A 66,431-nucleotide genomic window follows, 5' to 3' on the forward strand; every position below is an offset into this window, starting at 1 on the left:
TTGACACAGGTGTAGTTTTATTCTTCTGTGTGTGGACATCCAGTTTTTCAAGAACCGTTTGTTGTAGCTGCTGTCTTTTCTTCAGCATGCTTTTGCTTCTTTGCCAACTATCAGGTGGCTGTTGTTATGTGTGCCCACGTTGGGTCTGTTGTTTCGTCTCATTGTTACATATATCTTTTCTTGTGCCAGTGTTATGGTTCTATTTCTCAAGCTCTATAATATATTTTGAAATATGGAATGGTAATCCATCCATTGTTCCTTTTGCTCAGGGTTACTTTGACTATCTGGGATTTTTTTTTTTTATAGTTCCATCTGAACTTTGGGTTTTTAAAAAATTATTTCAGTAGGGAGTATTATGGGTATTTTAATTAGGGTTGTATTGAATCTCTGAAAATTGCTCCTTTTTTGATGATGGGGAAGCTCAACAACCAATTACATCTGGTTAGGCTGTGGCCGCCTGGAGCCCAGGTAGGAAAAGCTGGGGTAAGTAGGTGTGTGCTCTCTCTACATGGTACCCCCCCCCCCCGGACCATTTTGGATTTCAGACCTCCCACTCTTGTAGCGTGAGTTCCCTCCCTTTTCAATTATTAAATTATATCTGTTGTTCTTGAGCTGGTCTGGTTATTTATCATACCGACTGAATACGCCAACACTTGGCACCCACAGAAAGCTTGAGAAAGCTTGGGAAAGAATAGAGTAAAGCATGTTTTTTTTGGTAGCAACAATTACTTGGGCCTGCTCTGCTTGCTAGAGGCAAGCAAGTGCTCTTATCTAAGAGAGGCTTCCTGACTCAGCTTTAGCTGCAAAACCTTGCAGCTCTTTTAAGAGGTCCTGCCAACAAACACTTAAATAGTGTTGATAAAAAGCTGACCGCATGCTTTTCAGTTTTCAGCCATAGCAGGAAAAAAGCTGCGCCATTTTAAAATGCTGGCTTTCTGGGCTGTCCTGCCAGGGCAAACTCTGACTCTTTCAGGCAGGCAATCTAATTATGGAGCATTTGAATGTGGTCTGTGAGCAGAATGCGGCAGCTTGCCTTCTGGCAGGGACCTTGGAATGCCATTGAGTTGTGGCTACAGCCGGTACCTCCACAGTGAGGCTAGAATCACAGAAAGCTAAGGAATGGGCTGGATCTATCTGTCAAAGCCACGGCTCTAATCCTACCTATATTGCTTGGTAAATTAAAGACTCACGTGGTCACAAAAAGAGAGATACACAGTAAAAGAAAGATTCAAAGTCAAAGAAAACCTCTAAATGGTTTACAGTGTGTTAACAATATATACAGACTAAAGGTTAAAGATCTTAAAGTAAAAAGGAGAGAGTAGTTGAGCGTGGTGGCACACACCTTTAATCCCAACACTTGGGAGGCAGAGGTAGATTGACCTATGTAACTTCAAGGGCCAGAAGTAGATTGACCTCTGTGACTTCCAGTTGTGGTAACACACACCTTTAATCCCAGCACTGGGGAGGCAGAGACAGAAAGATCTCTGTGAGTTCAAGGGCAGCCTTGTCTACAGAGTTATTCCAGGACAAAGATATACAGAGAACTTGTCTCAAAAAGTAAAAGTAAAAATAAAAGAAATAGAGGATAAACGAAAGCCACATAAAGATGGAAAATATACAGAGAATCTTGATACTGTATGTTATTATGCTCTCTTTGAATTGTTTTAATGCTGAGGAAGGAGCAACAACTGCTAAAAGATACTTGCTTATAAATGTTGCTGAATTAATCCAAGATAGATATTTTGAAAATATCTTGATTTCAAAATTGAAGTCAAAATGTATATTACTTTGGAGAAGAGATTTTGCTTTTGTTTCCACAGGAAACGAGAGGCTGTGGATTGATTCTGGGTTAAGAAAAATCAGGTTTGGTCAAGGAAGACCACCTGAGAAATCTCTGGTAGGACCAGATGGACCAGATGTCTGAGTTCTATATCCAGAACAGACTCAAGACTGCTGCATAAGATGATCAAGACTCACAGAATACTCCAGTCAGGACTTGATCATAATTCTAAATTTTCTTTAGGTCCTCTTAAGATTATTAGTGCCCCCAACCAGCCAGAAGTAGCCTGGAATACTACACCCACATTCCCAAAATATGGACTATGGGTATTTTCCTTTGTTTAAAAAAAAAGAGGGGGAAGTGGTGTAGGAGAATTGTCTGTATTCTGTCAATCATGTTTTGAATAAACGTTGATTGGTCAGACAGGAAGTATAGGCTGGTCAACCAGACAGGAAGTAGAGGTGGGGCGATGAGAACAGAATTCTGGGAAGGAGGAAGCCAATTTCCCCCATTCCTGCCCAGACCACTGAAGAAGCAGGATGTGAGCTTTCCACTGAGAAAGGTACCCAAGCCATGTGGCTAACATAGACTAGAATAATGGGCTATATAGGTTATAAGAGCTAATAAGAAGCCTGAGCTAAGGGCCAATCAGTTTATAACCTATGTAGACCTGAGTGTGATTTTCTTTGGGACTTGCCAGCTGTGGGGTACTGGGTGGGACAGAAACCCCAACAAGCAGGCCCCTCATGTTACATTTTGAGACAAGTTCTCACCATGTAACTATAGTTGGTTTTGAACTCACAGATATCCACCTGCCTCTGCCTCTGCTTGAGTCCTGGGATCCCAAGTATGCACCACTGTGCCTGACTGAGTTCTGTATTTTTAACTGGAAATATGTTTTAGCTTTAGGTTAATTTTTAGCTGAAAGCAATTTGATGTTGTCCAAGGTACTAAATAGTATTCTAGCTATTTGAATGAGAACGGCCCCCACAGGCTCATATTTTTGAGTAGTTAGTCCCAAGTTGGTGGAGATGTGGCCTTGTTGAAAGAAGTGTGTCACAGGGGGTGGTTATGAGGTTTCAAAAGACTTATGTACCATCCATACTACTATGTGTAGTACGGTACTACGCCTGTAGTGTGGAGCCTGCACTACAGGGCCATTCTCAAGCTGGGCAAGGGCCTGGAGATTTAAACACACCAAGGCACACAAACAGAGACATTGGCCATTCTTGAAACAAGAATGCCCACTTTATTGTGTACCAGAGCTGCTTATATATGGTTCCTTAACTGATAGCCACTCCCCAGCCAAACCCACCAGAAACCACTCCCCTGCCATCAGGAACTCCTGAGGGTCTCATGCTCAGAGTAGCTGCAAACACAGGAAAACAAGTTGTTTTTCTCAGAGCAGCTGCAAGCATGACAAATTATTTACAGGAAATTCAGGGTCTGAGTCCACAGCCCTCAACAGACTGACACCATTCCCAGTGTGCGTACCTCCTGCTTATGGGTCAGGATGTGAGCTCTCAGCTGTTGCTGCTGCCATCATGGACCCTAACCCTCTGCAACTGGAAGCCAAACTGTAACTTTCCTTGACTATGTTTTGTTACAGCAAATAGAAAAGTAACAAAGACTATGACATTTAATAAAATAAAAAACCTTTAAACATTTTCTACATTTTTTCTATTTATTTTGTGTGCATGCACACATGTGTGCGTGTGTGTGTGTGTGTGTGTGTGTGTACATGCACGACAACTGATGTGTGAGTAGCGGCCAGTGGACAGTTTACAGGACTTGATTCTTTCTGTCCAACTTGTGGGTCCTGTGGCTGAACTCAGGTTGTCAGCTGTGGCAGCAAGCATCACACTCGTGAATATGGTCTGAAGCAGTTATGGAAGTTTTGCCCAGCTTGTAAGTGGGAATGCTATGATTTACACATGAACTCTCACCAGCTGATGGTGATGTGTGGGACCTTTAAGGGTGGAGTTGAGGATTATAGGCTGTCTCTGCTCAGGTCTGGGCTCTGCTCCCCAACATGCTTGGATGTGATAAACTGCACTGCAAACTCCGGCCACCAAAGATGAAGTCCCGGCAGCATCTCCTGCCCGCATGAACTCTGTCATGTTCTCTCCACCATGACAGCTGTCCCCTTCAAAACCATGAGCCCAAATAAATCCTTTTCCCTTAGTGCCCCTGTCAGTGTTGTCATGGCAATGAGAGAGGTAATAAACACGAGGTTGGTGGGTAAAGGGATCACAGCTGTTCAAAGTGAACTAAACTGCAACCAAAGAATGTAGCATCCGTGCTACTGCATGTACTATGGTACTACGCCTGTAGCATACTGCCTGCACTACTGGATGGTTCACGAGCTGGGCAAGGGGCTGGAGATTGAAGTGTGCAAGCACACACACACACACACACACACACACATAGGGACACGGGTCATTCTTGAAACAAGACCTCCAAGAATGCCCCCTTGAGTCAAGAATGTCAACTTTATTTGTGTTCCAGGGCAGCTTACATAGGGTCTCCTTGACCAAGGGCCACGCCCCAACTCTCAGCTGCAAGCCCACCAGAAACCACTCCCCTGTCTCACGCTCAGAGGAGCTGTAAGCATAGGAAAACAAGTTGTTTTGCTCGGAGCAGCTGCAAGCATAGAAAAACAAGCTGTTTACAGGAAATTCAGGGTCTGGGGGTCCACAGTCCCCAACAAAAGAAGAAGCAGAAGGGATTTGAAAACATGATATTTAGTACAATTATACAGCAAATAGCAAGGTTGAATTTAGAGGCTTAAGTGAAATCAGATTATCTACTTACAATTTCAGTAAGTTAATTATTCATTTAAAATCTAGTTAACCAGAAATAAGTCTTTTCCACACAAAATACACATTAACATATTCATAATTATGTGTGTGTGCATGTGTGTGTGTGTGTGTGTAAGCATGTGTCAGCTCTTGCATGAGAAAATGTAAGGGATCCAAGGAAATCTCAGAGTTGGATTCAGAGATACATCTGAAGTCCAGCACATCATTTTGAGACGGTCCCTCAGAGCTGCTGTAGAGTCCATGACAGAGCAAGTGTCTGTGTCCTCTGACCAGGACGTGACCATTGCCATTATGAAGCCAACGGCTGTGGTGACCAACAGGTGACCTTGTCAATGACATAAAGTTAAACACGAATAGCCAGGTCTACGATAATGTATTTTTTTCTTGAGAGTTTCTCATGTAGTATGGGCTTTAATTCACTGTGTACAGGGAATGACCTTGAACCCTTGGTCCTCTTGAACTCTGGGACTGCAGGCACACATCTTGTTTCTAACTGATGGAGGTGTTAAGGTTCTGAATTGGAAAGGAGAGAGAGTCACCAGATTCTCCCATAAGAGTCCTGTCATCACTACCAGCCAGAATAATCTAAATTATGTAAAAGATTCAAGACTGACTTGAGGGGTCTCCTCCCAGGGCAGCTGCCATGTTCCTCATGCTCCTGTGGCCTCTTCACACTCATTATTCACCAAGCAGGGCTGGGTGGAATCTTCCTTTGATCCGTTTGCTTTCTCCCTCTTGGGAGTGAATAGGCAATTCTTTTACATCTCCCCAGACACAGCGACTGGAAAGTGGAAGACTAAAAGCCACACCGAGATCTTGGCGGGATAATCCTTTCTTTGGAGTTCAGGTCTATAGCCACTGTCTATTGGGTGTTTTTTTTTTTTTTTTTTTTTTTTTCTGGGAAGACGTAAGCAAATGTCCAGTCACCCCAATAGAACACCGGCCACAGACGGAAGAAACAACTTTGCCGGCGTCTCCAGCGGTGGGTGATCCAGCGAGTCTGCTGGGCTTTCTTCCAGGAGTGAGTTTGTTAGAAGTTCCTTTAGAGTGACTCAAGGCAGCTGCAGCCCCAAAAAGCCCACACCAGCAGGGTGAGGACTCATAAAGGCTGTGTCCCTGGAGCTCCCCGCACAACCTGTCAGCCTTTCAACCAGCAAGGGTCTGTCTCCAGCGTTGTCCTGCTCACCTAACGTGGGGCCCGGACTGTGAGTTAATGTCCGAGCTTCCAGATCCTGGTGATATGTGTGGGCTCCTCTTCTCTCCTCCTGTCAGAAGGGAATGTTTCACTCAGAGGAAATGGCTACAGCACTGGGGGGGCCTGATCCTAGGAACCAGAAGGGCAGACTGTTGGAGAGATTGCCAGTGATGTTAGCACAGAACTGAGTTACATCTCCTCACCCCCATTGCCATTCATATACTGGTGGGCTTGTGAATATCCAGCCACACCAACCTCTGAGAATGCTCCTGGTAGAGTTTAGTTTCATAGTCACCAGCATGTCACCAGCAAGTCCCCACACCCAGTCAAGATTTTCTTCCGCTCTCCCAGGTTGGTTGTGGGCTTTGACTCTATATACTGCACGAGGCCTTTTACTTGCAACTTGGAAGTCCACAGAGCTCTGGAAACCAAAGCCAGATATGTTTCAAGCAAACACTTATTAAACATGTTGTCGATTTTGATGCCAAAATTCATGTGTGTTAATGCCTTCCCTGAACCGCTCTTGAGGCCGTTTGTCATGGTGAGACTAGCCTCAGAGTAATTATCAGAGGAATGTTGCTGAAGAAACATTAGGATGTTTGGTTTTAGGACGCTGCTCCAAACCTCCCTGGGGATGATGCATAACTAATATGCACTCAGATAATACATTGCCTTATTGAAGTTCCCCAATTCCTGAATACTAAATTAAACTTGGTCCAAGAGTTTCAGATAAGGGACTTTAGACATGAGAAAATGGGGTTTAGGTTGTGGCAAGCCTCTGGGGACACCATTGTGTTTGGGGTGATCGGTTTTGAATTAAAGAGCCCATTGTTGCTCTTAATCCGAGGCTTCCAAAGGTTGCTGTACAAGAACGGTTGCGTCAAATTGGGAAGGATTAGAGTTGGAGGATGGCACTTGGGAGGATTACAAAAGGAAGGCCTGGGACAGCATTTACCATTCTTCTTATGGCTCACTAGCTAATACTAATACTATGGGCATTTTAACAGTAGAGGAGGCTGGGAAATGTAGTTTGGTCTCTTGACCATAGTGAGGAAGGGTGGGTGTTGAGCAATCAGCCGGCTGTTTTGCTAACAGTAGATCCCTTTAGTCAGCAAATACCGCTTCTGGTCTGCTTACTGTAGAGACAGACATTACCTGTTCAAGACTGACACCCAGCTCAACCTTCCTAGTTTCTGCTTGCAGTGTTCTACATGTGATCCCTATGGTGACCTATGGCCTGGAGACAGGTGATCTGAATGCTGTCTGTCCCCACAGCCTTTGCAGCTATTTCCGTGCAGTGGAGCTTCTCTTGTCTGCCTGGGAGATGTTTGTCCTGAAGCATTTGCTGATGACATCAGAGTGCTTTTCCCAGGCTCCTCGACCCTGGGCTACAGAGTTGAGCTAAGTATGACATCTCATATGTAAAAACAGAGGCTTTTTAAAAATTTTTCTGTGATAATTTTCTCTTTTTCATGCTATAACCCTTTTCTCTTGCCAGGTCTTTGTTGTTTGTTTGCTTTGTTTGTTTTTGAGACAGTCCTAACTATCACGGAACTCACTTTGTAGGTCAGACTGGCCTCGAACTCAAGAGATCTTCCTGCCTCCGCCTCTTTAGTTAGTGCTGGGATTAGTATGCTATCACTACCCTGCATGACTAAGTTTTTTCTTAATGGTTTATTATTTTCTTCAATGATCATACTTTTGATATGTCTATTTATTTTCACTGTACACCAATTTCAAAGCCAAGTATACTTAATGTTGTTGGTTTGGTCTTTTTGTGTGTGTGTGTGGCAAGGTCTTACTTTGTAGTCCAATCTGGTTTGAAATTTAAAATCCTATCTCAGCCTTCTGAGTTCTAGGGTTACAGACACACACCGTGAACCTTCTTTATTATTTTTTCCTCTGTAAATGAGGTTCTATTTTATCTAACTATCATCTATCTATCTATCTATCTATCTATCTTCTATTATTTATAGTATGTGTTGTATGCCTAGATGTTCATGTTTATGTGTACGTTTGTATTTGGGTGCATACATATGTGTATGCACATGTGTGTATATGTGTGTGCATATGAGTGTAGAGGCAAGCTCATCAGTTTGGCTCCTGGCTGACCAGCAAGCACCAGGGTCTTCCTGTCTCTGCCTCCCCGGTTCTGGGTCTGCAGGTGGACAGTGGCATGCCCAGCTTTCTGCATGTTGCTGGTGATCTAAAGTCAAGTACTCATACTTGTGTGGCAAACACGTTACACACTGATTACACATGAGTATTTATTTATTTAAAAAAATCTGGGCTGGGGAGACAGCTCAGGACTTAAGAGCACTTCTAGAAGACCCAGGTTTGATTCCTAATACTCACACGGTGCCTCGCAACCACCTGTAACTGCAGTTACAGGGGGACCTCATGCTCTCCTCTAGTGTCTGTGGGCACAAGGCATGCACAGATATACATGTAGATGAATCACCTACACTCATAAACCCAAATAAATAAACTATAAAAATTCACCTATACTGAACAAATTCTGCCATAGTGCCTTCATCTCCATTGTCTGCTCCTCTCCTGTTTGTCTCTAGACATTTTCAATTCTAATTTCTTTTTAGATAAACACACAAACACACACATGGTTTTATTTGACTATATAAAATATAGGGGGCTGGAGAGATGGCTCAGCGGTTAAGAGCATTGCCTGCTCTTCCAAAGGTCCTGAGTTCAATTCCCAGCAACCACATGGTGGCTCACAAGCATCTGTAATGAGGTCTGGTGCCCTCTTCTGGCCTGCAGGCATGCACACAGACAGAATATTATATACATAATAAATAAATAAATATTTTTAAAATATAGGGCCACTGATGAGAGAAGACATCCATGTCTTTGTTGTGAGACTGGCTTCATTTGCTTTAACGTGACTGCCTTGGTCACATCCATTTTCCTGCAAACAGCCTAGCTTCGTTCTAGTTCATGGCTGAGACAGTTCGATGGTGTCCTTGGCCACATTCTATCTATTCCTCTGCTGTTGGACACCTAGGCTGTTCCACAGCTTAGCCATTGTGAGTAGTCCTAGCCCCACGCTACCTGCCCATCTCAGACTGTGACGGAAGCTGATCTCTAGAACTGCGCATGAGTTACATACAGCCCCTCCTTTGCTGTCTGGATGTTTATAAAGAGTACTGTCTTCACTGGGAGCTGTACATGTTAGAATTATGAGGTGTTTTCCCTCATGTAGTGCTTTTAGACCTGAATTTATTTTGATGTTTATCTTGTAATTCTTTCTTTTTGTTTAGTTGTGCTTTCTTTTATCTACTCTTATTATCTTAACCATCTCCGAATGAGTTTATTTTAAATGTGTATTTTGTACACAGCATGAAGAATCATTTTGCTTTCTGACCTAAGTTGCCCCTTTTAATTCGTGAGTGAAAAAATAAAAGATGTGAGAGAAGGGGGACTATTGGAGGAGAGGAAGGGGACCAGAGGGAGGAGAAGGGTGGACAGGAGAGTCAAGTGGAATGATGCTGGAGGAGGCCGCTTGTTTGTCCCGGCCACCCAGAACCTAAATAATCACACAGAAACCATATTAATTAAATCACTGCTTGGCCCATTAGCTCTAACTTCTTATTGGCTGACTCTTACATATTAATTTAACCCATTTCTATTCGTCTGTGTATGGCCACATGATTGTGGTTTACTGGCTAAAGTTCTGTCTGGCTCCGGCGGGGCTACATGGCTTCTCCGTGACTCTGCCTCCTTTCTCCCAGCATTCTGTTTAGTTTTCCCCACCTAGCTCTGTTCCCGTATAGCTCTGCTATAGGCCCAAAGCAGTTCCTTTATTTATTAATGGTAATCACAGCATACAGAGGGAAATCCTACATCAGAATGAATGATCAAAATATATTATATACATGTATGGGGATGTAAGGTACATTACATTTGTCCACATGGAAAACAATGCAACTGTACATTGCTTTGTACAATTAATACACTAAACTAAAACACAGACAAGTGGCCCATATGACAGCTATAAAGCTGGGTATCACCCGTGACATATTCTTATAAAGCTGGGTATCACCTGTGACATATTATTATACTTTTTAGCATTGTTGATTTTGTATGTGTACATGTGTATGTGCACTACACAGAACTTGCGTGGAGGTCAGAGGTCAGCTTCCAGGAGTTGGTTTTCTTCTTTTGTATGTGGGTTCCAGGGACTGAGCTGAGGTCATGAGGCTTGGTAGAAAGCGTTTTTAACTGCTGAGGCATCTCAATGGCTCTACATACTGTTTTAATACAAACATGAAAAAATATGTTAAAAGCTATGTATATTAAAAATTTGTGTATTTTATTCTCTCCATTTGAAGCACAACTAATAAAAACTCGGAGAGAGAAACTGGGGTTCAACCTGGAGATCCACAAGCAAAGCAGTCAGCCACTGGCTCTTACCTCGACCTCAGTCCGAAAATGGCGATCTTGCCTCCGGGAATCTCAGAATGAGACTATGACTGAGAGCTGTCTTCTGTTTTATAATCCTCTCTGGTTCTGGGATTAAAGGTATGCAGCACTGGAATCAAAGGCATGCACCACCTGGTTTCTATGGCAACTAGTGTGGCTACTGGGATTAAAGGTGTGTGTTACTATTGCCTAGTCTGTAAACCTGGCCAGTGGGGCTGTTTTACTCTCTGATCTTCAAGGCAAACTTTATTTGTTAAAATACAAATGAAATGCTACTACATCCCACTCCTCCTCCATCCCCCTCTTTCTCTCCAGGGTTTCATTCTGTAGGTTTGGCTGGCCTATTAGTCATTTTGTAGTTTGGGCTGGCCTAGAACTTGTGGCAATCCTCCTGCTTCAGTTTCCTGAGTGCTGAGGTTACCATGTGAGCCACCATGCCCAGACACACTTTAAATAAATGACACCAAGATATTACTGAGGTGTTTCTATCACTTTATTCAGTCTTTCTGTATGACTTCCTGTGAATTACAGTGGGTAACAAGGCTGACCATCCGCGAGGACGAGAAGGAATCAACTATGAACCAGAAGGTCACCTTAGGCACAGAGTAACCTTGAAGTAATTGAACAAATCTGAAGTTTCCACCCAGTCTTGGACCTTCTGGGAGGAAAAGCTAAGTCGTCCATCTTGCTCTAGGCCGATTCCTAGAGGAGTGGTGGCGATCACTGGGAAGTAGTGTCAGGGGAACAGCTCTGTTTTTAGAGAAGTCGCCACACCTTTGGTTGACAACAGGCTTAACAGATGCCCAAGATCAGCAGATAAAGGGAAACAGATAAGGAGTGGTTGTTCTCCTTCCCTCAGGAGGCTTGGTGCTACTGGCCCCCCTCTCCCACAGGAGGGCGAGCCATCTGACATCTGGTGAGCTGACATTCAGCAAGCCATGGTTTTCAAAGTGGGGAAACTAATCTAGGAGAAGTGTGAGAACTTCCTTTCCTTCCAACAGGTCCGATGTTCTGGAAAACTGTGTCGGCTCCAGAGACCTCAGGGTTCCCTGGGAAGCTGTGCCAAGCCCCGGACTTCCAACTGGGATTGTATCAGCAAGCTTGTCCCACAAAATAAAACTACGTCCTCTGACTTTGGTTTAACAACAATAAACTGAAATTTGAACTTGACCTCATATCTTTTATGCTTTCTTTCTCTGCACTCAGAACATGATTATCACTGCTCAAAACCCAACAGAAATAAGGTCATTCTTGTATTACTGTGTGTGTGTGTGAGAGAGAGAGAGAGAGAGAGAGAGTCTTCCCACAGCTCTGACTTTTTTTTTTTTTTTGAGACAGTTTCTCTGTAGCTTTGGAACCTGTCCTAGAACTAGGTCTTGTAGACCAGGCTGGCCTTGAACTCACAGAGATCCACCTGCCTCTGCCTCCCAAGTGCTGGATTAATGGCGTGCGCCACCACCGCCTGGCTAGCTCTGATTTTTATAGTTAGGCATGGTGACCCCGTGGTTTGGATCCTTGACAGGCTATTTAGGTGTTGAGAGTTATAGCAATATTTAGGGGAAAAAAGAAGCACCTCGCCGGGCAGTGGTGGTGCACGCCTTTAATCCCAGCACTCGAGAGGCAGAGTCTGGTGGATCTCTGAGAGTTCAAAGCCAGCCTGGTCTACAAGAGCTAGTTCCAGGACAGGAACCAAAAGCTACGGAGAAACCCTGTCTTGAAAATCAAAAAANAAAAAAAAAAAAAAAAAAAAAAAAAAAAAAAAAAAAAAAAAGAAGCACCTCGAGAATCTGGGGGCATTTCGAGATCAGGCATAACTTTCTTCACTTAAGGAAAAGGTGAAAACTAATTTGTTGCTTTGGAATGCTGGAGTGTCCTGTCCCACTGGGAGAAGGTGTGTTTGGGGTCTTTGTCCTGCCCTTCAAGATAGCTTGTTGTCCGCCAGAGTCCCATGCCACTCCCCAGAAATCCTCCTTGTTTGCACACTACTGAAGCCTATTAAGATTAGTTGAAGGCGGGCGGTGCTGGCACAGCCTTTAATCCCAGCTCTTGGGAGGCAGAGGCTCCACTCCTGTGCTGTTGATGAGAAAACAGGACAAAAGCCAGAGCAGTTACTGCAGCTAATGCGACTGTAACTGGAGGGCTGTGAATCAGATTCTCCCCTAGAGCTCAGACCCAGGACAACAGTGCTGTGGTGTGCGGTACTGGATATGGATATGCCCTGCACTTTCTTCTTACTGACCCAGGACAACAATGCTGTGGTGTGCGGTACTGGATGGATATGCCCTGCACTTTCTTCTTGCTGCCACTCCGAACAACTAAAGCAGACTGCGGTTCCCAGAGTGTGTTCAGGGGCCCTGGCTTTGGGAACGGCTGCATCTTACCACACACACAGCTCTCTTCTGTTGCCTCATTGCCTCTGTCAGGGATGACTACTAAGGCTGAAAAGAGTGATCGGCAGTTGTAACCCACAGATCCTTCCAAACGTGCTTGTATGAAGACCAGACCTTGGTTTTTCTATTTCTAGAGTGTGGAGACTGCTCGTATTTCTGCATCTGTTTAAATAAAATACTGAAGAAACGTAGCTGGGGGTGGCCCATGCTAGGGACGTATAGCATGGCAAGGCCCTGAGTTAGAGCCTCAATTTTTTTATTTTTTGAGACAGGATATCTCTACAAAGCCCTAGTTGTCCTGGAACTCATTATGTAGTTCAGGCTAGCCTCAAACTCACAGAGAGCTGCCTGCCTCTGCCTCCTGAGTGCTGAGGTCAAAGGTGTGCAGGGCCACCACGCTTGGCTGGATCCTCATCTTGACAACAGCAACAGCAGCAGCAGCAGCAACAACAACAAAAACATGCTAGGCTGGCCTCGAACTCGTGATCCTCCTGCTTCTGCCTCCTTCAGCAAAGCCTACCGGCGTGGGCCACCACAACGGGCTCAAAAACATGCTAAAGCATAGCCCTTCAATAGAAAAGAATGTGGGCTTGAAAACACACAAAGACATTTGTTTACGCAAGTGAAATTGTGTACATTATTGGCACTTAAAGGACACAAACTACAGAAAGTTATATCTTGAGCTAGACTTTGTTATTGATTAGGGAATTGGCCTAGGGATCCACGGCAGGGACAGAGCTCATCTCTGAAAAAGAGGGTAACGGGTTAGATGTGGCATCACATGTGTGCAATCCCAGCTCTCAGAAGGTAGAAACGGGACCAGGAATTCAAGGCTAGCCTGAGCTACATGAGAATGATCATAATGCCCCTCCCCACCCGAACTAGACAAACAGCTCATGCCCTATGATCCTAGCACACAGGGTACTGAGGCAGGAGGACTGCAGTAAGTGTGAGGCTGGCCTGGGCTACACAGTGTGACCCCGCCACAAAAATGAAAACAAGCCAAACACAAAGGCAAGTGTATAGCCTAGTCTATAAGAATATGGATGCGGGTTGTGGTGGCTCATGCCAGCAGGATTTAATAAAGGAGGCAGAGGCAGGAGGATCACGAGTTTGAGGCCAGCCTGGGCTCACATTTAAAAGGGGCTGGAGAAATGGCTTGGTAGTTAAGATTGCTGATTGCTCTTCCAGAGGATCCGGGTTCTATTCCCAGTACCCTTATGGCAGCTCACAACTGTCTGTAACTCTAGGATTGAACACCCTCACACAGACGTACAAACAGGCAAAACACTAATTTAAAAAAAAGAAAAAGAAAAAAAAAGAATATGAACTCTGGAACTGAAATTTCTAGGTCAGAGGTCAGCAAAGCAGGGCCTGGCCTGTTCCTTGTTTTTGCAGAGTCTAAAAGCTAAGGTTTTTTTTTTTTTTTTGGCATTTTAAAACACTTTTACTTCAAGGTCAAAAGAATGTATGCCACGAGAATGATGCCAAACTGGCTTCAGAGCTCGTAAGAACTTGGACTAGAACTCGGCCATGCTGGTCCCCTGGCTCTATTGTGAAATAGCAGCACAGAGGAGGAGCTGGGACAGCCGACATGGATCCAGATGTGCTCATTGTTTGGCTCTTTATAAACTTTGATAGCACTGGCTTAGGTTCAAATCCCAGCTCTTAAAACTCGTATCACAATCCTGGGCAAGTCTCAAGGTTTCTGAGTCTCAGTTTCCTCACCTGTTAAATGGGGACCGCTTAATATTAATGGTTATTAAGTGGATTACATAAGTCAATACTTGAAAACTGTTAAAAGCACAGCTGGCATGTGGCCAACGTGTCTGAAAATTAGAGGACTTCAGCCTGTTCAATTTGCTAAATATTAAGGAATGTTTACCTTTATTTAAATTATTTCTTTTATGGATACAAGTATGATTTTAAGGTTGAACTTAGAGAAGATTTGATTTAGAACCTCGATAAGCTAAATGTCAAAAGATTAGCACCCACATAACTTAATCTCGTCTTCTCCCAGCACCTCTGGGGTTGTGGGCCAGGCTCTGTGAGAAGTCTTTGGCTTATATCAATGCTTTAGGGTCTACAAGAAAGATCTCTCTCCAAGTCTGGGAGGCAGAATTGTATATGGGTCAGTGTCTAAAGTTATGCTCACACTGATCAAAATGTGGTGTGTGTATGTGTGTATTTGTGTGTGTGTAGAGGTCAGAGGACAACTCTCAGAGATAGTAAGTTCTCTCTGCCACTTTGTGGGATCAGGGGATTAAATTTAGGTCATCGGGCCTGTGTGCAAATGCCTCTACCTGCTGAGCCATCCTGCCAGCTCTGCTTGAGTGAATTCTGACTTCCTAGATGCTTTATTTCGGGCGAGTCTTATTTGTAAAACACGGTTAGTGATATCTTTTTCATTGGGGTATTATGAAGATTATGATGATTAAAAGTGCTAATGTTCACCAAGTGTTTAGTGTAACACTTGGGGTTTAACAGGCATTTCATAAAGCTTCAGTTATTACAACCATTCTCCCAGAGGCTTGGCATAGTGAATTACTGCTAATCAGTTACTAAACGTCCTAGCAGAGCAGAAGGTTATATGTGTTGTGTGCTTTGAGTGCTATTGGGAGATGCTTTCTTGTTTCCCTGATGTTCTGAAATTCAAACATCACATACTTTCCTTAAACACTGCTTTCTCCAGAAAGCCTCCTGTTTAAAGTGTTCATCTTCCAAGAGGGTGTCCTTTTCTTGTTGGTGTGGTCAGTTTATTAGATGCTAGGTTTATTTATTTATTTTTCTCGTTACAATGGTAGCTTGGGAACAGTGGGGACAGCCAAGGGCTGGGATTTGTCGTCAATAGGAGAATGGAGTTAGGGCCTCTGAAAGATACTGACAATGTCCTAAAGACAGAAACACTGCCTTGTTCAACACTTTATAAGGGCAATTTTTAGCTTCCTAGGGATGAATTTATACAGCCGTTTTCCCCAAAGAAGGCTACCTTTGCCGCAAAGATCAAGCCGGTCCCAGGGCGCCACCTGCTGACTATCTCGGCTCCCGCAGTTCGGACTGGGACAGGCTGGCCTTTGCCCACCTAAAGGCACTCTGAATCCCTCCCCTTCCCTAAAACGTCAGGGAGTCCCTTGGTCTGGGGCCTAGGTGAGGTCGCAAGGTTTGTTTCCCAGTGACCCTGAGGTTTGGCACCCAAGCCAGGTTTTCTGGCAGATGGTGGAGCCTGAGGCTTAGGTTCATATTCCCTCCTCAAAGGTATGTTCTCCCTGCTTGGAGGAATCAGGCCATCATGACCTTGACCAGTGAGACGCTGGAAGGAGAGGAGTGACTCACTGCACCTTCCCCGTCCATTGCCGGTTTGAGGTCTTAGAATGCGTAGGACCCTATTTTAGTCACCAGAATTTGTCATCATCCGGCGCTATTTTCCTCATTACACAGGCATGGGAGAGAAACTGGGGGCAAGTCTCTGTCTCCTTGGAGGTTGTGACGCTGTCCAGGAGCACAGCGGTAGGGGGTCAGATCTACAAGGCCGATGCAGGTCACAGGTTCTGTTTGGGCGATTTAGAGAAAGAGAAGACCCAGGAAAGAGAGCTGAGCCTTGGACTCTGCAACCTTGGTTTTCCGCTAAAGCCCTAGAAGCCTCTCCTAGCTCCATTCCTCCGCATTTTCCACAAAATAAATCCTGGCGTTCTAGGGACTGCTCGAGCCCTACCCGTGCCAACTGCCCAGGACTTCCCCTTTAAGGCTCTTGGCTCCGCCTCTCACGCCGCGCCGCTGAAGGCCCCGCCCCCTCACCCGCTTCCGTTGAGCAGGGCCGCAGCGCGCCGGTCCGGGTCCCTTTAAGGCCGAGCCCCGCCCCCTGGCTCCCGCCCACTCCCCTCCCCCAGCCCACCCCGGGTGGCCCGGTGGGTCCTACGGTGCGGCCCGCGGCGGTGAGCGTCGGAGCCTAGGGGGCGCGGGGTCGGGGCCCGCGAGTCTCGGCTGCTGCGGTGGCCTTGCGGGGCGGGGGCGGGGCCAGCGGGCCAGGGGGGCGCGGGGCGCTGGGCCCGGACGGGCACGGCGGAGGAGGGGCTCAGGTGACGCGGACCGGGATCGGGTCCCGCCGCGCACCCCAGACTTGGTCCAGGTGTCCGGTCGGCGGCGTTCCCGCTCTCTCTTGTCCGGTCAGAGTCCCCGTCTAGCCGGGTTGGTGACGCCTTTACCCGTGCTCCCCAGGGGTCCGGGCCCATTTGTCAGGCTGCAGTGGGCGGGTGGTGTCTGAGATGCAGTCGTGACAGCTGCGGGAGGACCCCAAGCCGAAAGCCGTGGCTTGAAGTGGGGAGGCGGGAGGAATCAGACTCCCCATGGGCTCCGGACACAGCTAGGGGGTGGCCAGCCGCAGGTCGCCTGGCCCCGGAGGCCTGGCCCCTCGTGGGACCGTCGTGGGCCCCCTTGCTTTAGATAGGTGCTGGGGCGTGCGTTGGTAAAGTCTGGCCTTGGGACCACAGTTCTAATCTTCTGTCCATCAGGGAGCTGGTGGTCACCATGGCAATGCGAGAGCTGGTGGAGGGCGAATGTGGGGGTGCCAACCCGCTCATGAAGCTGGCCACCCACTTCACCCAGGACAAGGCCCTTCGGCAGGAGGGACTGAGGCCTGGCCCCTGGCCCCCGGGAGCCTCTGCAGCGGAGACGGTGAGTGTTCTAGAGCAGGGGAGCCCATTTGTGGGCCCAATAGCTGCTTTCTCTGTTGTCACAGACACCGGAGTGAGCAGATGAGGACACACAGATGAGGATAACTATTTGTGTGTGTGTGTGTGTGTGTGTGTGTTTTGTTTTTTTGAGACAAGGTTTCTCTGTGTTGCTTTGGAACCTGTCCTGGAACTAGCTTTTTTATTCTTTTTTTGTTTTGTTTTGTTTGTTTGTTTTGAGAAGTAGCTTTGTAGCTTTGAAGCCTATCCTGGAACTCACTGTAGACCAGGCTAGCCTGCCTCCCGAGTGCTGGGATTAAAGGCGTTCACCACCACCACCCGTCTTGGAACTAGCTCTTGTAGGTGGCCTCGAACTCACAGAGATCTGCCTGCCTCTGCCTCCCAAGTGCTGGGATTAAAGGTGTGCTCCTCGGCCGAGGACAAGTATTTTCTAGAAAGAGAAGCCGAGGCTCTGTGAAGGCTCTTGGCTTGCTTCAGGTCACCTAAGCAGTAGACTTAGAGTTGGGCTGTACAGCGTAAGTCTGTGGCCTTCATCAGTGTGTATATTGCCTCTTTTCTTCTTCCTTTCTTAGGTTTCCAAGCCTCTGGGAGTAGGTTCTGAAGATGAGGTAAATAAAACAAGTTTCTTTTCTGCCTCTCTCCATTTTTTCTTGTTGGTCCATAGTTATTTTTTTTTAAACCTTTAAACAGTCTACTCGTACGTCACTTTGAACTCTCTTCACCAAATGAGATCTGTGTGCCAATGTTTTCTTCTACTGGTTTTGGTTTCCAAATTTACATATAGATTTTTTTCTTTATTGTCTCCAGTTTCTGTTTTTCTTTCTATCTGACATCAGTAGCCCCATCCAGTTGGCCCTATCCCTTTGCTGAGGTGTCCTGATCCTAATGGCTCATCTCACCATCTCTTTACAATAGTTGGTGGCAGAATTCCTGCAGGACCAGAATGCACCCCTTGTATCCCGTGCCCCTCAGACCTTCAAGATGGATGATCTCCTGGCAGAGATGCAGGAGATTGAACAGTCAAGCTTTCGCCAGGCTCCTCAGAGAGGTGGGGTGAGGGCTTGTTGCGAAGGCCAGTGTTTTCTGTGCATGGAGGCCAGAATGCTCCATCCTTTGATTTTGCTGGTATCAGCAGACTAAGGAGACAAAGGAGGTGGCATCCAGCAGTGACGGGTACTTGTTTCCGTTTTTCTTAGTCGTCTCTTGTCTCTTGTCTCTCTTCAGCCCCCGGTGTAGCAGACTTGGCCTTGTCTGAGAACTGGGCCCAGGAGTTTCTTGCCGCTGGAGATGCTGTGGATGTAGCTCAGGACTATAATGAGACTGACTGGTCTCAAGAGTTCATTGCCGAAGTTACAGGTGAGGCTTGAGGGGAATCGGTACTAGTGATGGAGCATTGGAAGGTTCTGATCTGAAGTCCTGACTCCTCTTAGGGTCTGAGGTGATTTGGGCTGTAATGACTTTTCTAACTTGATTTGTTTCTATGGGGTACTAGATGTGACTTCTTGTAGTGGTTGTAGGGAATGAAAACATTAAAGAGAAAACCGGGTTTGAATGAAGAAAAAAGGAGGGGGAGGGAGGAGGGAGAGCGTGAGAGAGAGGAGAATGAGAATGTGAATGAGCGCTTAGGTCTGCCTCTTCCTCAGACACTTGTCGGCTTTAGTCTAGTGGAGAGGAGCTGGAGATCGGATGAATGGTCCTGGAAGAGAGAAATCGTCACCGTAGCATCTGCGAGTCTGGCATCCAGGCATCTTGAGTAGAATTGGGGTCTGGGAAAGTAGGATTGTGGGGTTCAGAAACTTAAAGTATAGCTAGGCCATCTGTGTAGCTGTAGGTTTCTCATCTGTAGATTGAACAAATTGTGGATGGAAAATGTTTGGAAGAGTATACATACCTTTTGAGTCTTTAGACTGGGCTGTTGTAGACCAGGCTGTCCTCCAAATCCCTACATAACTGAGATCTTCCTAGGATAGCCTCTTAGCACAGGTATGAACCACTGTGCCTGGCCATTAGTGTGTATGCGTGTGTGTGTGTGTTTATTATTTCCTAATCCACGTAATTACTATATACATAGCATTTCTATTACATTGGGTATTATAAGTCATCTAGAGATGTTAAAGTAATGGAAGGTTGTGAGTGGGTTCTCTGCGAATAGATCATTTCCTAAGAGGCCTGAATCTTCAGCATTTTGTGTCTGTGTGAGTTCCAGGAATCATTCTTTCGTGGATATTGAAGAATGACTAGGCTTTGAGGGAAAGACCATCTCTAATGATAAGGACAGTATTAGCTTCTGTGTACTTACTGTGTTCTGCGCTCTGTGTTAAGTGCACCGAATATGTTGCTTATTTAAGCTCCATGAGAACCTAAGTTCTAACTATTGTTTTTAGAACCACTTTACAGATAAGAATATTGAGTTTTTGAGGTAAAGTAACTTGCTTACGATAGCACTGTATTGTAATAGTTTTTTGTTTTTAATAGAATAGCTTTTATTTATTCTTAGGCATTTTCATACATGTAAACAGTTTATCTTGGTTGTATGTAACCTCAACTCTCTGGAAGAACTCCTGACTCCTCCCTCTCCTCCGTCTAGATACCTCAACATGCCCTGCTTCCCTTTCGTGTCCTTTCCTCTCTTTTCCTTTCTTTCTCTCTTTCTTTGTTTCTCCTTTTTTGTTGATAACCCACTGAGTCGGTTAATGCTGCCTGTCAGGGGTCACCTGATCTCCTTGACTTGCTCTCGCCCAGGTGAGTACAGCTGAAATGAGTCTGTGGGTGCAGTGGACACATTATGTCCTGAAGACAGTATGTCACAGCACCCCAATCCATCCTCTGGTTTCTACATTCTCTCCACCCCCTCTTCTGAGATTTCCCGTGGGCAGGGGGATTAGGATAGATGTCCCATATAGGGCTGAGTGATTGATAATTTTTCTCAGCACTTTGACCAGTTCCAAGTCTCAGTCTTCCCTGCTGACCACTGCAGAGATTCACTTCCCTGGCCAAGGTTGAGGGCAGCACTGACCATGGCCTGAGCATAGGTATTCAGGAGGTGTCTGACAGCACATTGTTTAGCTTTCTCCCTGGGGTGTAGTGGGGGTTTGACTGTGACCCAAGCTGTCAGTGTGTCTTGCCTGTACTTTATGTTCTTTCTCTCTTGGCTACACACTTAGTCTTAGCCCTGTATGGTCTTTGGGGCATCTTCCACTCAGTGCCTCCCAGCGGATTGACTTTTCTCCCCCATACCTATCAGATTAGGGCAGAGGGGAAGGGCAGGCTTCAGCCTTCCTCCTCCTGACTGCTCACTGAGAGAAGCACTGTTTGTTTCTTTTGCTTTGAGAAATCCAAGGATGAGAAGAGATACCAATGGAGAAAGTTACAAAGATTCTAGCCTTTCAGGCAGTCATGGGGTCCTGAATAGTTGAAGCTAATGGGACTTGGTTGGCTTCTCCTCTGACCATTTCTTGTCTCCTGAAGGCAGGACTTCTCTGCGCTCAGGAGAAATGCTCAACCACTAGTGTAAGCCGCTCCAGACACCCTTTCCTCAAGTAAGGTGCAGACAGTGCTCTAGGGAGCGCTTTAGTTTTAAGCACTCTCTGCTAGACGGAGATTTGGAACCCTCTTACAAAGTGTCAGTAGGAGATGTGATACCCAGGTGCCATACTTTTTGAACTATTATTTCAAAATCTCAATTTTAGATTACTCTCAAGTCTTCCGTGTGGAATTGCCTCAAGTCAAGATTTGAGCTATACAAAGACCCTCTGCTAGACAGGGCCTTTCAGGTGTCCACACAAACCTTAACCTTAAGTGATACATCTTAGTACAGACTTCTGTTGGAATGGGTGGGCATCAGTCATTTCCATAATTTAAAGCTAGCAGACAAAAATACAAAACAAAAATCAAACCGTTCGTGCAGCTAAGCACAATATGAGCCTGAGTTTATTGTAAGTAATTGCTTCCTGCCTGTGGAATCCTCCCTAACTCACAGCTGAGAGCAGCCTTAGGAAAACATGTCGGACCTGCCTCACCTGTTTGTTGTCTTTGGAGAGCCCGTCTGTTTTGCACATTCGTTGGCAACTGTGCCCACTTCCCAGAGGCCCGGATGTGGGCACCTGAGATTGCTGTGTGAAATTGGGCTCTATAAAATTGTCCTATTGTAGTAGGCCTCAGATAGTGAATGTATGGATGGATGGAGATTTAGGAACAAAAGCTAAAAGAAACTGATTTTCTAGGAACTTATATTTTATTTATTTAAAAGATTTATTATTTTATGTGTATGGGTCTTCTGCCTGCATGGTTGTCTGTGTGCCACATATATGCATTACCTGCAGAAGTCAGAAAAGGGTGTCAAATCCCCTAGCATTGGAGTTGGAGACTGTTGTTAGCTGCCAAATGGGGCCTGGAAATTGAACCCAGGTCACCTGGAAGAACCCTTTAATAAGCCAGTGCTCTAACCACAGAGCCATCTCTGCAGCCCCAGGATTCCTGCTTTAAAATGGCTTTCCCGTGTTTGTAGCTGATAGGTCAGTGATATAAGTTAACTATTGTTTTATGGATAAATAGATTTGAGACAAATTATTTTATACTTTTTAAGGTCTTACTAATTAGTTACTTTTTTGGTATTTGTGAGACAGTAATCTCACTTTTGGATGCCAGACTGGCTCGAATTTGCGGCTGTCTCTGCTCACGATTAGGATTGCTGGCACATGTCCTTATACCTGGCTTATTTTGTTTTGTTTTGTTTTTGTTTTTGAGAAAAGGTATTACTGTGTGGTTTGAGCTGGCTTTGAATTCACATCTGCCTCTGTGTCCCAAGTGCTGGGATTATAGGCACGTTTTGTAGGTTCTTATCTTTTAAATTCCCATGTTTAATATCTAGAATTATTCAAAAAGGAACATTGAAGTTCATCTTTTTATTTTAGTTGTTTTTATATGGAAAATTTTATAGTCTTGCTGGTAATGGTGAAAAATAAGTAAAAAGAAAGCATAGAGGAAAGTTTTGTGTTTCTACCTCAGAGTCTCCCAGTGGTGATCAGGAGATCCGCTTTGGTACAGTCCCTAGAGCTCATTGGTTTTCTTCAGTTTTACGTGCCATTATCTGTGTGTGAACAGTATTATGCAACTTCATCAGATGTGTAGATTTGCATAAGTCCCATCCTAGTCAAGAGGTAGACCGTCACCACACAAGACTCCCCCTCCCCCCTCCACTTTCGGTCCATCACACAGATGGAAGCATCTGTCGTGTTTTCTGGCCAGTCTGCATCTTGTGCTGACTCAGATCTGGAGATGAATACAGCCCATAGGTATTCTGAATTTAGACAGACTCACTTTTCATACTGTGTGTATTAATCAGGGTTCTCTAGAGGAACAGAAACTTATAGAGTATGCTTGCGCGCGCACACACAGAGACACACAGACACACTCATAGCTGGGCGGCCGACGAACAAGCGGGCCTCTCCCTCTACAATAGGGGTTTATTAGAGTGGCTTACAGCTGCGGCCCATCTAGTCCAACAATATCTACCAGGAGGCCTAAGAATCCAGTAGTCGTTTAGTTCATGAAGCTAGATGTCACATCTGGTCTTCAGTGTATGCCACGGTCCCAATGACTAGGTTTTAATGCCAGGAAAGGAATTGGCTTGCCAGTGATGAGGAGAGCAGACAGAGAGCTAGCTTCCTTCCTGTCCTTTATATAGGCTGCCAGAGGAAGGTGTGGCCCAGATTAAAGGTGGATTGTCTCATCTCGAAAGATTGAGATTAAAAGTAGGTCTTCCCACTTCAAATGATTTAATTAAGAAAAACTCCCTCACAGGTGTACCCAGCTTCTTGGGTTTTTGTTAATTCCAGATGTAGTCAAGTGGACAACCAAGAGTGTAGCGCGCCGAGATGTAGCGCGCGCCATGGCGCTGTCATGACGTGGGCACGGAGCCTGGGCGCCGTTTGCTGTTCCACATCAAACTTGACAGATAACTTGTGCGCATGCGCGCGAGCTCCCCCCCAGCGCGGGGAGTCTTTCGATCTGGCCATCTGATCTGGCCAATCATAATTTAAAACGATCACTCCTTTCTGGCCTGAGCCATTGGGTTGATGACATGTCAGGGCTTTGTCTGGCACCGTATATATTCTTCTGCTTCACGGGGACGGGGTCTTTTGCCTCTCTACCACCTCAAGTGTAAGTACTCCAATAAAGTGTGTTCTGAGAAGAATCCTGTTGCGGTCGTCTCTTCTGCTGGCGGGAGCGGCGTGCCGCACAAGAGCAGCTATTACAGTGTGTGAGGTTCATAGGGCAGCTATGAAATACCATCTTGTACTGTGTAGTCCAGGCACTTTAGATTTTTCTTTGTGTCAGGTTGTTGTTGTTGTTACTATTACGTGTGGTCCTGAGACAAGCTGTGTCAGGTTGTTGTCGCTATTACTATTACGTATGCCTCAGGCAAACTGTTAGGTGGTTGTTACTACTGTTTTGAGCTGTTGGGGATTGAACTCACCCCCTTTCAAATGCTAGGCAGGAATTTAACACTGATGTGCACGCCTAGCCCTGAATTATCGCAGTTTAAGGTGAGGCTTCTCACCTGTGTTTCTTGCCCCCTGAAGTGTGGTGTGCATGTGATAAGTCCAGGCACTTTAGGTTTTTCTTTGTTTTGTTGTTGGCAAGAACATTCTACAGAAGTGGCTTGTGACTCTGTGGTCCTGACCACTCACAGCCCGAGTGAGAGCAGGGAGGGAATGGAGAGTGGGCAGTAGAGAGGTCAAGAGCCGGGAGGTGTTACTGAAATTCGTCTCGATATTAAACATTTGATTTTCAGTCTTCACACGTGAGCCACAGTCTATTACAGTAAGGGGAGAAGAAAAATGTTACCTGCAGGATCCGAGGACAGAACCTGCAGTTGTTGAGGGTTCTTGAAATAAAACACAGGATCTGTAAACCTAAACAGTTGCCAACCATACAGTTTTTGTTTCTTGAGACAGGGTTTCTCTATGTAGCCCTGGCTGTCCTGTAACCAGCTCTTGTAGACCAGGCTGGCCTCGAACTCACAGAGATCTGCCTGTCTCTGCCTCCTGAGTGCTGGGATTGAAGGTGTGCGCCACCACCGCCCGGCTCAACCATGCTTTTTTATTACATCAATTATGCATGGCTTCCTCCCATTAGGTGTGTGATCTGAGAGCCTTAAGATTTTGACATTATTTTCTCAGATTTTGAGATTGCTTTGTTGAAATTATTCAGACTGAGTCTTAGGTAAAGTGGGATGTAGTCAATACTAAGGGCATAAGGCGCCTTCTCAGTGTTAAAGCCGACAGTCAGATCTTCTGGGATGGAAAGATGGGAACACAGTAGGAAGCCCAACCTGGGCTTGTGCCTTCTCTGCTACCTCGGCAACACAGTGACCAATCTGTTCCCTGCTTTGTAGGACAAAGTTCAAGGAGTTGAGAAACAGTTCAGTGTTTGTTCCCATGCTCACAGTGCCCTTTGTCACTAGAGTTTCTAAGATAACTTTAGAATTTGACTGAAAATCATGGCCTCTTGAAATGAATCAAATGGCTCCTGCCTGTAAACCCCAGCTGTGACAGAAGATCTTGAGTTCAAGGCCATCTTGGGTTACACAGTGAGTCCCTATCTTAAAAAACACCAAGCAAAGTTGGGTGGTGGTGGCGCACGCCTTTAATTCCATTACTCGGGAGGCTGAGGTAGGTGGATCTCTGTGAGTTTGAGACCAGTCTGGTCTATAAGAGCTAGTTCCTGGACAGACTCCAAAGAGAAACCTTGTCTCAAACAAACAAACAAACAATCAAAAAACAAAAACAGCGACGTCACAGTGACAGAGCCAGAACAGTGTTAATCTGTGGGTGTAGGGCCTGCGGCCGATGAGGATTCGCACCCCTGACGTTTCCCGGGTGGGGTTGTGAGTGCTGCGGTGTGTCCAGCTTTGGCACATACTTCGTGTATAGTTCCTGTAAGGAAGTCCTGATGCTCCCTGCTTCTTACTGAGGACTGTAGACTTCAAAGAAAAGGATTTGGAAGGATGGGGAAGGGAAAGAAAGGAAAAAGAGGGAAGTTTGGTAGTAAAGGGTGTGTGTGTGTCTGTATGGCTGGGCATGGTGGCTCCTGTCTTTTACCCCAGCCATAGGCAGATAGGTCTCTGAATTTGAGGCCAGCTTGGTCTATGTAGTGAGCTCCAGGGCAACCAGGACTTCATAGAGAGGAATCCCAACACCTTCATCCCCCAAAAGGGAGTAAATGTGATCAAAACTCTTTGTTTGGATGTGTGGGAATGGTATGTGGAGGCCCTAACTTTGTGTAGCTGATGTATACACTAATAAAGGCTTTAAAAGTTTTATTTTATGTGTCTGTGCCCTACTTGTGTGCTTGTTTTCCTTAAGGGCAGCAGAGGACATTGGGGCTCCTGGAACTAAAGTTACTGTCTGTAAACTACCATATGGGTTCTGGGAATTGAACCCAGGTCCTCTGGAAGAGCAGCCAGTGCTCTTACCGACTCTAAGCCCTCTCCACCTACCCTCCTTTACAGATAGGCTCGTTCTATAGCCTGCAGCTTTTGAGCCTCTGGTTTAGCCTTGGGATTGCTTCGTTCTTTCTTGATCGCCCTTAGTAGGTCTCTTGTTCCCAACTCTCCGTAAACTTCCATTCAGCCCCCTTGGGAATGGCTCAGCCAAGAGGCTGTTGGGGTTTATTAGACTTCTCGTTCTCAGGAACTCTACGGGGTTCTGTTTGCGTTGGTTTGGTTAAGAGGGTCAGTGAGTCTATATTACTTCCTCTTTCTCTGTCGTTACCCTGGAGCCTTGATGGGTCCCACAACTGCTCTTGCAGATCCCTTGTCTGTGTCCCCTGCTCGATGGGCTGAGGAGTATCTGGAGCAGTCTGAGGAGAAGCTGTGGTTAGGAGAGCCAGAAGGAACATCCACCACTGATCGATGGTGAGTCCAGTGTCTTCCTGGATGCTGTGAGAAGAGAATAGTTTGGGGCAGTTTTCCCAGCCTCGTCCCTCCACATTCTCCACCCACATCCAGCTTGCAGTTTTTTCTTTTCTACTTCATTTATTAACATCGCCGCTAGCGTTCTTGGTATTTCACCTATTGGTAGTGATCCTAACTGTTCCATAGGGATTTGTCAGTGGCTCTATGCACCATGTTGCCCTGAGCGTCTGCTCTCTTCTCCCTCCCTGCAGAGCTGTGTTCGGCAAAGGAGAGGGTAAAAAGACTTCTCAGCTTCCACTGAGATATCTCTTTATAAGGAGCTTGTAGCTCCTTATGGTGGTAGTATAGGATTATTGTTCTCCCCACAAGAGTTCTGTTTGCCGTGATCTGGGATTGGGAAAGAGCATGGGCAGTGGGGTGGGTGACTTGGCCTTTCTTCCTCACCCAGGTATGATGAATACCGTCCCGAGGAGGATCTGCAGCACACAGCCAGTGACTTTGTGTCCAAGGTGGATGACCCCAAATTGGCTAACTCTGAGGTGAGTCGTCTCCCGCTCTGCTCAGTGGAGCTGGGACTGAAGGCAGAAGCCTTCTTCCCCCACCGTACTGTGCTGTGACGGGGATGAGATTCCAGAACTGTCCCCCTCTGGAGAATGGAGACTTGGGATCTGGCTGCATCGCCCACTTCTCCCTCATGCCTTTATCTCTAACCTTTGTCTTTTCTGTGCCTTCTCAACTCTAGAGGCAGAAATCCCATCTTTGATCTCTGCTTCCCCCCCACCCGGGGCATTTAGCATTATCTTGATGCAGCTAGAGATGGTCATAGGGAGGGTCAAGTGCAGGGTCTCCTTGGGCATAGTTGAGAGTGTGCACCCAGAAGTCCTGTCCCAAGGTGCCTATGTGTGTCTCTGTGCCCCAGTTCCTGAAATTCGTGCGGCAGATTGGCGAGGGGCAGGTGTCCCTGGAGTCCGCTGCAGGGTCGGGCCGAGCTCAGGCAGAGCAGTGGGCAGCAGAGTTTATGCAGCAGCAGGTAGGACACTGTCACTCCCTAGCCCGCCTCAGGCTGCTGCCCAGGGCAGGGTTAGTGCTCAGTGGGAAGGGATCTAGAGTGTGAGCGGGTGGGGAAGAGTCTGAGAGCATCCAGGCTGGTGGTGTTCAGTGGTTTTCAGCCACTCTGTGTTACTGGGAAGCTGGTGGAGGTGGTACTGATCAGCCTTTGTCACAGGGCACCTCAGAGGCCTGGGTTGATCAGTTCACAAGATCAGGAAACAACACGTCTGCCCTTGATGTGGAATTTGAACGAGCCAAGTCAGCTATAGAGGTGAGAACAGCTAGTGTGGATACAAGTGCCCCAGGGCCGTGCCTTCCCATGAAGAGTATGGCTTTGTTAGTGTCAGAGGCCATAGACATTGGTTTATAGTGTGCTGGATCATTGGGGAGAATCGCGTAGGTGTGGGCCGAGTGCTTTTTACAAATGCAAATTCTTGGGCATCATTCCAGATTCCTGCATCAGAATCTGGGGGTAGGATTGGAGAATTTGCATTTTACAAAAGTTTGCTGATGATTGCTGAATACATTGAAGTTTAAGACCTGTTGTCCTAGGGACACATCCCAGTAGAGTAGAGGAGGGAGGGTGAGGTGGTCATGAAGCCTCTCCTTTCTCTACCTGCCTTCCCTTCCTTACAGTCTGATGTCGATTTCTGGGACAAGTTGCAGGCAGAATTGGAGGAAATGGCAAAACGGGATGCTGAGGCGCACCCCTGGCTTTCTGACTATGATGACCTCACGTCCACTTCCTATGACAAGGTAGGAGCCCCTGGCTTTCTGGGTTCTAGAATTTGAAGCCTTTCCACGCTGTTACTGTTTTTGAGCCTACATCTATGAAAAGAAGTTTGGCCCCTGCTGTCCTGTGACTGAATGTACTATGTTCTCTAGAGTAAAGGTTCGCAAGAACACCTTTGCAAATCCTACAGTGACGTAATGCCCGTGAGGGAGGCGCACACAGCATGCGCTAAGAACAGATGAGTGGGCCTCTTGGAGAGCTGCACTGGGACAATTTATCTGTTGCTGACCCCTCTGCTGGACAGTGGTAGTTGATGGATCATTCCTGTCTGTCCACGCTGTGATACATACTTTTTTAAGCTCATAAGTTCAAGACACCTGGGGATCAACCCAGGGGTGGTGTGTGCTAGGAAGGACTAAGTATCTTACTGAGCTATGTCCTCAGGTCTCATTTAAATTCTGATCTCTTCTTGTAGGAACCAGGCTCTTGTCCCAGTTCAGGGGTTCAAAGAATCACATTAAATAATTTAAGCAATAGGAAGATCTCTCAGAAGTCTGTGGTGAAGATGTCTGGATCCTGTATGTAATGTGTGCTTTTAGCATAGATGTCTGTGACTCTTCACTTGTCTCTCTGTGAATCCATCTGCTTGTGAGTTGCAGGACCACTGGGGATATAGCTGATAATTGAGCCTCTGAGTTGAAGCATGAGAGGGAAGGAAAAGAATTGCTTGGTTTTCAGGAAGACAGAATAGGAACAGAACAACACATCTTTCTCAGCTCAGCTGTGGAGGAGAAAGAACCTGATCTTGAGATGTGATGCGGGGCCGTGGCGGTGGATGTTGACACAGGGAGCCGTGCAAAGACAGGAGAAGCCCAGGGACTGTCAGAAGGCCAGAGCCTGAGAGCCCCAGAGGAACAAAGACAGGAGAAGCCCAGGGACTGTCAGAAGGCCAGAGCCTGAGAGCCCCAGAGGAACTGCTCCGAGGGAAAACGGCACTGTTTTGTTTCTGTCCTTTCTGGGCTCGACCAAGAATGGTCGTGTGGTGCATGGAGGGACCGCTTACTTCTAGGAACCTCTCCTTGTATTTGGCCACAGTATAAATTCTTCTTATAGGACAACACTTTCATTGTCCTGCATTGACAATTTGATATGCTGTTAACTTATAATTGGCATTTCCATACATTTGACAAATTGAGATATGAGTAAGTACTACTTTTATTTGGGTAATATTTCCTCTGGCATTTATGACCTACACAGAATAACTTTTTAAGTTAGAAGCTTCATTTAGCACTTACTCTTCCCATATCTATGACATGCTGGGCCAAGTACACCTTTAAAATTAAAAGCTTGAAAATATAACGAGGGATCTAGGCATAGTGATGCACACCTGTAATCCTAGTACTCGGGAGGCTGAGGCAGGCTGGCTATAAAAAGACGAGTGTAGGTTAGTGAGATTGTGTTTCAAAACAAACAAAAACTATAAGTTATTAGATCTATGAATCCTATTAAATGTCAGTAATACCTTGAAATATTGCAAAACTAGGCTTAGAAACGTGGATGCTTCATAAGAATGCTCCATGTTATTAATCACTAATAGTGAAAAGTTAAGATCTCCCTGTCCATAAGCTAAGTTGTACTGAATTATATGGGGTACTTTAAAAGTGTGGATATGAGCTCATTGTCAAATATATTCATGGGTCATTTTGTACATTTTACTTGTTTATTATTTTGCTTGTGTCTGTGGTATGCACATGTGTGCTGACCAGATGTTAACATGGGGTGTTTTCCTTAGTTGCTTTCCACTTTCCTGTCTGGGGCAGAGTCTCTCACTGAACCCAGAGCTCACTGACACAGCTCTAGTTTAGCTGGCCAGCTTGCCTTGCAGATCTCCTATCTGACTGGATCGCCACGCCTGCCTGCTTTTTATCACAGGAGTTGGGGCCTGAACTCTGGTCCTCCTGCTTGCCTGCAAGTGCTTTATCCATGGAGCTATCTCCTCACCCCTCTTTATCCTTTTTTAAAATTAAACATTTTTTTTTATTGATAACCTTTAGATTTTTCAGAGGCTACATATACTTGTGACTTACAAAGACGTGAACAGTGTTGCTGAGAGAGTTTCTGTGGTGTGGAGGCTCTGAAGCACTGCTCTGTCTGCAGTGGGATCCTGTGTGGTTTTGGACCAGCCCAAGGCAGGGGGTCAGACAAGATGACTGGCTGGCTTAGAGCTTTCAGGATGCGAAGTGACACTCTCTGCACTCTGTAGGCTGTGAAGGGTTCCTGCAGAGTATTCTTTTTTCCATCTGTGCAAATACTTTATTTTTGCACAAGGGAATAATAGTTAATTCTTCTTTGAGCAGTAATTGATGAGACCTTAGAAGTGATAGGTAACGGGGTCTAGAGGTGACTCGTGTCTGAACAACAGTGGCATTCATTTGTCACATTGTCTGCTGGAGACACGTGAGAACGTTCATCTCTGCTGACTGCTACACACACAGCCATTGAACCCTAAGAAAGTAGCTCCAACCACCATTAGTGAACAGTGCTTAAGGCTTTCATAAGGCTCTTAGTAGCTTTGAGGCATAAATTATATTCATTAGAAAATTACATTATATGTGATGTGATAACATTCTCTGTTTCCCACAGAGTGGCTTAAAGGGTGCATTGATGATGGACAGCAGTTAAGGTTGAATGTAAAAATATTCTGTTGAATTCAGATGGTCTAGAGCATGGATCGTCTGTGGAATAAATGAATTCGCTACTCATTTGTAAACGGTTTAGTGACTGAGAATGGTTTTAGAATTTTTAAATGGCTGGAAGAAATCAAAAGAGTAATACAATTTGTAATACCTGGAAATTAAAATCTAAACTTCAGTGTCCATGAGTAAAATTTGATGATGATACAGCCGTGCTCATTGCTTACGTACTGCCCTGACTGCTTGGCCCTCCTGTGGTGGAGTTGGGACATTGCAGTAGGACCCGCAAGGTGTGCCGTCTTTATTGTTTGGCTGTTTACTGAGAAGGCAATGCTGTCCCTTGCAGTAGGGTCATTTCTGAGTTTTTAATGTTTCCCAGCTATCCACTTGACACGTTCTCCTCAAATCCATTTCCAGCAGTGAGTCTCATGATTTGGATCTCTGCTGCAGTTGTTGACTGTCTGCTGCAGCTGTTGACTGTCCTCTGCAGCTGTTGACTGTCTGCTGCAGCTGTTGACTGTCCTCTGCAGCTGTTGACTTTCCTCTGCAGCTGTTGACTGTCCTCTGCAGCTGTTGACTGTCCTCTGCAGCTGTTGACTTTCCTCTGCAGCTGTTGACTGTCTGCTGCAGCTGTTGACTGTCCTCTGCAGCTGTTGACTTTCCTCTGCAGCTGTTGACTGTCCTCTGCAGCTGTTGACTGTCCTCTGCAGCTGTTGACTTTCCTATGCAGCTGTTGACTGTCCTCTGCAGTTGTTGACTGTCCGCTGCAGCTGTTAACTGTCCTCTGCAGCGGATGACTTGTGGTTTAGGATGTAGAGGTTCTGGTTCTTTGTTTCACAGTGATGAGCAAACAGGACAGCTTGTCTGTATTCTGTCCAGTTTACTGCTGAGTTCTCTGTGTCTGCACTGTATTTGAAACTGTGGTCACCAAACTGTCTGGTGACTACATATGGTTTTAGTTCTTTTTTTGTGGTAGTAACTGTTTACGTTCCCCGAAGGAATATTTTATTTGTCCAGAGCCTTGTGGCTTACCAGTGGTTTTTGACCTTGCCATATTATCTTCTACATCACATCAAATGTCAGTTGGCAAAACTTTTTAGGGGCATCCTGACGTTCTCATTTGAGACCCTCCCCCCAGCTGGAAGAGAGCAGTGTCTTGTAGAAGTCTTCTCTGCTAGCTATATTTTGGGGTCCACATTGTATTTAAAATCTAGAAGCCCAATATGGCAGCTTATGTCTGTAATGTCACTACTTGGGAAGCTGAGGCAAGAAGATAGTTGTGAGTTTGAGGCCAGCCTAGGCAACATAGCAAGACCCTACCTAAAAGACAAATGGACAAAAAGAGAAATTTAGTAATGGGGAATAGACTGAGCACTTCTGATACACCCAGTCAGCTGGGAAAACCTGGCCTGGAAGGCAGGCCTCTGACTCCTGTTGCACCCCCCCCATCTGCCATCATACTAGGAGTTGGGGCTCAGAGAAGAGCTTTCACTGTGATCAGCAGGTGCTGTTGAGAGGTGTGCTCTGTCCGGTGGAGAGAAATTGAAGATACAGAAATGCAGGCGTGGGAAGGCTTCCTAAAATAAGTTTATAATCTCAGCATAGGTACTTAGAGCGTCAGGCAGCTTCTCAGCCACTGTAAATAGGAGATGGCAGCTGAGCTGGTACTCACCTTTGCTTTGTCATGGTTTCCATAATCTGGAGACTTTGATACGCCTGTGTGGCTACTGTTTTCCTAGCCCGTGCTGCCTTGACTGGATTCTCTCTCAGAAGTCCCCTCCCCCATCGCTTCCCTTCCTTCTAGGGGTACCAGTTTGAGGAGGAGAATCCCCTGCGTGACCACCCTCAGGCTTTTGAAGAAGGGCTGCGTCGACTTGAGGAGGGCGATCTGCCCAATGCCGTGCTGCTTTTTGAGGCTGCTGTGCAGCAGGATCCTAAGCACATGGAAGTGAGTGGGGCTTTGTCCAGGGCCCAAAGAGGCGTGCAGATGGGGTGCATGGAGAGTTGGGGAAGCCAGTGGAGGAGAGGATGCAAAGTCAATGATGGACTGTCAACTTCTCTCTAGGCTTGGCAGTATCTGGGTACCACCCAGGCTGAGAATGAGCAGGAGCTCCTGGCTATCAGTGCCCTGCGGAGGTGAGTGTGCCGCTGTGAAAGATGTAGGTCTGCAAGTAACCGTTAGCCTAATGGGCACCAGAACCAGGTCCTTGTCTTTCCTGACCGTTGTTGGCACAAAGGAACCATCAGATGGCTCAGGGATGACTAGAGGAGTGAGAGGAAGGCTTAGTTAGCATCCTTCATCAGTTTTGACTGTATTTTTGGGATCCTGGTTGGTCTTCGACTGCTAAAACTTTGCCTTTCAGGTTGGGATATTGCCTTGAAGTCCAGAGGATTCTTCTCTCGGTTAAGCTGAGAGGGTAGAAGTCAGGCGTCCATGAATGTATTTCAAAGCTCGGCTGTGGACCCCTGGTGCTGAGGGCTGCTGGTGTCATTTGCAGGTTTGGTGTCAGTCTTCTCATCTTTGTCCCGTCAGGTGTCTGGAGCTAAAGCCAGATAACCGGACAGCACTGATGGCGCTGGCTGTAAGCTTTACCAACGAGTCCCTGCAGCGACAGGCCTGTGAGACCCTGCGAGACTGGCTGCGCTACTCACCAGCCTATGCCCATCTGGTGGCTCCTGGTGAAGAAGGGGCTAGTGGGACAGGACTGGGTCCCAGCAAGCGTGTCTTGGGATCTCTGTTGTCTGAGTGAGTGCATGGGATTCCTGGGATGAGGAGGGTAGTGTGGGTCCTAGTAAGAACGTGACCTTGCTTAGGGAGCTTTCAATATGCTGAGATCTAAGGGTCTAAGAGTAATGGTTTACCCATGGTCAGCGTGAAGGAGATCAGTGTTCTACATGAAATGCTGTAAAGAGAACAGGCTGCAAAGTGGGATTTGGGTAAAGAGATAACTGATTGACGAACCCTGGGAATGTGGTTGCCTTTTTAAGGGGCTGTTTGGAGGCTAGGAATACAGATAGACCCATCTACCTCCCGCTCTGCTTTTCTTCTCCTTACCTAGCTCCCTGTTTCTTGAAGTGAAAGAGCTCTTCCTGGCAGCTGTGCGTTTGGACCCTACTTCCATTGACCCTGATGTGCAGTGTGGCTTGGGAGTCCTCTTCAACCTGAGTGGGGAGTACGACAAGGCTGTGGACTGCTTTACGGCTGCCCTCAGTGTTCGTCCCAATGTGAGCCTCGGGAGAAGGGTCGAGGAGTCATTTGCGCTTGAGAGATTTCATGAAAGCCCTGGGAAGACTGGGAAATGACATGGGTGGGGGAATCAGTGGAAAACAGGAGTGTATGGACATGGGGTGAGTGTCTGCCTAGGATGACCCCGTGACCACAGTGGGAGCTGCTGAGGGCAAGAGCATGAGTTAGTAACCTACACTAACCAAACAGTGGCGAAGCAGGTGGCGGGATGGCAGAAGTTGATCCACGCCTAGCTCATATTTCCAGACCTCTTTCTCTGTCCCAGGACTATTTGTTGTGGAACAAACTTGGGGCCACCTTGGCCAATGGGAACCAGAGTGAAGAAGCAGTGGCTGCCTACCGTAGAGCCCTTGAACTACAGCCTGGGTACATCCGGTCTCGCTATAACCTAGGCATCAGCTGCATCAACCTCGGGGCTCACCGGTGAGTGTGGACTCCTTTGTGAGCAGATATACCTTGTCTTCTTGGCTTTGGTTCCTAGCGTTCTGATCCTTCCTCGCCATGCCCCATGCCTCACCCACTGTTGATTTCCTTACCTGCTCCCATTCTTCTTCCCTACAGGGAGGCCGTGGAACACTTTTTGGAGGCGCTGAACATGCAGAGGAAGAGCCGGGGCCCTCGGGGTGAGGGGGGCGCCATGTCAGAGAACATCTGGAGTACCCTGCGATTGGCGTTATCTATGTTAGGTCAGAGCGATGCCTATGGGGCGGCTGATGCTCGGGATCTGTCTGCCCTTCTAGCTATGTTTGGCCTGCCCCAGTGACAGTGGGATGAGCTGCCCTGTGAGTGTCTGCCTGGAGGGCTTCTTGCTCTGGGTGTGACTCCCTCTCCTCCAGTGGGCCTACCAAGGGGTTGGGCTGATGACCACGAGCGGTACGACCTCTCAGGAGCTGCCTCGATGTAGGGGTGCATAGTCTGTGTCCTAGGTCCTACATAATTGTAGGGAATGAGCTGTCTCTGTCCCTTGGTAATTCAGGGGCTGTCTATCCAGCTACAGATCTCTTTCTGCTCATCATTGCCCTTTCTTGGTGCTGCTTTTTGGGTAGGACCCAATGACATAGGGAGATTGTTGTCATCAGCTGCCATTAATGATAGGGTCTACCACATTTGTAAGTCTCTCCTTACCCTACTCTTACTGGGAATTGGCAATAGTCCAGCTTCCTTGGGCAGTGGCGTGTAAGAGTCCTCACAGCTGTGTGATGCTGTGTGGGATGGATGTTAGCAGTTGGTCTGTTCACTGAAACGCTGACGTGTCTCCACAGACCCAAGCTTGGGACAGGTGCTCATAGTTCTGTCACTTGTGGGAGTGAGCTGGGATGCTCTGTGGTTGGACCCTGAAGTAGTGGATGCTCATGTGGCTACTGTAGTGTCCTCAGGGCCTGGGCTCATCACTGCAGGGAGCATGGGCTTTGAGGAGCAATGAGCCTAGAGTCTGAGGTGGGACAGTAGGGGTGTGGTCAGTACTGCAGTCCCCTCTGCTCCTTGAGAGACCTGTAAGCAGGAACTGAGCAAACTTGTAGCAAACTGGTTCAGAAGTTGTGTTCTTGCCAAATTCCCAGCAAAAGGAGGGTTCAGTGTTACCATAAGCCTTCTTGAAACATTTGTAGGGGATAGCATTGAACACCCCCCCCCCATATTACCTCCACAAGGTGAAGATCAAGGGATGCTGAGGGAGCAGCTGGGTTCTTCTCCACTGTCCTCTGTGTGGGGAGACACACAAGCCCCCACAAATGACTGCTAAGCCTCTTGCCTTGTCTTCAGGAGCTAATGATCAGAGATTTTTTTTTTAACTGCCATGGTCCCAAGGTTCCATCCTGAAATTTATTTTTCTTTGTATGCATATGTGTAAATGATTTAAAAATAAAACTGTAAAATATTTGTATGAAGAATAAATTGACCTGATATGGGTAGGATTCTGCTGCTGGCTGAAGTTGGGTTGATGGGAGGCTGGTCAGTGTTTGGCAGATGGGTGTTCAGTTTTCCCTTCTCTGTCTTCTAAGTTCTCACTGGCGTACTGATTACCTATCCATCCCTCCAGAAGTATTGAGTGCCAGTAACCTGCCATGGTTCAGAAGTGTTTTAACAGCCACTTCCTTTCTCTTCCTTTCTTCCTTCCATCTCTGTCTTCCTCTTCCTCTTTTTCTTCTTACTTTTTTCTTTTAAATATTTGTGTGGTACTGTGAAATCTTGGGTCTTTTTTTGTCATCAGTAGTGTGGATTTACTTTTGCTCTTAACCTAACTGGAGTTTAATCAGATACTGGACCACCCTTGGTTGTTCAAGTCCACATGGTTCTGGGGTGGGGGTGCCATTAGCATGGCCCATGTGAATGGTGGACTGCAGTGTGCATTGTGAAATCTATATGGCTATGGCCAGTGGATCTGCACGGGTGGCCACTTTTTCTTCCAGGACTCTGCTTGCCTCTCCTTTATGTGTCCCTCTACCTGCCTGCCCATTGGCTGTTGATGATCCATCATTTTGAGGAGCCCTTACCTGCACCTGTGGGTATGACTGCTGTGTAGTGCTGGCGACTGTCCAGCCGGGACCTCCACCCAGATCTCAGGCTCTTTTTTTTTTTTTTTTTTTTTCACATAAGCTTTTAGTTTATTTGTCCTCTGGGAAATGGTCTGCAAACCAAAGCAGATCAAGTCACCACGGATCTACTCCTTTGGCTTTTTGCCAGCACCAACATTGGCCTTCGCAGTCCCCCTAACCTTCTTCATTCTATTCTTGCGTTCCTTTCGCTGTTTTCGGGAGGTCTTTTTTCTTCTCATAAAGGCCATGTCTTGCAAGTCTGTGTTTGGGTTCATTCTTCTTTGCATAATCGAGAGAATCATAGATCATGCCAAAGCCAGTTGTTTTCCCACCACCAAAATGAGTTCTGAATCCAGATACAAAGATGACATCTGGTGTGGTTTTGTACATTTTGGCTAACTTCTCCCGAATCTCTGTCTTTGGTACTGTTGCCTTCCCAGGGTGAAGGACATCAATCACCATCTGTTTTCTTTGAAGCAGACGGTTGGTCATGAACTAACTTCCTGGTCCGGATCGTTACTGTGTCGTTCATGATGACGGCCGCGCCGAGCTGCTAAAGCAGGAAAAGAGCAGATCTCAGGCTCTTTATATGCTCTTTTTGTCCCCGCATGAAGCTCTATCCAGGTGCCTTGGACTCATTAAGTTCAAATTAGAGTTTCCTTCCAAAAATCTTTTGTGTTCTTAGAAATCTTAGGAGAAAGAACACATTAGAAAAATTATCCATTATGATCAAGTAGGCTTCATCCCAGAGATGCAGGGCTGGTTCAACATACGCAAATCTATCAATGTAATCCACCATATAAATAAAATGAAAGAAAAAAACCATATGATCATTTCATTAGATGCTGAAAAAGCATTCGACAAAATCCAACACCCCTTTATGATAAAGGTATTGGAGAGACTAGGGATACAAGGGTCATACCTAAATATAATAAAAGCTATTTACAGCAAACCGACAGCTAACATTAAATTAAACGGAGAAAAACTCAAAGCCATCCCACTAAAATCAGGAACAAGACAAGGATGTCCACTCTCTCCATACCTCTTCAATATAGTGCTTGAAGTTCTAGCAATAGCAATAAGACAACATAAGGGGATCAAAGGGATTCGTATTGGAAAGGAAGAAGTTAAGCTTTCGTTATTTGCAGATGATATGATAGTATACATAAGCGACCCCAAAAACTCTACCAAAGAACTCCTACAGCTGATAAACACCTTCAGTAATGTGGCAGGATACAAGATCAACTCGAAAAAATCAGTTGCCTTCCTATACAGTAAGGATAAGGAAACAGAGAGGGAAATCAGAGAAGCATCACCTTTCATGATAGCCACAAAGAGCATAAAATATCTTGGGGTAACCCTGACCAAGGAAGTGAAAGATCTATATGACAAGAACTTTAAGACTTTGAAGAACGAAATAGAAGAAGACACCAGAAAATGGAAGGATCTCCCTTGCTCTTGGATTGGGAGGATCAACATAGTAAAAATGGCAATTCTTCCAAAAGCAATATATAGATTCAATGCAATCCCCATCAAAATCCCATCAAAATTCTTCACAGATCTGGAGAAGACAATAATCAACTTTATATGGAAAAATAAAAAACCCAGGATAGCCAAAACAATCTTATACAATAAAGGAACGTCTGGAGGCATTACCATCCCTGACTTCAAACTCTATTACAGAGCTACAGTATTAAAAACAGCTTGGTATTGGCATAAAAACAGAGAAGTCGACCAATGGAACCGTATAGAAGACCCTGACTTTAATCCACAAACCTATGAGCACCTGATTTTCGATAAAGGAGCTAAAACTATACAATGGAAAAAAGAGAGCATCTTCAACAAATTGTGCTGGCAAAACTGGATTTCAATCTGTACAAAAATGAAAATAGATCCATGTCTGTCACCATGCACAAAACTCAAGTCCAAGTGGATTAAAGACCTCAATATCAGTCTGAACACACTGAACCTGATAGGAGAGAAAGTGGGAACTACACTACAACAAGTGGGCACAGGAGACCGCTTCCTACGTATAACATCAGCAGCACAGACAGTAAGGGCCTCATTGAATAAATGGGACCTCATGAGACTGAGAAGCTTCTGTAAAGCAAAGGACACTGTCGCTAAGACAGAAAGGCAACCCACTGACTGGGAGAAGATCTTCACCAACCCCGCAACTGACAAAGGTCTGATCTCCAAAATATATAAAGAACTTAAGAAACTAGACTGTAAAAGGCTAATCAACCCAATTATAAAATGGGGCACTGAGCTGAACAGAGATCTCTCAACAGAAGAAGTTCAAATGGCCAAAAGACACCTAAGGTCATGCTCAACTTCCTTAGCGATCAGGGAAATGCAAATCAAGACAACTTTAAGATACCATCTTACACCTGTCAGAATGGCTAAAATCAAAAACACCAATGATAGCCTATGCTGGAGAGGTTGTGGAGAAAGGGGTACACTTATCCATTGCTGGTGGGAATGCAAACTTGTACAACCACTCTGGAAAGCAGTGTGGCGGTTTCTCAGAAAATTTGGGATCAACCTACCCATGGACCCAGCAATACCACTCTTGGGAATATACCCAAGAGAGGCCTTATCATGCAACAAAAATATATGCTCTACTATGTTCATAGCAGCATTGTTTGTAATAGCCAGAACCTGGAAACAACCTAGATGCCCCTCAATTGAAGAATGGATGAAGAAAGTATGGAATATATACATATTAGAGTACTACTCAGCAGTAAAAAACAAGGACTTCTTGAAGTTTGCAGGCAAATGGATGGAAATAGAAAACACTATCCTGAGTGAGGTAAGCCAGACCCAAAAAGAGGAACATGGGATGTACTCACTCATATTTGGTTTCTAGCCATAAATAAAGGACATTGAGCCTATAATTCGGGTTCTTAGAGAAGCTAAATAAGAAGGAGAACCCAAAGAAAAACATATAGGCATCCTCCTGAATATTAACCTTCATCAGGCGATGAAAGGAGACAGAGACAGAGACCCACATTGGAGCACCGGACTGAAATCTCAAGGTCCAAATCAGGAGCAGAAGGAGAGCGAACATGAGCAAGGAACTCAGGACCGCGAGGGGTGCACCCACACACTGAGACAATGGAGATGCTCTATCGGGAACTCACCAAGGCCAGCTGACCTGGGTCTGAAAAAGCCTGGGTTAAAACCGGTCTCACTGAACATAGCGGACAATGAGGACTACTGAGACATCAAGAACAATGGCAATGGGTTTTTGATCCTACTGCATGTAGTGGCTTTGTGGGAGCCTAGGCAGTTTGGATGCTCACCTTACGAGACCTGGACGGAGGAGGGTTTTCCTCGGACTTCCCACGGGACGGAGAGCCCTGATTGCTCTTTGGGCTGACGAGGGAGGGGGAATGGATTGGGGAGGGGGAGGGAAAGGGGAGGCGGAGGTGGGGAAGAGACTGAAATATTTAATAAATAAATAAAGAAAGAAAAAAAAAAGAAATCTTAGGAGAAAACAGTAGATATGCCCCTCTCTTACTCCACAAGAGTGGCAGATACGCCCCTCTTGTTACTCCACGAGAGCAGCAGATATGCCCCTCCCTTGTTACTCCTTGAGAGCCTTTAGCCCCAGTTCTGCAGGACCCACCTACTCCATGGCTCATGGAGGTCTTCTGGGATTTAGACCTTTAATTTTTTTTTCTTTATTTGGGTCTCATCATCGTTTTCATATTCTCATGAAAACTTATCTTTCATCTCTTAGGGGCTGATGCCCCACAGCGGCACAGTCCGGTGTCTGACTACTGACTTTGCACAATTGTAGTCACACACAGAAGCTTGGGCCATGCCTGCAGAGTGAACAGTGTGCCCTGGAAATGTGTTAAAGAATCAAGAAATATTGAATCATGGAGGTGATGATCCCATTCTCTGTTTGGGGAAGATGACTGAGCTCCCTGGTCTCTGGACCTTGTTTCCCCGAGGGAATATGCTTTGAATCAAGAACACTTTGGAAGTTCGGTTAAGAGTGTACCCTTAAGGGCTTATTTTCCTTCAGAACAAAGCTTCCGTGTGAGCCATACTCCCTCTCAGAGCACAAGGGAGAACTCGGTCCTGGAGAGGGATTTCCACAGCAGGTGAGGTACATATATCCATATATCCACAAGTGAGGTACATATATCCATATATACACAGGGCAGCCTCAGCTCCGGGAGCACAGCACGTGAGGTACTTGGCAAGAGCTCAGTGCAAGGAAGCAGTGGCTTTGGAGACCAAGGCTGCAGCTGGCCCCAGAGCTTATGTGCAGGTAGTGAGGGGACCTGATGCTGGTTGCCAGAAGACAGCAGTGCGGGAGGCTGACAGGAAGGATGTGTTTGGAGTGAGTGACCAGGGAGTGTCCTGACCTCTGCTGGCTTTACAGAGGCCACAGGCACCCAGTGGGCTGCCTTCTAATCCTAGTTAGCACTGAAAAGTTCTTCCCTAAACAATAACATGCTTAATTTTTAATGTATTTTTGAGAGTTTCATGCCACATATTTTGATCATATTCTTCTCCATGCCCAACTTTTTTCAAATTTGCCCTACCCACTTACCTGCCACCTATCCAGAAAATGTCACCAGAGGGTTCCAGGTGAGAGGGTGCACTAGAAGCTGCCTCTCCGTGACCCCATAAGGAGAAGAAGAGTCAGAATGACAAAAGACCATTTTAAAGAAATGAGCTTTGGAATTCACAAAGGCATCATTAAGATACCTGATAAGGAGACAAGGAGCACCTCGCTGGGCGGTGGTGGCGCACGCCTTTAATCCCAGCACTCGGGAGGCAGAGGCAGGCGGATCTCTGGGAGTTCAAGGCCAGCCTGGTCTACAAGAGCTAGTTCTGGGACAGGCACCAAAGCTACAGAGAAACCCTGTCTCGAAAAACCAGAAAGAAAAAAGCAAAAACAAAAGAAAAAAACAAAACAAAACAAACAAACAAAAAAACCACTTCTGCCCAACAAAGGAGGTAACCATCTGAAGAGACCGCCGACAGAAAAGGAGACAACTATGTTAACTATGCGTCAGACAGGCTTAATATCTAGGATATATGAAACATCTAATGAAAGTCCAGTACTAGGCATGAGAAACCTGTTTTTGAGTTGTTGATCTGGGAAGTTCAAGAGAGCTCCAAAACAACAGAGGCTATTGCTGCTACGCTTGGTTGCCTCCCAGAGGTTGTAGTTCAGACACAGGACTTGGAAGATTCAAGCTGGTCCTGACCTGAATGCCTCTTCTGTAAGGACCAGCTTTTGTAGTACCAGAAGGTGCTATGCAAGGCACCAAGGGAGAGAAGCAGAGAACAGCCCTACCCAGGTATGAACCACACACACACACACAAAGACCAACATGGCAGGATATCTCGGAAGGTGCAGTAGTGGCACTCAAGTCTTGGTGATAACCAACAGTTGTCTGATTGGATGGAAACTTACCCAGCTTTCAAGGGCTAGTGAGGTAGTTGATTTTACAATGGAACCTTCTACCACCAGGTACTGAGGTTTTCTCTCTCCTGCCAGCCAGCTCCCAAATAGTGACATGGAGACTTATTAATTATGAAAGCTTTGGCTGGTTTCCAACTAGCTCTTATAACTTTAACGAACCCATTTCTGTTCATCGACATGCTGCCATGTGACTCATGGTTTTTACCTCTCCTGCATGTCCTGCTTCCTCTGGATCCAGCTGGCGATTCCAACTTCTTCCCTGAGTTCTCTTTCTGCCCTGAAGTCCTGCTTATACCTCCTGCCTAGCTACTGGAAGTTTAGCTTTTTATTAAACCAGTCACAATGATATATCTCTACACAGTGAAATAAAATAGCTCAAGACACCACCATTTTATCAAAACCTGCATAATTCCTATCTGCACTTTAAAGGCTTATCCTTATACCCACAGATAATATGTAGCTTTCACCCTCCATCAAGAAGCTTCTCTTTATAGCAGATAGAGACCATCACAGAAAATCACAACTGGTCAATACAGAGAACAGCTGGTTATGGGGTGCTCAGCCCTGATGGATGAGTCTAAAACATAACTCTGGCACTTAAGGCTCAGGAAACATGGAGGAAGAAGATGTGGGAAAGATGGTTTGATCCAGAGGACCAGGAAGTCTGCTGTACGATGGTGTCTTCTAGTGAGACACCTAGCACAACACCATGGCTGGCCAACACAAGGGTCAAACGATGGCGAGACCAGTGTACATGCTAACATGGAAGAAGGACATTTCAAGAGGCCCCCACTCCTAGACAAAGAACTATAGTTTACTAGACTGGAGAGAGGGAAAATTTGTCTACACTTGGGTTGAGGGCCTAATTGGTTATGCAAACTAAAGTGATCAACCCTGAAATCCTGTACATTATTAATGCAATGCTGAACAGACCCAACAGGTTGTAGTTTTGTATTTACGCATACACACACACACACACACCAATAAAAGAGGCCATGGATTTGAGAGGGAGTGGGGGGATATAAGAGCGATTGAAGGGAGGAAAAGGAAGGGGGAAATGATGTAATTATATTTTAACTAAAATAAAAATAAAAAGTATATAAAGAACTACAGTAATTAAACTCACCCAATAATGAATATATTAAAGAACTGAACAGACAATTCTCAAAAGAAGTATGATGGCCAATAAGTATTGAAAAGTGTTTGACATTCTTAACCGTGACAAAAATGGAAATTAAACTGCTTGGAGATTATTTTGGATTTTCTACAATCACAGAAGCCATGCCCCACAGAAACAAAAGCACTTATGTTGTGTCCTGTTGACTCCTGCATCCACCACTCTCTTCCAACTACAGTGTGCTGTTTGGATTCCAGCATGAAGCTGAGCACCAGGGTCTGTTCTTGCTTCTATATAACAGCACTTCTAATTCTTTACGAGTATGAATGCCCTTTGCTGTCTTTTTTTTTTTTGTAAAAACCATTTTATCAGCATATAGAAGTGTCTGTTTTTCTTATTTTACAAGAATTTTACTTTAAAAAATTTGTGGCTGTTACATTAAAAACCTTGAGTAGGTGTGGATTTTATTTTCTTTACAATCTTCAAATAAATTGAGAAATTAATTATTTCAATATTAAATCTAAAGCCATCTTGAGGTTTTAGATATAACATTGAATTGAGTTCCAATAAGCAGCAAATATTACTAATAGTCCAGGCTTATCAGAGACATGGAATCTTAAGGTTTTACTCAAATTGTGTAGGTAGGTAAATTAGTGGTTTATATTTTTTCCTTTTTTAATTGATATTTATTGAGCTTTACATTTTTCTCTGCTCCCCTCCCTACCTCTCTCCTACCCTCTTCAACACTCCCCCAAGGTCCCCACGCTCCCAATTTACTCAGAAGATCTTATCTTTTTCTACTTTCTACTTCCCACATAGATTAGATCTATATAAGTCTTTCTTAGTGTCTGCATTGTTGTCTAAGTTCTCTGGGACTGTGGTTTGTAGGCTGGTTTTCTTTGCTTTATGTTTAAAAACCACCTATGAGTGAGTACATGTGATAATTGTCTTTCTGGGTCTGGGTTACCTCACTCAAAATAATGTTATCTAGTTCCATCCATTTTCCTGCAAAATTCAAGCTGTCATTATTTTTTCTGCTGTGTAGTACTCCATTGTGTAAATGTGTCACTCTTTCCTTATCCATTCTTCGGTTGAGGGGCATTTAGGTTGTTTCCAGGTTCTGGCTATGACCAACAAAGCTGCTATGAACATAGTTGAGCACATGTCCTTGTGGCATGATTGAGCATCCTTTGGATATATACCCAAAAGTGGTATTACTGGGTCTTGAGGAAGGCTGTTTCCTAATTTTCTGGGAAATCGCCACACTGACATCCAAAGGGGTTGTACCAGCTTGCATTCCCACCCAGCAATGCAGGAGTGTTTCCCTTTTCCCCACAACCTCTCCAGCATAAGTTGTCATCGGTGTTTTTGATCTTAGCCATTCTTACAGGTGTAAGATGGAATCTCAGAGTTGTTTTGATTTGTGTTTCTCTGATGACTAAGGATGTTGAACATTTCCTTAAGTGTCTTTCAGCCATTTTAGATTCCTCTGTTGAGAGTTCTCTGCTTAGGTCTGTAATCCATTTTTTTTTTATTGGATTATGTGTTCTTTTGGTGTCCAATTTCTTGAGTTCTTTGTATATTTTAGAGATCAGACCTCTGTCTGATGTGGGGTTAGTGAAGATCTTTTCCCATTCTGTGGGCTATCGTTTTGTCTTGTTGACCATGTCCTTTGCTTTACAGTAGCTTTTCAGTTTCAGGAGGTCCCATTTATTAATTGTTTCTCTCAGTGTCTGTGTTGCTGGGGTTCTATTTAGGAAGTGGTTCCCTGTGCCAATGCATTCAAGTGTGCTTCCCACTTGCTCTTCTATAAGGTTCAGTGTGTCTGGCTTTATGTTGAGGTCTTTGATCCATTTGGACTTGAGTTTTGTGCATGGTGATAGATATGGGTCTATTTTCATTCTACATTTTGATATCCAGTTATGTCAGCATCACTTGTTAAATATGCTTTCTTTTTTCAATTTGATATTTTTGCTTCTTTGTCAAAAATCAGATGTTTGATGATGTGTGGATTGATATCTGGGTCGTCTATTTGGTTCCATTGGTCCTCCTGTCTGTTCTTATGCCAATACCAGGTTGTTTTCAGTACTGTAGCTCTGTAGTAGAGTTTGAAGTTAGGGATTGTGATGCCTCCAGAAGTTCTTTTATTGTACAGGATTGTTTTGGCTATCCTGGGTTTTTTGCTTTTCCATATGAAGTTGAGTACCATTGTTTCGAGTTCTTTGAAGAATTTTGCTAGAATTTTGATGGGCATTGTGTTGAATCTGTAGATTGCTTTTGGTAAGAGTGTTTTATATTTGTATCGATGATTAAAGTTAAGGAAAGATGTTAGGATGACATTTAAATTTTAAATTCCAATTGTTTAGATATATATGTGCATCCATATGTTGTTGGCACATACACACATGTATGGTAAAATTAATACCTTAGATCTAAAATTTACTCTATTTTATCACTATAACTTCTATTTTTGCTTTTAAGATTTGATGACAAAGGTCTTAAGATAAACTATTTGTAGCAATGCATTTGAAAGAGATTTAGATCTAGAATCTTATGTATTTATTATTTCTCTTCAGATTTTTCATGACTAATAACCATTAGGTAAATGGATCCTTTTTCTGTCCTGCCTGGTCCCAAGGCCCCTTAAAAATAATTACTCAGAGGCTAAATATAATTACAAACTATTTGGTCTATTAGCTCAGGCTTATTATTAACTAGCTCTTACAACTAAATTAATCCATATCTATTAGTCTATATTTTACAATGAGGCCTGTGGCTTGTTATCTCACATCTTGCTTCCCTGGTGGCTGCTGGCATCTTCCTGACTCTGCCATTCTTTCTATATCTCTGCTTGGATTTACTGCCTGGCTATTGGCCAAATCAGCTTCTTTATTAACAAATGATAATAAAACATATTCACAGCATAGAGAAGGACATCCCATATCACTAGCCTGCTGTGCATTTGTATTTATTATCTTTTTTCTTAATGGTACAATAGATAGGTATTCTTCAAATCTTTCAGAGCCCTTCAGAATATGGTTTAAATGTTTAAAAACTTAAGACTTCATGACAAAGAGACATGTCTGCTCCTGGCAGCACCAATTACTTCGAGAGGAAGATGGTCATCGAAGAGGCTCTTTAGCCATTTGGGCAAGAAACTGCTCTTACCTGAACTGCTGAACTGGATATGCAGGACCCACAGAGAAACGACTGCTGAACTTGCCTAAAGGTGAGATGATTCTTTGGGGTTCCTGCTTCATGAAAGAGTCTGCTAGACATTCTGCGAGATACAGAAGAAAGTGACTGTCAAACTGCCAGTATAATCAGACCTATCTTTAAAATTTCCTGCTTCATGGAAAAGTCTGCTGGATACTATGGGCCTGTGGGCTGAAGATGGATGCCTGAACGATACAGAAAAACTTTGGGTGACTGTCTAAGCAGTAAGATATCTTTGTCAATTCTAGAGTTTTGGAAGTTGCTTACAACGTACTTTTCTGTTTACTTAGATAATATATCCTTCTGGAGTCTTTGATGGAGTTGAAGAATTTAGTTATAGTTTTCCTTAGTTATGATAAAAGATAAAGTAGATATAAATATTGTAACTGTAATTCGTGTTTGATATCTGTTTTGTTATATATAATTTTACTATGTTAAAGTTAAAACCTTCCTTTTTATTTAAACAGAAAAGGGGAGGTGATGTGGAAGTCCCCTCTGTGTGCTGTGATTACCATTAATGAATAAAGAAGTTTCTTTGGACCTATAGCAAGGCAGAATTTAGGAAGGCAGGAAAAGCTAGGCTGTATGCTGGGGAGGAAGAAGGGCGGAGTTGGAGAGATGCCATGGAGCTGCCAGAGTCAGATATACCAAATCTTTGCTGGTAAGCCACTGCCATGTGGCAATATACAGATGAATAGAAATGGGTTAAATTAATATAAGAGTTAGCCAATAAGAAGCTAGAGCTAATGGGCCAAGCAGTATTTTAAATAATATAGTTTCTGTGTGATTATTTTGGTTCTAGGACACTGGGAACAAAATAAACACCCTCCTTCAACATCTAGGGGCTGGAGAGATGGTTCAGAGGTTGAATGTTTACTGGGCTGGACATGGTGCTGCACACTTTTAATCCCAGCACCCAGGAGGCAAAGGCAGGTGCGTTTCTGTGAGTTCAAGGTAAGACTGGTCTACATAGTGAGTTCCAAGCCAGCCAAGGTAACATAGTGAGACCTTGTTTCAAAAAACAAACAAACAAAATGCCCTGGCGTGATTCCATCCCGTGTGTCTGTTCTGAGGAGAAAGAAGTAGCAGTTCCCTCTGTCCAACTTCTGTCACACTGAAGACTCAATGGATGTGGACATGAACCCTCTTAGGCCTCAGAACTACCTTTTTGGTTGTGCACTAAAAGCTGACAAGGATTCCCATTTTACGGTAGCTAAATGATGAGAATGAGCACCAGTTGTCACTAAGAATGGTTAGTTTAGGGATGGGGGCAAAACGCAAATTACTCATGGTAGAGGCAGAACAATGAACTATGAAGGCAGTCCAATTAAAGTAACACTGGCAACTTTGAAAATGTCTGTACAATTTCTCTTGGGAACTTTGAAATGACACCAGCTGTGTCTTAAGGTTGAAGTGTGGTTCAGGGCCTGTGCACATTAGTGGACTGCACATGGTATCTGTAGAGGAAGATGCAGAGTCAGAAGATAAAAATGAGGAGGATGTGAAAGTCTTAAGGATGTCTGGAAAGTGATCTGCTTCTGGAGATGGTAACAGGGTTCCACGGAAACAATTAAAACGATGAAGATGATAAGGATGATAACGAGGAAGATGATGATGATTTTGATGAGGAGGAAAATGAAGAAAAAGTTCCAGTGAAGAAATCTGTATGAGATATTCTGGCCAAAAATGCACACACACACACAAATCAAATCAAAGTGGAAAAGACTTAAAACCATCAACACCAAGATCAAAGGGTCAATAGTCTTTCAAAAAAAACAGAGAAAAACTTCTAAAACACCAAAAGGACCTAGTTCTGTAGAAGACATTAGGGCAAAAATTCAAACAACTATAGAAAAAGTGCATTAAATAGTCCAGGGCACTACTGGTAAATTAAGCCCAAAGATGGGAAAAAGCAAATGGAGAAACAAATCTAGTCCATACTGAGTACCATCAGCAGTCCAGACCACACTCCTCTAGTTTCAGCTCAGCCCCCTTTCCTGATTGGCTGTCCACTCCCCTCCTCCACTGCCCCTTGCAGGCTGGAAGCAATCTCTTGTTTTCCTAAAGCATTTTTTTTTTTCACTCCCGTAATGCCGAGAACTCCACTGCTTTCTACACTGGTGCATATGCCTCATCTCTGACTGTGTTTTAATCCCTTTGTATCCTTAGCTACTCAATAAAGTTTTGAATGAACAACAACAAAAACCCAACCAACCAAACAAAACAGTGTAAAAAAAGAGTGCTAACTGCTCTCGCAGAAGACCCAGATTTAGTTCTGAGCACCCACAGAGTTCCAGAGGGTCTGATGCCCTCTTCTGACCTCCACAGGCACCAGGCATGAGCATGGTATACATGCATATATCCAGGCAAAAGTAATTTAAAATAAGTAAATATTAAGTAAATGAGTTTAAGATTATCCCATTCATTATTATTTGTGTGTGTGAGAGAGAGGGAGAGAGGGAGAGAGAGAAAGCAAGCGTTAAGTCCAACTCTGAATCAAATGTCTGAGGAGATAGTCTCACCCCCGCCTCTCTCCGGCTCCATCTGTCGGTAAGAGAAGAAATGACACACTGCAGAGGGGTGTGGGAAGTGCGGGATGATTTAGCTAGGACGGAATTATTGTAAAGAGTCGATGCCTGCTAGTCTTTCTCATGCCAATGAGAACACTTTCACGCCACGTAGAAACTTCTGTCCTTTGAATTTAAGTGAAAAGTTAGGCAGACTATTCCAGGTCAGAGTTCCCATCGCTTATTCATGTAACTAATTCCTTTCCTTTGGAAATAGTCACCCCTGAATCAAACAGCTAGAGCTCCGTTGAGATCCTGATAGCTTCTTAGAGTCTCCACTCAGCCCCAGGTATTCCCAGAGGAAAACACTCCCTGCTCAAACAGTAGATACAAATGATTAGGTCTTGGACAATTAGTCCCCTCCACTGGCGGTGCTGATGGTGACGGCGGGGCCTCGTTTCCACTTCCCCCTGTCTCTGGTCAGGGGATAGACATTAATTGTAATGTCTGCTCCTGCCTCAGAGGTGAATGGCTGTAGACAGAAATAGATGTAATTTCTACCTGACAGTGTTTTAGCCACCTGAGTGTTGCAGGAATGCGGATGAAACAGAAGCAAGTAATGAATCAATATGATTTCTCCACCAAGTTTTAGTCTGATAGAGAGAATCCATTTTTGTTGACCTAATGAAGCAGCCAAACAAGGCATGATTCTTCAAGATAAACTTGAAGATTATACTATAGTACAGAAAGCCAGAGGCTTAGAGACAGGACTTGTTTCAGAATGATGAGAGAGGACTCCTGAGTACAGAGAGGTTGATTCCAGACACAGGTACTGAATGTTTATTCAGAGACCCCCACTGGGAACTGTCGGACCTACTCAAGATCACGCAGGAGGTTCACAGACAGATCAATGGCCTCAGTGTCCCCAGCTCACATCAGCAAGCCAAGCCCTGACTGTCAGGGGACTGTCGGTTTACCAGGGACCAACCCCCGAGCCTTAGTCAGCAGAAATACCACAGTGGTTCCCGCTGCACAGAATCTGCTGTTCCCACGTGTTCTGCTCAGTGCCTGCCATCAACAAACACACCAGAGGAGAAAGCGAAAGCCGTCCAGGGGAGAAAGAGAAAGCCATCCAGGGGAGAAAGAGAAAGCCGTCCAGAGGAGAAAGGGAAAGCCGTCCAGGGGAGAGCAGAGACATGCGCAGGAGAGTGGCCTGAGCATGAGAGAGAAAACAGGTCCGGCAAAATGGGTTTAACCAATACAGCAGCATTCATGGATTTAACCAATACAGCAGTATCTGTGGGTTTAACCAATACAGCAGTATCCATGGGTTTAACCAATACAGCAGTATCCGTGGGTTTAAGCAATACAGCAGTATTCATGGATTTAACCAATACAGCAGTATCTGTGGGTTTAACCAAAACAGCAGTATCCATGGGTTTAACCAATACAGGCGTATCCAAAGAAAAAAATGAAGGTTGAAGCAAACTATACAGGAAGGTAGTGAAAAGCTTAATAGTTAGAAAGAGAAAAACAAACAAACAAACAAACAAACAAACACAAGCTGAGAAGTGTCCTGTAAGGAATAGGACCATCAGTGCAGAGAAGAGGAAAAGGAAGGAGGCAGAAGCGGAGCAGAGGAGGGCGTGTCTGGGTCCAGCCTGGCTCTGGATTTGAAACACTTGAGCTGCTTCTCCAGAGGTTAAGTTGAAAATAGCGAGGGCTTGGTTCTATGCGTTGTATAAATGCCGCTCTCCCTGTGCCCACAGACACTTGAACGTCTGAGTGCATGCGCGTGGGAATGAAGTTTCCTCATTTCTATGAGCCCTACAGGGCTTTCCTGGTGAGCATGGCACAGGTCTTAAGTCATCCGTTTGCTGTGATGGCAGAATTCCTTTCCCTGGGAGGGCCTTTATTTAAAATTGTTGGACTGGCAGGCCTAGTGGATTTGCTTAAGGTTGCAGTCACATTTTTTCCATTTTAGACATTTTAATTGATTCTCTGTGGGTTCCACATCATGCACCCTGATCCCATTCATCTCCTTGTCCCTTCATATCTGTCCTCTGCCCTTGCAACCTCCCTCCCAAAATAAAATAAAATTTAAGAGAAAAACAAACAAATTTAAAAGATGAAAACAAGCATAAAAACATACAAAAAGAGAAAAGTCTCCACATGGAAGCTGCAGTGTGCCCCAGTGAGTCACACAGTCCGTACATCTTTACTTATAAGTGTTCATTGTAGTGAGCCATTGTTCTGGTCTGAGGCCTCTGGCTCCTGCTACCCCTTCGATGCTGGGCCCTCACTGGGGCTCCTCTTAGAATCCTGTTGTTCTCTTGCATCATGAAGATTCTGAAGCTTTGGATTTGCAGGCCCCTTCACATGCTCCAGCAGGTTTTTTGATGAGGTGGATGTTGGCATGGGCCGCCCTGTTCTGGGTCTGGGTGGTAGTCGGGTTGGCCAGCCTGCCGGCTTTCTCTCACGGCCGCCAGCAGGGCAAGCTCTTCGGTATTTCCCAGGCTAGTCTGTCCACTGCAGTGGGCAGCAAGGAGTGGGACCTGTTCTGTTCTCATGCCCCTGGGACTGGCTCACCGCACCCACACCACCAGGGCCCACTCTCTTGTTCTGCCCAGGTGAGGGGTAGGGCTGGTCTTCTGACTGCCACAGCTGGTAAGGTGCAGGGCCAGCTTTCCTGCTCTTCCGCCTCTGAGGCTAGTTTTCCTGTCTGCTGCAGGTAGCAAGGGGTGGGGGAGGGCCTCTTTCCCTCACCCATGCCACCACAGAGCGTACGAGGAGGGGCAGGGTCAGTTCTGCTCTCATGCCCGCGGGCTCACCTGCACCCCCGCCAACACCGTCAGCTTGACTGTTTCGCCGGGGCGAGGTACAGGAGCCGCTTTCCTGTGTACTGCGCTGGTGAGGGGGCAGGGCCAGTTCTCCCATGCTCACGACCTCAGGCCACCTCTCCACATGTGGCAGATGAGGGGCAGCTCCTGATCCCTCACTCATATTCGCAGGGCCAGATCACCTGTGCCCATCAACAGGGTCAGCTCTGAGTGCTGCAGTCAGTGAGGAACAGGGTCAGCCCTCCAACCCTTGTGACCCCAGGGCCAGCTTTCCAGCCTGTAGTAGGTAACTAGGTACAAGAGGGGTATCTCTCCCTCACCCATGCCACTGTATGACACACAGATAGTAGGGATAGCTCTCCCACCCTCTTGCCTTTAGGGCAGGCTCCCCTGAACCCCCACCAACAGGGTCAGCTCTACTGTGCTGCCCAGGCTAGGTACAGGGCCACTCTCCTGAGTGCTGCAGCTGCGGGGAGGTAGGGCCTGTTCTCCCTAGTGCCTGCAGTCAGTGAGAGGCAGGGCCAGTTCTGTGCAGTGGTATCCTCACTGTCTTGGGTGGTAACAGGAGCCACGGACATCAGCACAGACTCAGGCTGTGGCAGGGCCATGGACCCTGGCATGGTCCTTAGCAGTAGCACAGGCCGCTCAGATCTCGGACACTAACATGGCCGCAGGTATTGGCCCAGACCCTAATTATCCATGTGGCCATTGGTGACAACAAGGGCCATGGATATCAGCAGAGATCCCGACTCTGGTTGGACCACAGACCCAGACTGGGCCCTTGTCAGTGGTCAGGGCAGGATGTCACGGATGTCACCATGGTCCGGGTTTGCAGTGTAGGTTACTCAGATTGGCATGGACCCAGGGGCTGCATGGCCCTCGAACACCACCATGGCCTCAGATGGTGGCCCAGATCCCAGGCATCCTCACTGCCCCTGATGGCATGAGGAGGCTCAGACATCAATGCAGACTCTGGCTGCGGCGGGTGTCTCCCCTTTGACACCATAGTCCAGGTTGGCAGTGCACGTCCCTTAGGTCTGTATGGCCCTGGCAACGGCATGGCCCTCGGACATCAACCTTACAACAGGTGGCGGTTCAGATCCTGGACGTCCGTGTGGCCTTTGGTGGAACACAGGGCATGGAGATCAACACAGACCCAGGCTGTGGTAGAACCATGGGCCCAGACATGGTCCCTGGCATAAGCCTTGGCTGAGCTTATGTGTGCCTGCGGTCACACAGATCGGCATGGCCCCAGTGGCAGTGTGGCACTCAGGCACCAGCATGTCCCAAGGTGGCAGTCCAGGCTCCGGGCATCTGCTTGGTCATTGATGGTAACAGGAGCCTTGCAGATCAATGCAGATCCTGGCTGTGGTAGGGCCACAGACCCAGACATTGCCCTCTGCCTAGGTTTGGGTCCAGATGTCCCCATAACCCTGGATGGCAGCACAGGCCACCCAGATCTATATGGCCCTGGTGGCAGCTTGACCCTCAAACACCAACATGACTTCAGGTGTTGGCCCAGACTATGGGGCCTCTGCATGGCCTTCAGTGGCAACAGGAACCACTGACATCAACACAGAGCTTAGCTGTAGCAAGGCCACAGATCCAGACATAACTCTCCTCAACAGACCAGGCCTGGATATCACCCTGGACCCAGGTGGCCACACAGGCCTCTTAGACCAGCATGGCCCCCACTATGGCGGCATATTTCTCTGGCCCTGACATGGTCACAGGTGGTAGGTATCTCAGCCTCTAGGTGACTGTAGGGCCCTCAGTGGTAACGGGAACCATGGGCATCAACACAGTGATGTGGGAAGTCCTTCTGTATATGTGTTGCTCTTATTGGTTGATGAATAAAGCTGCTTTGGCTAATGGCTTAGCAGAATATAGCCAGGCTGGAAAAGATAAGTAGAGAGAGTAGGTGGAGTCAGAGAGATGCCTTGTAGCTGTTGAAGGAGGCAGATGACATGTAGCCTGCCAAGAAGCAAGATGTAACAAACCATAGGCCTGTGATGAAATATATAATAATAAAAGAAATGGGCTAATTTAAGATGTAAGAGATAGCTAAAAATACACCTAAGCTATTGGCCAAGCAGTGTTGTAATTAATGTTTCCCTGATCATGGTTGAGGACAGCATTAATCTATGGGCATGAGCAAACATATTCAGGGGGTGTTTGACAGCATGCCCATTTAGCAAAACAACAATAGTGGATCCTTATAGGTCCCACGACCTCCAGTCTCATGGGCTTTTGACCAGGTTTATAGTACAAAGCCCAAATTCCTTCCTGTAGAACAGGCCTCAGAAACAACCCAAAAGACCAGGTGTGGTGGTACACACCTTTAATTCCTACCCTTGGGAGGCAAAGGCAGGTGGATCTTTGTAAGTCTGAGTCCATCGTGGTCTTCAGAGCAAGTTCCAGACCAGCCAGAAACTCTGTCTCAACCCTGCCACCCACAAACCCACAAAACAACCCCCCCCCAAAAAAACTCAAAGCGGTTGGTTATCCCATAATCTGCATGCCACTATTGCACTGGGGTGCACATCTTGCCCAGAAGGTTGGTACTGTAGCATGCAGAAATGACTGGAACCTTAGGAACCTTACCAGTAGGCCACAGCCTCATGGCCATACTCAGAATAATAGAAATGTGTTAATTTAGGATATAAAAATTAGCCAGAAATATGCCTAAGCTATTGGCCAAGCAGTGTTGCAATTAATATAGTTTCTGCATGATTATTCTGGTCTGGATGGCTAGGAAATGAAACACAACGTCTGTCTACGAGCAACCATAACAACACCAAACAAACAACAAAAGACATGAAAATAGGAGAGGGGCTTGCTGGGAAGAAAGGGTTTACTATGAACTATGATGGGTAAGGGTACCTAGATCATAAAGTTGTCAAATAATAACAAAAAAATCTTAAAAATTCTAGAAAATAAACAGTCACGTCAAGAGGAAGAGCACCCACTTCGCTTCTAAGTTTTACCACACAGGTTTCAATATTCAAAAAACTTCTTTGCTATAACACCTCAAAATGTCTAGTAGGCAGTGCAAACTACCAGCAGCATTCGGACTACACAATCCATTTTTTTGAGGCTCACTAGTCACCCCAGACTAGTTTTTAACTCATAAGCCTTCTGCCTCAACTCCCTTGAGTGCTGGGATCACAAGAAAGCAGTACAACACCTGGATACTTTTTGATGATTCATAAAGTGTCATCATCACCGTCACCACCACCATCATCCTCAGCATCACCACCACCATCAGCAGCACCATCATGATCCATCATCATCATGATCAATCATCATCATCACCACCACCATCATCCTCAGCATCACCACCACCATCAGCAGCACCATCATGATCAATCATCATCATGATCAATCATCATCATCACCACCACCATCATCCTCAGCATCACCACCACCATCAGCAGCACCATCATGATCAATCATCATCATGATCAATCATCATCATCACCACCACCATCATCCTCAGCATCACCACCACCATCAGCAGCACCATCATGATCAATCATCATAATGATCAATCATCATCATCACCACCACCATCATCCTCAGCATCACCACCACCATCAGCAGCACCATCATGATCCATCAACATCATGATCAATCATCATCACCACCACCATCATCATCATCACTACCATCATTCTCCTTAGCATCACCACCACCATCATGATCAATCACCATCTTGATCAATCACCATCACCACTACCACCACTACTCTTAATCACAGTCATCATTGTTTCTCATTCCTTATCTTAATTAGCAAATTTGAGTCACATTTTAGTGTGAATGAGAACAATCTCAGTTTCTTTGAGAATTGTGCACGGATAGAGTAGAAAATAACATGTTGCCATCAAAGGAAGGAAAACACATCAGTACAGGGTCCTGTTTGGCACTGCCTACCCTGGATCAACAGCAGATGTCACCAAAGAACCTTAGGATCAACTAAGAGACTTGGTGTGTTGTTACTATAGTCTGATTTCTGCTTTATCTTCCAAAGATTCTTCTGGTAAGAAATTCTGGTTAAGAACACAGTCTCAGGTGTGTAGCTGGGCATAATACACAATCAATTCTTTTTTTTTTTTTCAAGACAGGGTTTCTCTGTGTAGCTTTAGAGCCTGTCCTGGCACTATCTCTGAAGACTAGGCTGGCCTTAAATTCACAGAGATCTACCTGCCTCTGCTTCCCTAATGCTGTGATTAAAGGCGTGTGCCACCACCACCCGGCTCTCAGTTCATATATTTTAGGGTCACTGTAAATGAGAGTATGTTCAACGATGTCTTTCTCAGCTAGTTGGTATATAGAAAGGTTACTGATTTTTTTCTGAGTTGATTTTGTTGGTTATTCCTAAAAGTTTTCTGGTGAATTTTTTGGATCTCATGTATCTAATCTGTAAATAGCAGTAGTTTGATTTCTTTGTATACCTTTAAAGTCTGATGCCAAGAGATACTCTGGCCTAAGTTTCCTTGTTCACCCTGGCTTTAGTGAAGATGTGTTTACATAACAGTACTGTGTTAATGGCTCTCTGGGGAGCTTTGCTTGACACTGTTAATAAACCACAGACCTAATATCATGTTGGCTTTCTTTTAAACAGCCTTTGTGTCTTGGAGTGCTTGCCTGTGCACGCACACAGATCACTGTAGGTCTGTTTTTCCTCCCATTTAGATGGTTTTAGTCAACCATCTGAATCTAGACTGGGAAATAAGCCCCATAGAAGTACTGCTCCTTTGTTTCCCCTGCTCTGCCCCAACCCTCTTCCTATCTCCTCCAGCAGAAAACTCATTCTCCATCTCCCGGTGTTGCTGTCTCAAGAATTTTAGATAAATGGAATTGCATCATATATAACCTTTCAAAGTCGACTTTTGCTAATGCAATCATCTTGAGGTCTACCTAGATTCTTGTATATACCAGTCGTTATTTCTTTTCATTTCTGAGTAGTATTCCATTGTATGAAATAAAAATGCTAAGGATATTTGCAAACCGGCATTTTAGGAACGCTGTTCCCCACCACCCCAGGCCTTTTCTTCTCATATTACAAGGCTTAGGAGAAGGCAGAGCTCTGTGTGCCTGTTTCCCTGGGCAGTTTCTGGTTACCTCTTGACTCCTGTGTTATGGAAAGTCTCTGTGGTGAGATTCCTGGAGAGGTCTATGAAGACGAGGCGGTGGGTTGGTGTGAGTCAGTCCCCTGGGTCTGAAGTCCACAGAACTTCCAAACTGGCCAGTTATTCTGTACCTGTAGGATTCCATTAGAGCCTCATCACAGGAGCCGGCTTCACCCCTGTGGGTTTTAGGATGACTTGGAGGTCTTGCGAATCCAGCTGGAGGGATGAGAGAAAAGAGGAAGGTGCACATTTGGAGCTTGTCCATCTCCTGAGTCACCAGATGAGGAACATGGTCCTTCAGCTCAGGACATAGGCAGATGTCATCGCTTCTGGGATGGGCACAGAAGCAGAGAAGCCTGACTCTTGCTTCCCAGATATGAGCAAAGGCCACTGTTCTACCTCTAGGCTGGGTGTAAGAAGTCATCCTGAACCCAGGAGTAAAGGCTAGCACCAAGCAAGGGCTTCTGCGCACAGGGGAGAAGCACGAAGCAGCTGGGTTAGATAACCACAGGCACATTTCTGAGCCCGCTTCCTTTGAAAAGAAATGCGGTTTCTGCAGAGTTCAGTCCATTGTTTTAGGAAGTGGCAGAGGGTCTTGGGATGTAATATTTGTGTGCAAGTGGAGAAACTGGGTCTTCAAATTCGGTGAGATAAAGTTGGGAGTCAGTAACAGAGGTCTGAGTTGTGGCAAGTAAATAACACACTATGAAACAATGAAACCTAATAAATTAGATGTCAAATCAGGAACTACTTAGAGATGAATGCAAATGCAGCCACAGTGTACTGAGGCTGTGGGGTGCGATGGAGCAGGGTGGAGAGGGATTTTAACTATTCGTGTGTACATGAAGATTACCCCCATCTCAAATCAGCAGTGTAACTTCAGGTGTTGGGTGACAGCTAGCAGAGACAGCGATAATTGCACAGAATGGTGATGAAGGCACCATGAGTAGAGAAAAAGAAAGTTGTAGGAAAAACAAAACAGGTTTTTTTTTAAGGGTCCACAAACCTGGTAGATCTACAGCTAGATGAATGTAACATGTGAGGGGTGATCCTCGTCAACCTGACTGGGTTTAGAATCACCTAGGAGACACATTTCTGAGTCTTGTTGTGGAGTTGTTTCTAGAGAGATTTAACCCCCCCCCCTCCATGAATGAACCATTCCATGCCCTGGAGTCCCAGACTGAACGATACAGAGAAAGGAAGTGAGCTGAGTACCAGTTTCCGGTGCCCCTTGTTTGCTGGTCTCCCTAGGCGCGGTAGGCGCACGCCGCTGGGACGCCCTTGCATGCTTCTGTGGTGTTGCCTGTTTTAATTCTTTCTCTTCACCTTCCTGGTAAACTGATATTCCAAACCATTTGTTCTTCATCGATATCCAACTTTTAATATGTTTAATTGAACATGTTCACAATGTTTGGACTTCCCCACCACAAGTATGAACACAGCAAGTAGCCTAGATCGTGGGCAACACTTTGGGGGCACAGGACCGGTGATGAAATGAACTGAGAAGATAAGGATCTTGATCCTGTCTTTCCCGTTGCTTTTATTCTTTGCAGCCTTTTGCCAGGACAAAGCCCTTGGCCAGTCCCTGCCTTCCATTGAGTTCCATCAAGGCATCAGTCAGCTGCAAGAATGGGCTCACAGGGAAGCAGAGAGTTCCTTGGATGCTCAGGACTGTTTCTTCACAGTTGATCTTGGCTCTAGCGAGTTTACTGTTTTGGTGGGACGAGGCAGCTTTTCTTAGAAAACAAACTATGCCCGTTAGGAAGATGTATTTTGAGAACATATACCGGATGTCATCATTTTTGTTTGTTTGCTTTTTTTGAGACAGGGCCTCATTGTGTATTATTGGCTGGTCTGAAATTTACTATGTAGACCAGGCTGGCCTTGAACTCAGAGATCTGCCTGCTCTGCCTCCCAGTGTTAGGATTAACAGTGTGTACCCCCACACCCAGTTGTAGTAGTTTTTGAGTTGTTATACGGAATATAATTATAAGTAACATGCAATTGAGATTTCCTCTGTCCAGTGCCCCTTTACCTGTGTGGCAGGTCAGCAGTGAGCCTGCCAGCTTAGGAAATTCTGCCAACACAAAGTCTTTCCGAGAAATCTAGGATTCCAAGGCACATCCACCCTGCCACGTGCCAATCAGCAGGGCTCCCTCTCCACTATGCTTATTGGACACCATCAAAGATGCAGGATGCTTTCCTGTTCTTCCATGCAGCTGTTCTCGCTCATAACTGCTTATAACTGGTTTCTGAAGAGGAAGGAAAAGTTGGCTACACCCAAAGAAGTGGCAGCAGTTGCCTTTGCATCCAGGAAAAGGCACTACATCTGTGGCCATTAGCACGGACACCGTGTGCTGTGCTACAGCCGGCCAATGCCTAGTTGTGGCAGTTAGCGCTGACACCCTGTACTGTGTTACAGCGGGCCAGCCAACGTCTAATTACTAGAGTTTGGATTATAGTCTATGAGTGAGTTGGCTGTGGACCGGTTCCTGTTCTGAACTGCAAATCTTGCTGTTTATATGTGAAAACTCTGCCCAGTTGTTCTGCACAAAGCTTGGCAGTGCCTGCTGGAGCTACGTCCAGGCTAGACCACACCAGGCAGAATGCACAGATCCTGCGAAGTGGGGTAAGCTTGAGGATGACATACCTCACATAGGAGAATCAAGGAGAAATAGTGGTTAGTCAGTGACTGGAGAAAGTGTAAGTATTTTATCTGATTTTTTTTTTCATGGACAAAGCGTAAGATCAGGAGTAGGGCAAACTTCTACTTTGCCTCTGTGAGAGGAGGGGTTTTATTGGCTTTTCCTCCGGTCACCTCTGTATATTCGTGACAGGAAGTCAGTTTGAAGAAGACTGACAGGAAAATTTTTTCAAAAGTTGTACAGGGGAAAAAATGAGAAAAGGCTGTCCTCTAGAAGGACTGTGAGCCAAGTGGTGGCCACAGTGAGATGAAAAGGGGCAAGAAGAAATGGGCCGGTGGGAGAGTAAACTTTGAACTCCTCTGCATCCAGCATCTCCCTGTGTCTGAGCATGCGTCACTCACTGGGGCTTCGCTCAAGAGAAGAGGGGACAAAGGTGAGCCCTGATGGCTGCATTACCATCTGTGAAATCATATCTCTAGCTGCTCGCAAAGAGTGTCAAAGAGACCTGGTGAGTAGGACCAAATGGTTTATTATTGGAGAACTTAAGTATTAAAGGGGCCACGGTGCATCATGGCCCACTCTGGATACCACGGTGGTGGTCTGTGAACCTCTAGCCTGGACCATAGTGCGGCTTGTTTCAGTACAGGCATGACAACTCCTCCGGACAGATCTTGGAGTCTCTTAGTGCAGCGATTTCAGTACAGGACTCCTCCTCCTCCTCCTCCTCCAGGAGTTTCACCGTTTCCTGATAGTCTTCCTCTGTGCAGTATGAAAAACAACCAGAAATAGTGAATTTAGGGTCTCATTATATTTAATAAGACCAAGCTGTCAGATAGTCTCATGGAGCCATGAAAATCACGGGTAAGGTAAGGAAGCAAGCCTAGGTAGCTAGGTTCTATGTCTGCATAATATCAAATGCACAGGAAAGACAAACTATGCTAAAAGGGCCCTCATGTTACAGGGAATATTCCAGATCTGCCTTGAAAACTGTAATGGCTTTAGAACAGGGATCCCACACTTTCCCCTTTGATTAGTGTCTGTAAGTTATGTAACTAAGGCCTGCTTTGGAGCTTAAAGAACTACCATGGGGTGATCCCCCAACTTCAAAGCCTGCTTCACGAAAGCCCACACTTCTCAGAGCGTTCTTGATATATTGTACTATATGGTATCAGAATCTTAGCAGATGAGCACCAGTGATATTTTTTAAACTGCATTTCTCTTTGTTTTTTCTTTGTCCTGAATTAGCCCCAAATACTTTTTCATAAACCATGTGACTATTATAACTGGGAACCACAAACACCAATGTTTTCATATCCTCTCCCAAACAGAAATAACCAAGACGATGCGGGAAGGGAATTTTGAAACAGGAAGTGGTGAACACACTCGGATTTTGTCTTTAAAGGAAGCATTAACACTGAATAGCTCAAATGTATCTTTCCAGCGATAAGAATAGGGATAAATAATAGGTAACAAGAACAAGTCACTGTTAGAGGCCAGCCTTTCGCATATAGAAACCCAGGACAAAAACCAAAGGGAAGAATCTCTTGTTCAGAACAATTCAGTTTTTCAACACGGTGATTGCAGAGCAGTGAGCCAGGCACAGGGTGCTATGCTGCTATGGGTCCCGTTCCCTTGGCAGCAATCTCGGGCATACCCAGAACATCCACTCCTAAGACAGGAAGCTCTGGAAGCATTGTAGGCTCAGCAACCTTGTATTTCTGTTATTGTACTCTAGGTCACTGGTCTTCTGTCTGCTAAGTGTAGGCAAGGGTCCTAGGTGAGAAGCAAGGAGATGGGGTAGACCTGTTCCTAGGAATCAGAATAGCGTCTCTCTGAAGATAACAGGGCGTCTTTTGTGGCCTTGAGAAAGTTACGTGTTACTGCATAGGGCTGTGCAAACCTACAGGCAATCCCAGAGCCTAACTGAGAGCATTCTAGGCAATCTTTGTATCAGCTTCAAAATCTTATTACATTACCCGCATCAAACAAAACGTTCAGTGAATGCCAGGATTTCAGCAAAAGAATACTTTGCCATTGTCCACCTTTTAGGGCTTCAACATTTTTTTTTTTTTTTTTTGTCAAAGTAGATGTTGTAGTTTGAGGAATACTGTCACAATATCTAAATCTTAACATATATCTGAAACTGTTAGAGCAGCCATGGACAGGGGTCACAAGGCTGTCACTTAAGTGTCAGAGCAGAAAAAGTAGAGTATAAAGTAGACAAACTATCCTTCTAGTTCTTTCGGGATGGTCCCTCAAGGCCAGACCTCTCTTAGACGATCAAGACCACAGTTTCTCAAAAACCCTTTTCCCTTGACTTCTCTTCCACACAAAGCATGTCCTTCCTTGACATCTGTTCCCAAGGGCAGATTATTTTCTGCACTGGTCTCCCAATCAACTTCGTCATTACATTGCTTGGTGTGCAAGGGCAGCTGGAGACAGAGCCACCTGCCAGGAAGGGAACATTCTAAAGAGGGATACAAACAGTGACACACACATGTGCAGAGGAGGTAAGGACCAGAGCAGAAGGCTCAGCCCTGACTTTTTTTTTTCCCTAAAGATGCAGTGTCTCCTGGGTCTCAGGGAGCTAGCATCTTCAAACCGTGGCAATAGCCGGCAGAGGTGTTGAAGTGGGACTCAGAAGTGCGGTATGCAGACTGCACACCTCGATGGTGAAAACCCCTGAGGTGGTGATTGCAGATAACAGGGCATGTTAAGGAGGGCAAGGGACTTCCATCTGATCCCTGTACTTTCTCTTTCTTCTCTCATGACCACCATGGGCAACATTTACATATGTTCATGACTGAGACAAAACTCGAGTGGGAAAAGTCAGTATTCTGAAACATCTTTACATTGTTCCCTCCCTGAAGTCTCTGGGGCATCTCTCACATAACCAGATCCCTGCCACCTTCATGGTTCATGGGTACCCCCGCATTCCTGGCTTACCTTTAGCCTCAATTCAGTCCTCATCTACCTTAGTTCTTGGCTCTGTGACCCCCACTGGCCTTATTGTTATCATAAATAACACCATATTGCCTTGGCACTTCTAATCTAAAACCACGTGGTCTGAGAGTTTAGGGAACAAGTGTTATCATCCAGAAAATACAGCTAGGACAGGATGTAGATTCGACTTCCCAAATAAGTGATACCTCCCACCCTCTGCCCATGGCATTCAGCATTACAGGATCCTGATATTTTCCAGAGCTACCTTGGCACTTTGGTTTCTTTCTGTATTGATGAATCATCAGGAGAAGGAGAAAAATAAGGAAGCAAGGTCCCAGGATGAAACCAAGGATACTTGCCACAAAGAAGATCCCGGCCCTGGGGTCTGAATCGATTTCTTGCAGGAACATATTTTGAATATGGGAATGACAAGGAGGATCCTGTCTCTACTGATGATGCCTGTGGGTGCTCATGGTGATGAAGTCACAGCTTCAGGAACAATGGGAGATTGTGAGAGCCTGGTAGCCTCCTTGGAGGAAATATGTCACTGGGCCTTGGAAGGTTGAATTTGTTCTGGTCCCTTCTCTCTCTGTGTTTCCTTGGTAACCATGAGGCAAACAACTTTCCGGAGCCATGCCCTCCCCCCATGCTGTTTATGCCTTGCTACAAGTATAAGCACAATGAGACCAGCTGACCATGAGCTGAAGCGCCCTGAGTCCATGAGCCGAAATAAACCTCTCTTAAGTTGTTCATCCCAGGTATGTCCCACCCAGACTCCAGTTTCACCCAGTGTCAAAATGTTTGCTCCACACAGGCATTTGTTTTTATTTATTTTTTTATTTTTCCATTCAAAAATTTACACTTCCTCCCCTCCTCCCGTTCCCCTCCCGCTCCCCCACTCACCCTCCTCCCTTCCCTCCTCCTTCCTTAAGAGAGGGCAGGGAACCCTGCCCTGTGGGAAGTCCAAGGCCCTCCCTCTCCATCCAGGTCTAGGAAGGTGTGCATCCAAATAGACTAGGGTCCCAAAAAGCCATTACATGCAGTAGAAACAGGCCCCAATGTCATTATCATGGGCTTCTCAGTCAGCCCTCATTGTCAGCCACATTCAGAGTGTCCGGTTTGATCACATGCTCCTTCAGTCCCAGTCCAGCTGGATTTGGTGAGCTCCCATTAGAACAGGCACACTGCCTCAGTGGGTGGACCAATTCCTCGCAGTCCTGACTTCCTTGCTCATCTTCTCCCTCCTTCTGCTCTTCAGCTGGACCTTGGGAGCTCAGACCGTTCTTCTGATGAGGGTCTCTGTCTCTATCTCCATCTGTCACGGGACTAAGATTCTATGGTGATATTCGAGATAATCATCAGTGTGATAGTGGGGCAAGGCCAGTTCAGGCACCCTCTCCTCTGCTGCCCAAAGACCTAGCTGGGGACATCCCCGTGGACACCTGGGATCCCGTTTAGAGCCAAGTCTCTTGCCAACCCTAAAATGGCTCCCTTAATGTAGATATCTTCTTCCCTGCTCCTATATCCGCCCTTCTTCCATCTCCACCCTCCCACTCCACAAAGCTCTCCCCAGTCTTTCCCTTCTCCCTTCTCTCTCCCCTTCCCCTACCTCCACCCTACCCCTACCCTGACCCCCATGTTCCCAACTTTTTCCCAGCAATCTTGTTTGCTTTCAATTTCCAGGAGGATCTATATATGTTTTTCTTTGGGTTCACCTTGTTATTTGGCCTCTCTAGGCTTGTGAACTATAGGCTTAATGTCCTTTGTTTATGGCTAGAGTCCACTAGGCATCCTACTGAATGGGAGAAGATCTTTACCAACCCCGCATCAGACAAAGGTCTGATCTCCAAAATATATAAAGAACTCAAGAAACTAGACATTAAAATTCTAATTAATCCAATTAAAAAATGGGGTACTGAACTGAACAGGGAATTCTCAACAGAAGAAGTTCAAATGGTCAAAAGACACCTAATGTCATGTTCAACCTCCTTAGCAATCAGGGAAATGCAAATCAAGACAACTTTAAGATACCATCTTACATCTGTCAGAATGACTAAAATCAAAAACACCAATGATAGCCTATGCTGGAGAGGATGTGGAGTAAGGGGCACACTCATCCATTGCTGGTGGAAATGCAAACTTGTGCAACCACTTTGGAAATCAGTGTGGCAGTTTCTCAGGAAATTGGGAATCAACCTACCTCAGGATCCAGCAATACCACTCTTGGGAATATCCCCAAGAGATGCCCAATCATACTACGAAAGTATTTGTTCAACTATGTTCATAGCAGCATTATTTGTAATAGCTAGAACCTGGAAACAACCTAGATGCCCCTCAAAGGAAGAATGGATAAAGAAAGTGTGGCGCATCTACACATTATAGTACTACTCAGTGGTAAAAAAAAAAAAAAAAAAAAAAACCATGACATCTTGAATTTTGCATGTAAATAGATGGAAATAGAAAATACTATCCTGAGTGAGATAACCCAGACCCTAAATGATGAATATGGTATGTGTCCACACAGGCATTTTTGCAGGGACATCTTTGCACTTTTCTCATACGTTGTGATTGCTGAAGCAAATCACAGAAAGCTACCACAACAGAATGTTTTCTCTCAGCTGAGGAGATGGCTCAGTGGGCAACAGTGCTTGCGTTTGCAAACACGAAGACCTGAGGTCTAATCCCTGGAAACTACATGAAAAGCTAGCATGACAGGAACAGATAGATTCTGAAAGTTTACTGACAAGGCAGCCTAGCTGGAATGGTGAGCTTTTGGTTCAGTGACAGAGCCTGTCTCAAGGCAGTAAGACAGAATACTAGAGGCAGGCGGATCTCTGTGAGTTCGAGGCCAGCCTGGTATAAAAGAGCTAGTTCCAGGACAGGAACCAAAAGCTACGGAGAAACCCTGTCTCAAAAAGCAAAAAAAAAAAAAAAAAAAAAAAAAAAAAAAAAAAAAAAAAAAAAAAAAAAAAAAAAAAAAAAAAAAAAAAAAAAAAACCAAAAAACAAAAAAAACAAACAAACAAAAAAAACAAAAACCAAAAACAAAAAACCAGAATACTAGAATCTTAGCATCTTTCTTTGGCTTCCATGTGTGTACAAAGCAGCAGTGGTAAACTTACAAACATGTACCACACATGAGCCACACACACAGTCCAGAATCACAGTGTCAGTACACCACGTTCCCTCCTGATGTCTAGAGAAGAACACTTCCCGTCTCTTCCCAGCTTCCAGTGTTGTCCAACAATTCTGGGCTAGTTTTGGCTTATGGAAACATTATACAGTGTCTGCCTCCATCTTCACGGGGTGTCTTCTCTGTGAGAATTTGTCTTCATACAGTGTTCTTCTCTCTGAGTCTAAATCTCCTCCCCTTGTAAGACTGTGATTCATTGGATGATAGCCCACCTTTATCCATTATGACCTCACTTTTTACATCCATAAAGATGCTATTTCCAAATGAGGCCACAATCTGTAGTTCCAGATGGCAAGGATTTTTTTATGGGTACATGATAAAGCCCAATACATATTCATTTTTGAACTGCCAATAAGTAATTCTCACCTACAGAACTTCAATTCTTAGGTCCGATGTTTCTGTTAACCAGACCGTCTCACTCCAGCATCCTTTTACCCTTATTATCTGTCTCATCATGACAGTAGCACAGGATGGCATAGCATAGCATAGCGTAGCGTAGTGGAGCATAGCATAGCATAGCATAACGTAGCATAGCATAGTGTAGCATAGCGTAGCATAGGGTAGCATAGCATAGCGTAGCGTAGCATAGCATAGCGTAGCATAGCGTAGCATAGCATAGCATAGCATAGCATAGCGTAGCATAGCATAGCATAGCATAGCATAGCATAGCGTAGCGTAGCGTAGCATAGTGTAGCATAGCATAGCATAGCGTAGCGTAGCGTAGCATAGTGTAGCATAGCATAGCATAGCATAGCATAGCGTAGCGTAGCGTAGCATAGTGGAGCATAGCATAGCATAGCGTAGCATAGCATAGCATAGCGTAGCGTAGCATAGTGAAGCATAGCACAGCATAGCATAGCATAGCATAGCATAGCGTAGCATAGCATAGCATAGC

At 45.4% G+C, this 66,431-nt stretch overlaps 1 protein-coding gene, 1 long non-coding RNA gene and 2 pseudogenes across 7 annotated transcripts; 3 read left to right on the forward strand and 1 right to left on the reverse strand.

Annotated features, from left to right (window-relative positions):
* The first annotated feature begins 6,921 nt into the window (after positions 1–6,921).
* On the forward strand, positions 6,922–11,361 carry LOC126514833 (uncharacterized). The gene is made up of 3 exons (XR_007595680.1): positions 6,922–7,202; positions 10,147–10,336; positions 11,239–11,361. It is a non-coding gene; the product is annotated as an uncharacterized lncRNA (long non-coding RNA).
* Positions 11,362–16,421: 5,060 nt separating this feature from the next.
* Pex5 (peroxisomal biogenesis factor 5) lies at positions 16,422–35,871 on the forward strand. Of its 6 annotated transcripts, none has more exons than XM_050164018.1 (16): positions 16,422–16,559; positions 17,136–17,298; positions 17,888–17,923; positions 18,231–18,363; positions 18,540–18,671; positions 26,130–26,235; positions 26,684–26,774; positions 27,155–27,265; positions 27,461–27,556; positions 27,922–28,041; positions 32,516–32,659; positions 32,777–32,847; positions 33,245–33,457; positions 33,771–33,936; positions 34,224–34,381; positions 34,520–35,871. In XM_050164018.1, exons 2-16 carry the CDS (start codon positions 17,152–17,154, stop codon positions 34,719–34,721), a joined length of 1,926 nt encoding a protein of 641 aa, XP_050019975.1. In that variant the 5' UTR covers positions 16,422–16,559; positions 17,136–17,151; the 3' UTR covers positions 34,722–35,871. The 6 variants fall into 6 exon arrangements, with proteins under 6 accessions (XP_050019975.1, XP_050019978.1, XP_050019976.1 ...); XM_050164021.1 differs by lacking the exon at positions 16,422–16,559 and adding an exon at positions 16,620–16,812 and having other exon boundaries at positions 27,946–28,041; XM_050164019.1 differs by lacking the exon at positions 16,422–16,559 and adding an exon at positions 16,623–16,790.
* Positions 35,872–36,549: 678 nt separating this feature from the next.
* Positions 36,550–37,039, reverse strand: LOC126514832 (40S ribosomal protein S24-like; annotated as a pseudogene).
* A 4,308-nt stretch (positions 37,040–41,347) lies between these two features.
* On the forward strand, positions 41,348–48,400 carry LOC126514831 (nucleophosmin-like; annotated as a pseudogene).
* The last annotated feature ends 18,031 nt before the right edge of the window (positions 48,401–66,431 follow it).

Source organism: Alexandromys fortis, unplaced genomic scaffold (assembly GCF_014885135.2).
Source record: "Alexandromys fortis isolate MF-2015 unplaced genomic scaffold, M_Fortis_MF-2015_v1.1 scaffold_150, whole genome shotgun sequence".
Taxonomy (NCBI): Eukaryota; Metazoa; Chordata; class Mammalia; order Rodentia; family Cricetidae; genus Alexandromys; species Alexandromys fortis.

Excerpts from the sequence above, each read along its gene's own strand:
- Pex5 (XM_050164018.1), top strand. The coding sequence starts at position 17,152 with ATGGCAATGCGAGAGCTGGTGGAGGGCGAATGTGGGGGTGCCAACCCG. Across the intron at positions 18,364-18,539 it reads TCGCCAGGCTCCTCAGAGAG|CCCCCGGTGTAGCAGACTTG; the intron begins GTGGGGTGAGGG and ends GTCTCTCTTCAG. Across the intron at positions 27,557-27,921 it reads GAGCCAAGTCAGCTATAGAG|TCTGATGTCGATTTCTGGGA; the intron begins GTGAGAACAGCT and ends CCTTCCTTACAG.